Here is a 66,582-nt window from a genome sequence, read left to right on the forward strand (position 1 = left end):
GCAAGAAAGCATTCCAGCCAAATGTGTCTAACAGACCAGTACAGCCTACTGCAACATAATGCTGCTGACACATCTGGATACTGTACATGTACAAATGACAGGAAAGAGACTTGAGAAGCAGGGTAGGACAAAGTATTCTGCACATAATATTATGTGGGAACACATACAACTCATAGATTTTTCATTAACTTGCAGGGGAAGGGGGAGTGGGTGGGGGCATTCCATTGCCTTGACATAGACATATTGGGAAGGGGGCAGTGAGATCTGGTATGAGGGGGGGGGGGGGAAACTTCTGCTCTGAGACCTGCAAGTAACGGTCGATGGGAGGGTTTAACTATGACATTGGACTACTGTAGCTGGAAAGTCTTGTTTGGACAGGAGTGTGGGAGAAAGTGGTGGGCGGGGATTAAGAAGAAGATTTGAGCGAATTTGACAGCCAATCAAGACCTTCGTAGAGACCATCTCCAGATGTGGCACAGGTGTTCTGGACGTACCACTTTCTGTCCCGCATGCTGTGCAAGTCCAGTCTCTCTGTGATTTCGCCTACGCCCAGGGCATTAGGGAGATCCTGAAAAGGCAATCAAAGCAACAAGGCACAACACTATGACTCATGCCATTACTGTACATTTCATTACATTTCTCTCTTCCTAGAGAGAGCAATATATTACATGTATCACATATCATCAGGGAGCTTTAGATTTGTGAGGTGGACATTTACGACAACAATTACACTGGCTATTCTCCTCTTTACCTGCGTCATGATGCACAGTACCTTTAGATTACGCGAGGATGCAACCCTGTAAAATGGTACCCCCAGATGATCACTCTGCATTGTGAACTGAGCAGATGTAAAAATGACCCAGAACTCGTACTGAAAACTCAGACAGCACGAGCTGTAAAAAGCAATTGATAAGCAGTTTTGCGCATGCACAGATTATTATTTTTTTTCCTCTGAACGTCCACATCGTAGAAATCCAAAGAATGTGACACTGATTACAGCTTCTTAGTCTTATCAAGACATGCAATTGATGTTAGACCTCTAATTTAGTTTTCTGGGGATTTAGTTTGATAACTGCCCTTTAATATTCTACCCTTCTTCAAAAATTCTGCCCAATTTCTTCATGAGGTAACTGTGACAACAGAATGAACCAAATCTAAGTGGGACAAACAGATTAAAAGACAGCATTAATAAAGTTCATCATTTACTATGTAAAAGGCAACTCCCTCACGAGCATATATAAGGAAAGAAAAAGTCAGTAGTTACATTAAAATAAATAAATGGGGAGCATACCCATGACAATTTCAGAAATCTCTTGCATTATTGTAAACTTTTTGCAAACCCGAACAATTACATGTGGGGGCCCACTCAAGTAAAGTTACCCATTATGTGACGGTTTCTACTCTACAGGGTCTCCGAAACTAAACTGATCAAAAAGATCTAGGGTGGTATTCTGAGGCCGTGATTAAGTCTGTACTTAACGTCGTAATTAAGTCCGAGATCTTGGGGGGGGGGGGGGGGCAAGAATCCATCCCCCCCCCCCCGGTCTCAGCACAGCCAAAAAAGCCCAGCCCCTTTAGGGTTAATCATGGGCAAAATCAGTATTCTGAGGACGTAATTAAGGTATGATTAAGTCCCCTATGATTATCTTAGGTTCCACCCATCTAATTGTTATTCCATGCAATCAGACGCATTGTTAGAAGCCAAAATGATGATCACGCGCGCAAATATGCCCTCAATGCGCGCTCCTCCACACACCCCCTGTAATTACAACGCAAGAGCTCCATGCGCACACTCCGGTCTTTGATTACGACCCTTCACCTACGCACGCGAAGAGCTCACATAAAATGACAAAATTCCTCGAAGATCGCTTATATTTCTTTTTTCTCTGAATTCTATGGATACCATGACAACAAGACTCAACCACTCCTCGGTTACCTAAGACGGTAAGCATCGTTTTGGCCGAGAAAAAATGCTGAAATGTGTGATATCGGAGTTGTTAATGACACTCTTTGGTATCATTAAGTTATCCATTAACTTTCATACTTAATCACACGCTCAGAATACCGATTTTTAATTAACTCTGTGATTAAGTCCTCATAGAAGTGCACGCACGTCAATACGCGCAAGCGCATAAGACTTTCCCACCAAAACGCTTGTTGTCATGGTAGTTAATAGACCCCCTACTTAATTAAGCTATCAGAATACCAATTCGGTAATTAAGTGCTAATCAGACACTTAGGGTGGGATTTCACCGAGTACGCGAACGATTTGCGAAGAACGCGAATGACAAAATCCAACTTTCGGAAAAGTTTTTCTCCGAATGTGTTCCGACAATGAAGCCGAAAACTATTCTTGCGCAATTTGTGCGAAGTTTCCACGACGTACGTGCGAATGTCGTGTGTATCATTGCTAAAGTACAGCATGTTACGTACACGAAGAACACGCACAGAAATGCGAACAACAAAAAATTTTCAATAATCATGGGAGAAAATGTACCCAAGGAGAGGTGGAAGCTGTCTTGAGTTGAATTTATTTTCTTTCCTCTATTTCTCCTTTCTTTTTCTCTCATTTCTCTATCGTGTGCTTGCCTACATTTTTTTTTCCCTAGGACCTATCTCCACTAATAAAGCTTTTGATTTTTTTTTTTTGCAGTTCCTCCAACACATAATCTCTATAGTTCAAATGAAATTGTACATACTTTAGATTAATTTTAAGTGTATTCTGCGATTTTTTTTTTTGTATATCAAACATTCTTTCTCTTTGCTAGTCTTCAATTTCTTTTGTTACTATCGTTGTTAATAATTGTTTGATGTTTAGATGTATGCTACGATTTTTATTTGTATAGAAAACGTATAGGTCATACATCCCCCAAAAGTGCACTAAACGTTCGCGAGAATGTCTCAAAAGGTACGCAAACAGTTTGCGATTACGTCGTAAAATGATCAGAAAAACTTCGCAGATTTCGAGTAACATACGCGAGACATTCTCCGAAGTTTCGGAGCCTGTTTGGGGTTTCACGAACATTTTGCGAACATCGCGCATGTCTTGCGAAGGTCTTGCGCATATGACGAGGCTTTAACGTTCGTTTGGCAATCTTTTGCAGACTAAAATACGAATGCTGGATTTTGCCATTCGCGTCCTTCGCAAATCGTTCGCGTGCTCCGTGAAATCACACCCTTAATAAGCCCTCAGAATACGGCCCCTAGTTTCTAGTCATGTTGGTGAGACAAGCATTATAGTTTTATTAAAAGAAATGGCTTATTTCAGGTGCTGAAATGGGTCTTGCGAAGACACAAACCAACGCCCCGTTGCTAGAAACTTGACTTGCAATAGAACACAACTTTATATCAAATGCAAGTATCACCTGCAAATTGTGTTTGATCCCTGCATTCCGTTGCTAGAAAAGTCTTGCGTTTGATTGCAATTTGCATTTGATTCTCCTTCATTATTTAGATTGAAGTCATTGTGGATGAGGATAGTCAGAAATTAGCTGAAATATTCAAAATCCCCGCAAATAGCAAGCTCATCCTCTGCACATCGCAGCGAGCGATGGCAGTAAGTACACTGCATTAGAAAAGTACACTAAATAGAATATGAAACTAGAAATGTCGCTATGGCGACTGATGCCTCCGCCATAATGCATGATTCTCCCAATAGGCGTATAGTACAATGTCTTCACAATGTGTGATCCATGACAGTTTCACATAACTGGCTAAATATTGAAATGACAGGTTTGTCAGAAATGTCTTGAACTGGGTTTGCTATAATTTTCTAAGAGTGCAGGTACACATATTTGGGGAATTTTGGGAAAGTTTATGCAATGAGTAATTTCCAAGGTACGAAGAAAGAGTGTGATGACGGTACAAAATAGATTTTTTTTTTTTTTTTTTTTTTTTTTTTGGGGGGGGGGGGGGCATTGAAACCTGGCCTTTGACCCTTAACCTTTGACCTTCTGGCTGGAAATTTCCCGGAGAATCTCCATTAGGTAATGCATGTATTAAGTTTTGAAACTAATAATGCAAGCATTGCATATACTAGTATATGAGGGAAATAGTAAAATTTTGAGGAGTTGACCTTGACCTTTGACCCCCTGACCATTGACCCATGACCCCTAAATTCCCTAGATAATCCCTGCCAGACAGTACATGCATATGTACCAAGTTCCACGAAGATACATTGAAGCATTTGAGAGAAAAGTAATATTGCAACATTTTCACCTAACCTTTGACCTTTTGACCTTTGACCTTATGACATGAAACTCTCTCTGGAGAATCTTTACGCAGTAGTACATGTCCACACCAAGTTTCAAGAAAATACCTTCGGGCATTGCATAGATATGGGGGAAATTGCAACATTTGTAGCATTTGACCATGACCTTTTGACCTTTGACCTCTTGCCAATGTCACTAAAATCTACTCCACTAATTGTCCCATCATACATCATCCTTGGACCAAGTTTGGTGAAAGCTGCTTCATCCAGTTTTGAGTTATCACGTAAACAGATAAATTTTAGGATTTGACCTTGATCTTTGACCTTTGACCTCTGTCCGATTTCACTGAAAAACTAATCAAGTAATTGTCCCATCATACATCATCCTCCAACAAAGTTTGGTGAAATTTGCTCCATCCAGTCTTGAATTATCACGTAAACGGATACAATTTCATGATTTGACCTTGACCTTTGACCTTTGACCTTCAGCCGATTTCACCCAAAATCTAATCAAATAATTGCCCCATCATACTTCATACTTGGACCAAGTTTGGTAAAATTCCAGTAAACATTACTCAAGTTATCGCGTAAACGAAAGCGGACGGACATACGTACGTACGGACGGACGGACGGACGGACGGACAACCCGAAAACATAATGCCTCCGGCACCACTTCGTGGCGGAGGCATAAAAAAAGTGTCAATTACCTTGAGTAATGAAGTTTTAGAAAAGACTACTTTAGGATTAAAACAGCTAGGAAACCTGGATATGCCTAGAATTTGCTTGTGCAAAAAATACACTCAATTTCTGGCTGACTTCAGTCCCTGAATAAACACATTCTGCGATATGATTTTGAAATGAATGAGTGGGACTATGGGATGATCTAAAGCTGTGGCAAGTTTGGTGGCAAGGACTTTCTATGATCGCATTTATCGCAGCTTGTAGTTTACACTTTGAATAATTCCTAACATGTGCAAATTGAGAGACCTCTGTTACATAAATTTGATCATCAAATACAACCCTGCAGCAAAAAAAAAAAAAAAAATGGTAACTACAATTGAAAGAGTAAGATTTCACAGGGTTGTCACTGCAAGGTCGTCTACACACAGCATTACACATATATGTATCGTAACATCTCTATGAACACTTTGCTGTAGTAGTAGTAGATATGCATATGTACAAATTGTGTACATACGCAGAATGCTATCTTCATAATAGACGATAATCGGGGGGAGGAGGGTGGTCATTTGCTTCTGGGCTCTTACAGACAGCGTATTATACTTTGGTATCAATGGACTACTACCTCTGTAGTTGATGAAAACTGACCTCCATATGAATTTCTGCATTGTATCAGCGGCTGATTTTACTTTACACAATTCAATAAAGCTCTGCATTTGATTGCGTTGCGTATGAAATCAAATGTAAGTCCTTTCAGCAATGCACTTGCATTTAAATGCAAAGTTGCGTGCAATTTAGGGGACTTGCATTTTATTTTCAGAGTTACATTTAAATGCAAAGTTTCTAGCAACGGGGTCTAGAACTTAATAACGTTAAACGCGACACTTTCAGTTGCCTTTCGACAGGCAGGTAAAATATCTTTTTTTGAACACTACAATACATTCACCTCCTGTCATAACGACGTCCTTTGGAACAGGGTGTTTTTTTTCATTACACCAATCAAAATTTTGTTATAGCTGATCATTTTAATCATTGGTATTTGATCATTGGTAAATCTGATCATTGGTAAATTAGAGGCGGAGAGCGACGCAGTGCGATGCTTCCGCAAAAATTCAGGTCCCCAAATTATTTATATTTATATCTAAAATATAAATATAAATAATTTGGGGACCTGAATTTTCACTCTGTCACGACAGGAGCGTACTTTATTCTGAATATGAGTGAGATGCCGTGATAATCATACCCAACGAGTCTTCACACAAAAGTTACAACCAGCAAATCTGAGACTGGTTCTTGCGACAACCTCCCCTCCCCCCCCCCCCCCCCCCCACACACACACACACACACGCACACACACACATACACCCGTCAAATGAGTGCTATCACCTTCAGGTCTGTACACTGTCCTGCTGGTTTACACTACCTGTTTGTTTGCGAACACAAGAAGGACGGCACCTCGTAGTTCATCCTCATTCAGCATCCGTTTGAGCTCCTCTTTCGCCTCACCAATACGCTCCCGATCGTTGCTGTCCACCACAAATATGAGACCTACGACAATGTATCAATCAAAACATTGGGTAGATAATATGTGGTGATTATTGTTCAAACTGGACGGCATCAAATGACACTCAGTAGCAGGCAGGCAAATAATTAATTACACGACAGATGTCTTGCATAGTTTACCTACAGGTGTGTAATATGAAAATCATACAAAAAGCATGCGAGTCTTAGAGGTACACTGTAATACAGAAACTACACAATCAGTATAGTTTCCAATAACTATACATAGCCCCAGTCACTGTCTGGTCGGGCTAAGTTTCCATGTCACACAGTTTGCAAGGAAATCAAATTTAGAGTTGCATAGTGTCCCAATACATGTACAATGTATATTGTCACTCATCACTATCTTTAACTCATTTCTTCACAATAATTTTACTTGACTTTGCTGCATTATAATTCTTAACATCTTCTCTAATTCTCAAGCAGCAGGTTAGCTGTTGCCCCATTTACAAAACCATTCACTGTAAAAATGCACAGCGTCTGGTCGGGCTAAGTTTCCATGTCACACACAGCTAGTACAGGTACTCAAATTCAGAGTTGCATAATATCCCAAAACAGTTGAACCTCTATTATCCGGCCTCCCTTTATTCGGATCTCTCTATTATCCGGACGCAATCTCGCCGTGATTTTTTTCATCTTTTTTTAATAATTACGGGAAGAAAGGGGGATTCCCAACTCCTTGAGAACTCCTACACAAACACACATGAATAACATATACTTGATACATTTCTTAATAATCATTTAGGTAAATCATCCCAAGAATTTATAAAAGAAAATGATTTCATTCTTGCAAACACGAACCTCTATTTTGGGGTCTGTTACTGAGTGTAACAATGAAAAGGTTGCAGTATACACATTACTACATGTGGTACTACAATGGGCTACATCAGTACATGTGTATGTATATGTACATGTATAAAGCATTGAGTCTCCCGTATCCGGCCAAATCCCTTATCCGGATGAGCCCCGGTCCCGACTTGTCCGGATACGAGAGGTTCAACTGTACATGTAAAACGTACATTCTCACTACTCACTATCTTTCACTCATTTCTTCAAAATAATTTCACTTGACTTTGCTGCATTCTAATCTTATCATCTTCTCTAATTCTCAAGGAGCACGGTAGCTGTTGCCCCATTTACAAAACCATTTAAAATACATGTTCCTTAAAAGGCAGACTCTGAATTGTAAACAATGTGAATGGAGTAGAGAAAAATAAAACTGTGTAAAATAATAACAATTGGCTTATTTCTTTTGTGTTCCTGTACATCGTGCACTATTGTACCACAATTGAAAAATAAACAGGCCTCAACTTAGCCAGTTACTATGCATGCAGTTTTAATGAGAACTTTTGGCAAAAATACAAGTTGCAACACTTAATAACACAGGCTACAATTGTTCATTTGTTCAATTGTTCTTCCCGACGATTGTGAAATTTTTGATAGTTCCTTCCCAACCTCAAAGAGCTTACCAGGAATGACCGCTCGATTTTTCTTTATATTGTTGCACATGAATAAAATATATACAGGTGCCTGTATGTGACATCGCAAACTGCAATCGCTAGATTTCTCATCCAGTGATGGCAGCACTGAAACTTCAAAAATTCATAACTTTTGAACAGATTGTCTGATTTTCCTCAAACTTCACTGATTAGTTCTACTACTATCACACTAATTATTGCTGCATAATTCCCACTGTCTCCTTTAGATTATACAATGTATGTCTATTGACCGATTCTGTGACGCGCTATGTGTATTTTTGGCATGGGCAGCGCCATTACGCGGTGTCTCAGCCGACCCCCCCTTCCCACTCCCCACCCCTCTCCCTACATTAGCACGCGCGCAGAATGAAAAACTGATGCATGGTTGCTTTAGCCAATGGGCGTCTCGTAGTTAGTGCGCGAACCTTTGTTACAAGTGCGCGATAAATATGTTGCCCGGGGGGTGGGGGAGAGCGGGGGGGGGGGGGGGGGGGGGGGTTACGCACACCGCAATTTGAGCTCATGGCTGCGCCCAGTGCCATAAAATGTCTGCTGCCCTCAGCGAACCCGAATCGGTCAATACTTCATGCTGAATTACATTGCATATTTTACCACCCCCTCCCCTGAATGGAATGGTCAAGTATTGACTTAAAGAAGAAATTCGCCCCCAAAACAAGTAAATTTCAAAAGAGAAAAATATTCCCTACAAAACGATAAATGACAAAAATGGGATAAAAAATAAGGAAAATTACATTAGATGATATTTTTAAATTTCACATTTTTTCAGAAACATTTCTTGAGCAGTCCTTATGAATATTCAAATGAGCTAGTCGACGATGTCATGCTCTCATAATTTTTCATTCATTTCATATACAGAAATGACAGAAATCCCATATTTCACCTGTACAAATATAAAACTTGCCTTTAAACCACCCAAAGTAAAAAAGAACAAATGTTAACTCTGATATATCTTGGTATGGGAACATACTTTTACTTGTATTAGCTGAAAATAACAAGTTTTCAAACATAACACACACGAAAATTTGTGAGAGTGAGCAAACAATCAGCGTTGGTGAAGCAAAGGTGATGGGACAAACTAGCACTTCCAAGGTGATCTGGATGTAGCCATCTTTCCGAAGCGCAGCTGAGGAAAGACAGCGTACACATTCAGATCGCCTAGGAAGTGATAGTTTGTCTCATTGCCTGAAACTATAAAAGATGATTATTTGCTTTATATTCCACATCTATGGTCCTAGATATTTCCATTTTATTCCACATTTGAAACTGTTTTCGCTGTCTTTAGGTATCATTAGGGCTTAGGCTACGTAGTTTACTTTAGACGTATGCGCGTAAGATGGCAAAACAATGAATTTACTCCACGCATCGCGGCACCGAAATAAAAGTGTGTTGCACTGTGATAGTCCACAGTGCAATGCACTTTTATTTCGCGCGTACTCATCTCGCATTAGGACTGTATGGACTGAAGAGATCAGCGAAACAAAAGGGACTATCAACATAGAGTGCAAGGAACTTTTCTTCTCAGGTGATGTGCTGGGCAAAACTACGCTTTATCATGTGATCAGCTCTTGACCAATCCTATAGCACGATTCTTAGTATGTGGAATATAATATGACATTATCAACTCACTCATTTGAATATCAAATACAAATCAAATACGAAGTGTTCCTTTGAATAAATATGATTTTTTTTTTTTTACGATTGTCCCATACATAACAATTCATTTACTAAGCAAATGAAGTCCTTGAAATTTGAATGAATTTGCATTACATAATGTTTTTTCCTTCATTGAATTGCAAATTTCAACTCATAAGCTTCAAAATAATACCAAATACTTCAATATTGACCAAAGACAAAATTTTGCCTTCTCAAAGGACCCATAAGCCTCAAAATGATACCAAACACTTCAATACAGACCAAAAATGAAATTTTGCCTTCTCACAGAACTGATAAGCTTCAAAATGATACCAAACACTCCAATATTGGCTACCAGTCACACAGCACATTGCTTTAAAGATCTTGGCAATTGTGTTCATGTGTCTTCAAGGGAAAGCTCCTACTAATCTCAGATCTCTTATCATCCCATACTATTCTGCTCGATCTGGACTACCTTCAAGTACAGATAGCACCTTACTCCATGTACCCAAAACCAACAGAAGAGCAGGGGACAATGCTTTTGTGACGGCTGGACTGCCGACCCTTGATGTTTTCAAGAAGAGTCTCAAGACTTTTCTTTTCAATGCCAATCTGTGACTGCATTTTGTTGTAAAGTGCTGTGAAACCAGTCATTGACTGTGTAAGAGCGTTGTATAAATGATCCGATTGTGTTGTATTGCATTGAATATTGGCCAAAGCCAAAATTTTGCCTTTTCAGGGGCCCTTATCTTGGACTTGCCCATGAGACAGCATTTATCAAAGCACCTTGACTTTTACACTAGAACTCACCTTGCGTGTTCTGGAAATAATGCCTCCACAGTGGTCTGATTTTATCCTGGCCGCCCACGTCCCACACTGTGAAGCTGATGTTCTTGTATTCTACCGTCTCAACATTGAATCCTGGAATAGAAATGCGCCATAGCAGGGCAAATATATAAAGGAAAATTCAGGTCTACTCGAGAGAAAAGTTGTGAAACATCGCGGCGATAGCAATACATCGCGCGGAACGTCAAGGGGGGCCTCAGAGGCTCCCCCCGGCCTAGTTAGGGTGTAGGGACTGTACAGTACTGGTTGAGGTGGGGATTCATGTTTTGAACATTCTGAAGTGAGATAATGAGAAACCTCTTATGAAATATGAAAGAGCATGTAATTTTAAGAAGGATTCAACGTTTATTTGATGAAAATTGGTTTTCAAATGGCTGAGATATCCAAAAAAGTGATAATAATAAAAGGCGACAGGCCACAACTTTATTAGGATCTCTTTGTTTTTGAATATCTCAGCCATTACAAAACCGATTTTCGTCAAATAAACTTTTGATACCCCTTAGAATTGCATGCTCTTTGACATCTCACAGAGTGGTTTCTGAATATCTCGCAAAATGTTAAAAGCTAAATCCTCACCTCGACCAGAACTGTACACACCCTTTAAGGTTTTGACAATGTTTTTCAAAGCCTAATCATTGATCTGGGGCCTCAGGACTACCTATATACACTGTAAAAGTGGATATTTTCGCGCTTGACCGGGTAAAAAGATCTTCGCATGTTTCTAATTCCGCGGAATCAAGACATCAACTACTGGGACATACCTTGTATGGCATGCACAAATTTTTGTGTGTTTTTATTTTCGCGCTAGTTTCTGGTTACGCGAAATGCACGAAAATTTCAACACTGCGAAAATTTCCACAATTACAGTATTTATATATATAGAGAGAGAGAGAGCGAGACAGATTTATATTTACATATCTATATATTTATATTTACACATACACTTACTTCTGAATTTTTTTAAATGTACTATTACTGAAGAGCATTTTACAGATGTATGATTATTATTATTATTATTATTTTTTTTTTTTTTTTTGGGGGGGGGGAGGGGTCATTTTCCATCTAGGCATTCCTCTTCTCTTCAGGTAAATAAACCTTGGCAAAGTTTTACATTCAAGAATGGCAACAACAACAACAATAAACGTCAGTAAGTGGCTTCACAGCTTTTCATCAGAATTTGACCATTTGGTTGACATGGAAAGTCCATCCTACCTATTGTTGGGATAGTTGTGACGATTTCACCCAGCTTGAGTTTGTAGAGGATTGTGGTCTTTCCAGCGGCATCAAGTCCAACCATCAATATCCTCATCTCCTTCTTCCCTACGAGAGCCTGAAGGACCTTTGCGAAAATACCACCCATCGCATTCACAGGTACAGTGTATCTGTCTCCAAAGAAACAAGTTCAAATCTGTAGCCTGATTGCACCTTTCACAAGTGGTGAGGCTGCTGAGCTAGCTGTGGCTGGTGTTGCCTACAATGCTATGAGGAAAAAGGCTGAAAACAAAATGAGAACCATACATTCAACCAAACAGGTATTGGTCAGCAAGAATGCAAGGTGGATAGATTATTTATACAGTTGTAGCTTAGCTTTTACCCTTGCACACCCACTTAAGTCACATACATGTACAGGAAAATGCTGAGATCATCTGCCCTAATGTGCAGTACAGATGGCATCACTTTATCCCTATACTGACACAAGATAGCCAAACGAATACGGAACTTAAAATTTTGCACAAAATTGGCCCCAAACTTGGTTAAAAGCCAATCACGAGCCACAGCAAGTATGATGTTCACATCAGATCAAACGATGGCACCTGAACCAAACTAAAAAGCCGCATGAAGGTCTATGTTTAATCTGTATCATAAAATGAATCTTCGCAAATTCTTTTGGCTACTTCTTAGCTTGCCAAAGATTTCACCTACCCTTGCGAAGCTCCTGCTGAAGCCTGAGAATCTCCATCGGCAGTCGTATACGTGATAGCTTAAGATTACCTCACAAATGACACAAAGTTTTAATGATCAGGTCAAATTTTAACATTTCCTCTATCATGTGTCCGTCTTTGCTCAATCTCAGGATGGTGTGACACTTTTGCCAAACAGTGTTTTGCAAATCATACAAATCTTGTCCAGTTTCATATTTAATTGTCACGGGGGGCATTTCATGAAGTGTTTCGTCATATATTGCGTCTGACAAACTGTTAAAAGCTATAGAAATCTTTGCATTCTATTGGCTGACAACAAATTTGTCTGACAAAGTTGTCAGACAAAATGCTTCATGAAGTGCCCCCCCCCCCCCAGATCTTCCAACTGTTACAAGTACAGATCACAGTGAAAATAGAACAGGTGTGTTTCAAATAATTTTCGTTCATGACTTCATGAAAAAAAAAAATGTAGGCACTATCAGCAAAACACAATGTAAACAATAAAGCAATTTCTTGATTTTCTGATAGCTTAAATCCCAAGTACATGTATGATGATGAAGGTAAGACCCTACCTCACAGCCACTGATAATTTGACTATAAAGCTCATAGAAACTGTATACTATAAATGTACAGTATAAGGTAAGCTACAATCTCCAACATTTAACAGCCTGAATAGGCTCACAAAGGCATGTGAGATGGGGGGGGGGGGGGGGGCTAAACATTACAATCTGAGGATGTGTTTGAGCACTCTCTTTAAAAAGGTACAAGCCTGTACTATACTGAGCAAAAAGTGGACCACTTCCCGATGTGGTACAAAAGCATGTATATTGCACCATAACATATCGTACTGTGCCAGAGAGCGCTCGAACACAAACTGGTCCAAAAGCATACTGTACCAGAAATTGACATGAGCAGAGAGTGCATAACACACACTACATGTTGTACATTATAATTCTGACAAGTACACAGATTTCATTCTCCCTATCGAGGATGCCAATACATGTACATGTGCGTAGCGTAGCGTAAGCACGTGAATGACCCTGGTGAATGACCTCACTGCTACAAAACATGGGACCCCTCTTACTAAAGTTCAATAATACAGTGTAGTAATACCTCATGAGTACCACCATCCCAACAGAGTGCTTGAAGGTTTCCAATCTGTCACATTAAAGTACCGTACAGTTTCGTTCACTTCTGAGAGCTTGAACACAGCCTCAATTACTGTCGCGTGCCGAGTGACAGTGTGGGTCCATTGTGTTCAGTTGATCACCTCATCAGCATCTGAATTGTGCGGGTTTGCTACTGAATCCCGGCAACTTGCTTCAGGTGTTGATTCTTTGGAACAAAGCTTTTCTTAATAGCAGAACTAAAATTTGCGGTCATTTTATCAGGTCTTAGGGATTTTTTTCTTACTTCCCTGCTTATTACAATTTTCTTCTTTTACTAATAAAGGTGCAGCATCATTCACCTTCGCATTTCACGCCATTCTCTTCGCTTACCCAAAACAAATTGGTGAAGTCTTTAATAGCTACCAATTATTGTTGCTTTGTTCACTCTCTGGTGGTCAAAGTGGACAGTCATTCGTAATAGTGTCCATGACATTACACTATTAATGACTGTCCTCGTGTGAGTAGAACTTACAGAAATTCATACTGAATGTAGAAAAGGGGAGTCACGCACTGATAGCTCTCAAGGAGGTTCATGCTGAGAAAGACCTTGGGGTTTTTTAGAAGATTCTAAATTGTGTTATAAAAATCAAGTTTCACATGCAACTTTGAAAGCTAACATTACATTGTAGAGTTGCGGGCCCCCACTCAACCAGCGCACGGTTCCAGTATCGGTATTGATCAGTGAACTTGTGGTTCTATCGGAATCTTCAGCATTTTTCCTGTGTGTGAGTGGGATTTCATAGAATTTCTGTGACGAAACGTGATTTAAACATGTATTATGTAATGTATAAAAATTAACTACAGTCCCTAGATGACGGGGTGTGGGTATTAACTCAACTTTCTACATGTTCTATGCTGGGACTCTTGCCAATTTTACTACTACAGGGCCTACTACTACTGTGGTAGTACTAATTAGATCTACGTTGTAGGCCCTACTTGTAGACTACTAGGATACTGTAGAACCATACATTTCATTAGCAATGTTAGCATTGTCCAAGTCTTGCCTGTCTATCCGCCAGTACAGTAGGCTTTGGCTGGGGCTCTGCACTGGATGCTGACCAGTGCAGTGCCAGTACACACACAGGCACAGCACAGCACACCACCACACGCAGGAGAGAAAAGGGTATTTTCTACTCGCATATCAAGGGTTCTTGTTAATGTTAGAAGCTGCACCGATCATCGTCAGCAATGCGACGCATTCAGTTTACACAAAAACCAAAGCCCTTGATGAGAAACACGAGACAAATATCAAAACTGACGATATTAGATCCTGTGTATTGAGATCATCAGAGTCATGTTGTGGCGAACTGTGTCTGTAGTCTGTACGTTGCCGCAGTCATCAGCGAGAAGACTGCGGGTGGTGTGTACAAAATACGTGTATGATGCATCATTGCGATCTGCAGTGAAGTTGGCTAGTTGTCCAACTGACATCTTTTAAGACGTTATAAGTAAAAAATCAAGTGAGAGATATAAGTATACTACGTATATACGTACCGTCAATTAGAGTAATTACAGTCGACAGCAAATGAAAGAGCTGGGTGCAGACAGTTCGTTACAAACAACTCTACTTTGCACAATCATGTCACGTCCTGACAGAAATGGGTGGATCGACTATACCGCAACGCATGCATGCATGCCCATTACATTATACATCGCACTATACGTAGACGTCATTCAACTTCCCGGTGGGTAGGGCGAAATTAGATGTTACAGCGAAATTAGGTACGGTGACGTCGACGCGTCCGTTAGAAAACTTGATGATCACAACTTTCAATATCATCGTGGCATATTTATCACGAATCAAAGGTAATATGGATTACAAATTTACAATGTACCAAACTCGTGTACAGCCCTAATTGACATGTGAGCATATACTTATTACCTACATTTTTTTTTAGTGATAGCTCTGCTGTAGCATCGGAAGTTTCATAGATATAGGTCGTAACTGTTGACAAAATTAGTGCCAACACTCAGCTTTTGTTATTGTAAAATTGAATCTATCAACGGAAGATCACACAATATAGCCTTATTTAAAATAGGATAGAATCACAGAGATCTGATATTGCAGCTTTCCATAGGCCTACTTGTTATGAACATATTCTAGCGTCTGTAGAGGAGCATTGATTATTCCTTATTGATAAATTAAGAAATCTGAATAATATATGGTTGAGGGGTCTAGATATCGCGCACGAAAGTTTGTGATGCTCTTATAATAGAATTATAGTATGGTTGGACCTACTACTCATCGACCGCCTAATGTTTATTTGCTTGATAAGAATATTTAACACTGAAATTCACGCAAAAAACTTGACCTACGTGATTGAGAAAATTCAGCACTATCAAATGCCGTTGTTCCCTTTTCAATTCGAAGTTTCAGTGCAAAAGAAAAAAAAAATATCGCTGTCGAACTTGCATGGCCTCGTTTCAGCTCCCCGCGATGCCGCTCCTTATTGAGATCGACCGCTGTTTTTGCATTGACAATGCACGCAGACCGAGTTGTATCGAACACAGTGTTGTACGAAGCTTTTTTAGAAACTTCCATAGACATTACATTACGATTCGGTTAAAATATTCATTCGAAATTTTGTCCTTGATTAAAACCATTTAATGAACAGTGAACTTTCGCGTTTTCCCACACATCCTCATCAACAGTCAAAGCCAATCCATTTTTACGTGCTCTGCGCGCAGTGAAGTGCGTACTAAGCGTTCTGTGGGCCAATACTACGCGGTCGGTTTCAATAAGGGCTGTCGATATTGTGTAGTAGGGTTACCATACTCAGTATGACACGTTTAAACTCCCAAGTCGAATAACTAAATTCCGCAGAAGCCTAGTTTCGCCTATAAAGCGGCTGCGCCTCCTCGTATCATTACTTTTTTAGCGCACCAACCATAAACTTGTGTGACATTTGCGAATGCATGACCACATTGGAATTTTCGGAGGCAGCGAAATGACTGCTCGCGCGCGGGCGTGCGTGTGCGTGTGTGTGTGTACGTGTGAGTTCTGTACACTGAAGCATCAGCTCGCTCGGATCGGTGGATGGACATTGGACGCCCGTGATTCCAGCGGTGTGCACTGAACCTACCAGTACGTACCACACTGGTGAAAGAGACTGGGATTTTGTTGTTGATGTTTTTACCTATCATTAGTCACGTCACATTGGCCACGCTGGAACCTGAATCACCATGCATTTTGCAGCTCTTTACGGTGAAGTTATTTCAATCCCAGTTATCGTAACGCATACAAAAACTTAAAGGGACAGTATAGTATTGGTGGAGATGAAAATTGGGCTTTTAACTTTTTGCGAGATACCAAGAAAGCACTTATGATAAAGTACAGAGCATACCATTTCAAAAGGAATTCAAAGTTTATTTGATGAAAATCGGGTTTGGAATGACCGAAACATCCAAAAACAAAGTAAAACAAAGCGATCGTAATAAAGTGTGGGTCCCACACTTTATAAGAATCACTCTTTTTTGGATATCTCAGCCATTTTAAAACCAATTTTTATCAAATAAACGTTGAATTCCTCGTAGAATTACATGCTCTTTCATATTTCATAAGAGGTTTCTCATTATCTCACCAAAAAAGTTAGAAACTTGAAATTAGGTCTCAACCAAAACTGTACGATCCCTTTAATGAGCAGAAACGCTGATTATGGGCGTGTTTGTGTGTTTTCTTTCTCTGCATGAACTGAACAGGCCTCGTCTGACTTGATATTATCAACTATGCAATATGGCGGGATAGTGATTTTAAAACAGATAAGACTATGATATTATATATATACATATACGTACATACAATATATATGAAGAGTTTGTTCGCAAAAACCGATAAGTCCATTTTTGAAGATTTTGAAGTACGGTCTCTGTCATAAAGTACAAAATAATACCTTTTAAACGATATATTGGTCACTACATAAAGGTACATTTTTTAAGTTATGGTCAAAAGAAGCAAAAAATTTCTTATTATTTTCTCTGTTTTTCTTGACCTTTAATCGCAAATATCTCCATTTGGCAAATATGGACTTATCGGTTTTTGCAAACAAACACTATATATATATATATATATATATATATATATATTATATATATATATATATGTACATATATATGATGATGAATTAATAACTATGCCAGTTATGAATAAGAAGGAACTAAAAAATCCTGTATTTATTTAGTTACTTCTTTTCTTTTTTAAATTAATGTATCAGTATCTATAAGGTGGCAAGAGACGCCTGGTTTGAAATGGGGCAACTTGCATCCATAGCCCCCTGCCCCCCCCCCCCCCCTTCCCTCTCTCTCTCTCTTTGTATAGAATGTATATGATTATGAATGCTCGACATATTTTTTTTTTCTTCTGCCAGTGACCCAATCGGGCCACTTAAATCTTTCAATCTGAAATTTGGTGACCCCCAAAGAAATGTAGATAGTGCAAAAGATACGGATAAGGCACATACCTATGCCCCCCCCAAAAAAAGATACAACGTATCCTCCTCAGCGATAACTTTAAAAATAGTTAATTAATCAAAATATAATTTCAGGGTATAAAACAATAACTCATTGCCCACATCTTACAGAAACCCCCATTCGATTTGCTTCAGTAGTCAAAGAGAAATGAGGAATTTTGTAGAGCATGTCAGGAATCTCTTCCCTCCAAGTTCTGTCTACTGTGTTCACACATTATTATGCAATTCCAGGAGCATCCAAGTGCTAAATTGGAAGAATCTGACTCATGACATGCTCTACAACAATCCACATTTCTCTGTAACCGCTTAATCAAATTGAATGGGGTTTTCTGCAAAATAGAGCTAATAAGATGTATTAAGAAATTTGGTGGGCCGACATTATCATTTAGTGGTCCCGGCCACCGGGTCGCTGCTAATGCCGATAACAGTAGGACCTACATCTATGAGCCTAATGGCTCGGTCACAAACACCATTAAGAACTGCTACGAACGCCGTACGAACGATTTTTTAGACAATTCGTGGCCGTACGAAACTAGCGTTCGTAGACCGTTCGTAAGTTCGTATATAGCCTGGTCGATTGTCTTGTCTAAGATTTTTTAAACTTCATAATATTATGAAACCCTCCCCTTGATTGGACCAAATGGTACCTGATTAGACCAGGAGGCTGGCTATTAGACCAAATGGCAATAAGATCAGTGGTTATTAGACTAAATGGGTGTAGACTATGATAGACAGAGGCTAGACCAACTGGGCAATGGACCAAAATAATTAATTTGGTGTTATTTTAGACCATTTGATGATTAGACGAAATGGAATTAGACCAACTCGTATTAGACCAAATCGGTATTTGATGATATAAATTGGTGTTAGACCAAAAATAGACCAAATGGCTATTGTTAGACGAATTGACTGTCTAACTGTAGACCAAATAGTAATTAAACCAAATAACAATTAGACCAAACAGTAATTGGACGAAATGATGACTAGACCAACTGGTTATTAGACCAACTGATATTAAACAGTCTATTAGGTGGTAATTGAGGTGTAAACCGATCCGGACGATAGCCTCTTTGAAATGGTTGTTTGAAGGTTAAAAATTCAAAACTCGTCTGTTAATATTACATGAGAAAAAGTACCAACGCACCTTTTCGGAAAAACCGGGGGGGGGGGGGCTTTGGACGAAGTGTGGGTTCCAGTCAACGCGACGCGACCCAACGCTCCCAACGCACCCTTTCGGCGAAACCGGGGGGGGGGGGGGGCTTTGGACGAAGGGTGGTGTTCCCATTAACGCGACGCGCCACCACCCAACCCACCCTTTCGGCACAAGCCTATAGGGCTCACACCCGTAAATACAATGGAATGTCCCAGACCCCTTCACAAATTCGTACCAAAGATACCAAAATAAATGAAGAAAAAAATTTAATTAAAAATCAATGATGTAGTTTGGCAAAAAACTGAATAGCTGTAGATATTGAGTATGAATTCCTCTACAAATTGCATTTTGGTTGGAAGATGAAAGCTTTTCTGGTGGAATTTGAGGGGACTATATTTCATTAGGTACGTGTACGGAAAATGGGTGATTTTTTTAAGTGACAAGAACTCGTAGTCTGGCTTTGCGACCCCTGGACAGAATTTGAACTGAAGAATCCACCCTGAAAATTTGATGAAAAAGGGTATATCTAACTTATCTAGGTTATCGGTGAAGCTGAAACACTTCATTTCTCCCAGCTATTTTACAGAATTTTTTGAAATTTGATTTTAACACACATCCCTATGGGGAAATATTTATGGGTGTGAGCCCTATAGCTTATACGACTGGATCGTACGATCTATAGAGGTCGATTTTGGATGTCTTGTCATGGCCAGCGTCACGTTTTTAAAAGTGGGGGACCAGTTTGTATTTCTCGTGCCACTACCGGGTTTCTTCAGCTGACAAGAAGCCTTACCATTTCCAATCGACATCGACTATAAACAACACAAAAAGCTTAACCACATCTCTTTCTAATGCCACAAAGTGAGGGGCCCAAGTGGTTACACCTTATTCCTTTCTATGTATTATGCAAAAGAAGTGAGCACATTATTGTTACCACAAAAAAAGAAAATCCATTTTTTATAATTCTTTATTCGAATTTCGTTCAATTTCATATCACAAGAATCAGAAACGTTCACAGAACAAAAACAAGACATCATACGAAAACAGACTGCATTACACACAAACATAGTACAAAATAACATCAACTTACACTATATATAAGGACAAAATACAGTAATACCAACATTGTGCAAACTAATACAAATGTCAAACTTACGTTGTAACTCTTTTAACCAAAAAAACAACAACAACAAAACCCGCTTTTTTAACATCAATATTCTCCCAAAAGCCCGCAAAACAGGAACATAAAACAAACGGGCATATTTCATTGCTTCTCGAAAAAAAAAAGAGAGAAAAAAAAAAGGCAATTTGCAAGAAAACATACACACATGCACACAGACACACCCACATAACACCAACATGCCATCCCCCCCCCCCCCACTCTCCCCGTGCCTTCAGCCCTTAGGTTTATATTTACACTTGAATAACTCTGCCGTGTAAGTTGCGATTTTATTTGTCATACAATAAAATACATCCTAATAATAATATGGAGATGATGTGGAAAGGTAGAAGCAATAGAGAGAAAAAAAAACGACAACGATGTGATAATAACTCGCGGATACAGCAAAATCAAGACAACCCCCCCCCAAAAAAAAAAAAGAATCACGTATCATCCTCGGTATACATCATAATATATTCCCACTTTAACGGATGCATTCCAACTGTTCCTCTTTTACTCGCTATCTTATTTTCTTCTTCTTTATATTAAAAAAATTCATAAAATCATTAAACTTCGGTACCTTCCCTTCTGATCTCTCTAAATATAAAATATGTTTAACCATCATATAATTGTATTCCATCCTTTGACTTTTAACGAGTTTCTGGATATACCTGTATAAACAACTTCCCAGTTTATATTTCCTAATTCTTCTAAATTCAATTTCTGAATAATAATTTGCAACAATTCCTGCACTTCAATACACTCCCAAACATAGGAGCCGGAAGTGGGGGGGCAGGGGGGGGGGGGGCGGGGCCCCCCCCCCCCCCAATCCAAAAAGTGGGGGGGCAAAACGCATTTTGCCCCCCCCCCCAACCCCCCCCCCCCAAAAAAAAAAAAAATAGTAATAATAAAATAGAAATAAATAAATAAAAAGTAAAATAAATATGTATATATATGAATAAAAGGGAAAATATGGCTACAAACGGCAGCTTTTGGACTGTAAAATGTCCAAAATTTCAAGCTCGCCTCGCTTCGCTTGCTCGCATCCAGCAGTTGAGCACGATGCGCCTCCCCTTAATTTCTAAAGCGAAAAACATAGCTACGACGGCAGTTGTTGGACTCTAGAATGTCAAAATTTTCAAGCTCGCTCGCTTCGCTCGCTCGCATTGAATCGTTATGCCATTCTCCTAATGTTGCTGACAGTAATTGCCAGTAGTTGCGCCCGATGCCCCACCCCCTAATTTCCAAAGCGAAAAATGAATATAGCTACAAACGGAGTTTTGGGACTGTAAAATGTCAAAGTTTTCAAGCTCGCTCGCATTGAATCGTTATGCCACTCTCCTAATGTTGCTGCCAGTAATTGCCAGCAGTTGCGCCCGATGCCCCCCCCTTAATTTCCAAAGCGAAAGGTATAGTTACAAACGGGAGTTTTTGGAATGTAACATGTCAACATTTTCAAGCTCGCTCGCTTCGCTCGCTCGCATTCAATCGTAGGCCACTCTCCTAACGTTGCCGCCAGTAATTGCCAGCAGTTGCGCCCGATGCCCCCCCCCTTAATTTCCAAAGCGAAAGATATAACTACAACGGTAGTTTTGAACTGTAAAATGTCAAAATTCTCATGCTCGCTCGCTTTGCTCGCTCGCATTCAATCGTTATGCCATTCTCCTAACGTTGCTGCCAGTAATTGCCAGCAGTTGCGCCGATGCCCCCCCCCAAATTTCCAAAGCGAAAGATATAGCTACTAAACGGGAGTTTTTGGACTGTGACATGTCAAAATTTCAAGCTCGCTCGCTTCGCTCGCTCGCATTCAATCGTTATGCCACTCTCCTAACGTTGCTGCCAGTATATATTGCCAGCAGTTGCGCCCGATGCCCCCCCCTTAATTTCCAAAGCGAAAGATATAACTACAAACGGTAGTTTTGTAAAATGTCAAAATTCTCAAGCTCGCTCGCTTTGCTCGCTCGCATTCAATCGTTATGCCATTCTCCTAATAGTCCAGTCAAAATACGACAAAAAGTGGGTTAACCCACAACTAATTGCAACAGAAACGATTCCACTTGCATTTGACCCGGAAGAGCTATTAAAATAACATATTAAATGTTCCTTAAAATTCGAGTGGTGGATCAGTGTCTACTTTGCATAAATTCAAAATGGCCGCCACACAACCTATTTATGCCTATATCTCGGGATATATAACCCACAGAAAGTAAATTCCGGTGTCTAAACCTATGTATTTTAGGTCAAGGAATACAAATATGTTATCTTTAGCAAATTTCAAGCATCCCTTTATATAGTTTTTGCATATATTTGCATATAATACCATACAAAATGGCCGCCATATTGCCTGTGTAAGCCCGTATCTTCGTATATCAGTAACGTAGTACACTCAGGAATAAGTCGCTATATGTCTGGACATAAAACCCGCAGAAAATAGATTCTGGTGTCTAAACCTTTGTTTTTTTTAGGTCAAGGAATACAATTATGATGTAAGCAGTTACTTTCAAGCTTCCCTTTATACATTTCCTGCATATATTTGCATTTAATTAAATGCAAAATGGCCGCCACAATGCCTCTACAGGCTTATATCTCTATCTGTAAAAGGTACCCAGTGATGGTGTCTGTGGTCTTGATTTTACTGCTGAGAATCACTGATGTAGAATACGTTCCACTCAGGAATAATTACCTATATTTCACTAAAAATTTGCATATATTTATACATAAATCTATTCAAAGTAAGAGTAGCTTACATCCATAAGCTACTCTACAAAAGTTTCATGAGTTTGGACATTATTGTAGATGACGATCTTGTCATATCAGGGTACCATGTCACTCACTCACTTTCTGAATAAAAGACCCAGGGGTCCAGCCCCTCATCTGAGTACTAGGTTTGTTGTAAATTTGACCATGTGTTTTCAAAAGGAGGATCAAAAATCAAAAGTGGCCTCCAATAATTTGGTCCCAGCCCAAAGGCGGCCACACCTATATCAGATTTGAGGTGCCTTTGGGCATCCTGTGGCTGGGGGGGGGGGGGGGATGGTTCCCATTTTACCAATATTCTACCAGCTTTTTTTTTTTTTGAAGATGAAAGAGTGAAAATTGGTCCCTATTTGCACTAGCCCCAAGGAGGTCACCCCAGCATCTGCCACAATAATCTTGAAAGTATGCTAATACACTCACTGATGTATTTACTCAATGCTCTTCTGGTTTTATAAAAGCAGCAACTCTAGATAGAGAGGGGGACATTAGTGCCCACACATCTAAAAAAAGAAATATGTACATGTATGTATACTGTTGGACTGAAATGCATTACCAGCCTACTTCGTCATTTATATATATTCACACACATATATAGACGAAGTAGGCTGGTAATGCATTTCAGTCCAACAGTGCTATTTATTCAAACCAAATTTTCGACGAATACATTTGTCTTCCTGAAGGTCGACAATGGCAATTCTGAAGAAAGACGAATGTATCCGTCGAAATTTTGGTCTGACTAAATAGCACTTTTGGACTGAAATGCATTACCACCCTACTTCGTCATCTTTTCTGTACTGGTACCAACACGCGGACTACAAGTATTATATATATATATATATATATATATATATATATATATATATATATAGAGAGAGAGAGAGAGAGAGAGAGAGAGAGAGAGAGAGGAGAGGGAGAGATTATAATGTACTAGTAATATTTCGAAAAGAAGATAAAACTGCGAAACTTAAAACTATGCAGTCTCCAAGATATTCATCTTTGTACTTTTTACCTAGCTCTGTTATAGCTGGTTCTACTTTGTGTGTGTGTGTGTGTGAGAGAGATTTTTTTTTTTTATGATAGATTCCTTAATTTGGGGGTTTTGGGACCTTTTGGACATGGTGTCTATTTAAACAACTTGATACGAGTAGTCTGTCATCCTTGGAATGCTACTTGCCTAGTTTGTTGAAAATCTGTCAATACATGGGGTCTTAAAAGAGAATCTGAAAATGGTTTTTGAAAATGCATGCATGACTGTCGGTGGACGCCAGAAGATAAATGATGGCTATTTGCAATATTAGCTTGAACCTTTGCTTTGCCTTTTTGCTGTCTTGAACCTATGGCTAAGATGAATTCAAAATCTAATGAATCAAAGTCATTGGATTTCAAGAAAACTTTCTTCCGTTTCAAGTACGGATTCATTTTCATTTTCTGGCTTGCGATAATACAGATACTTACAAAGGTATGTAATAATATAATATATATACATATATATATATATATATATATATATATTATATTATATATATATAAATATAGATCAATGATAAAAGTGTAAAACATGTAAACTCGCTTACACTCAAAGTGTTCTATGCCTTTACCATAAACTCTGGACTAGGATAGTGTCAAATTGCAGTTGATTAATTTACATTTCATACTGACAAAAAGAAAAGTGGTAAGTCTCACATTTGTTGTAACTGTGTTGATGTCTTTCAAGAATGCTATTTATTCCTAGTCACCAATTAGAACAGCATCATCTGACTCCGCAAATATTTTAGAAATATAACATTACAATTTTGTGTCTGATCTATAATGGCCCGCATCTGCCACTGATATGGGTTGTGTGCAGTCAAATCTGTTTGCCCTGCAACTATACACTACCAGCAACTATACATTACCAGTTGCTAACAGCCTGTCTTACAGGTGCATCAGACTTCCTTCAGGAGTTCCTTAATAGCCGCAGCTTTGTCTGTAGTGATCAGAACATATTTTTGACTAAAAATCTTCCTCAAATCGTCCCAATTCCAATGATTGTATAATTTCCCTTCTACTGTTTAACTCGGAGAAAAGCTGCTGCTGAAGTGGAGGGAAGGGACCTTTTGGAAGTGTTAGGAACAGAAAATGATGTTATGTATTTTGTTTTTTATCTGACTTCTGACTGCTTTTTCGCCTGCAAAATTGAATTCAGCCTTCATGCTGCTCGCATTTCCAAAAAAAAAAAAATTGTGTGTTGATGAAAATGTTATTAGTGCGAAGCCTGAATGCAATAGGAAACATTTAAATAAAGGTGCAGATACAGCACTAAAAATGGTAACACTTATCTGAATTTATAAGCATTTTATGAGCTTGAAGCCAATGGGAAGGATGCTGTTTGTATTGATCGACTGATGAATCCAGAGTACTAGGAATAGACATGTTAAGGCATTTCCTTTTTCTTTTCTTTCTTTTTTTTTTGTTTTTGGCTGTTTTCTGTAAGTCATTGGGTAAAACCGCGCAAAAATATGACAAAATCCACTTCCATACAACTTATCACGGTCATATGTTGCTCATTGATAAACATGCCTTTGCCAAAAGTTTTGCAACAAAAGACACAAGTATCGACTAAACATGGATGCAAATCATCGCAGGTAAGGAAAAAGATGTTTGAAAAAAATCTGCTGAATGATTTAAGACCAATTTTTGTGTGGTTACACCTTAAGCACACTTTGAAAGCTATATGAGATAATATGACAAGAACATCCTCTAAACTAATGTCCAAACTCATGAAACTTTGTAGAGTAGCTTATGGATAATCATGATCTTGATGACTCCCCCCCCCCCAAAAAAAAAAAAAAGAAAGAAAAGTATTGCAATGTAGACACAAGTATAAGCAGTAAACATGAGGGCAAATTACACGATATAATACATTAAATATCGTGCAATCATAAAAATCTTTTTAACGATTCCTACTACATAATTTGAGACTTTGCTGTTGTGTACCTATTGAGCACACTTTGGAAGCTAAGTTGAGATTACAGTTAAATAAAGATATGTTCTATTCGATGCTCCTTACAGTTGTTTTCTGTTCTGAGGTTTTATCTAAAGAAGTTTAGAGTGAGTTTAATGTAATACAATACTTTTAATCAATGCAAGAGTATAAAACTGGATGTAAGGATAATCATTAAGGTTGTGAATGGAATTCTAACAATTTTGCCCTTAAAATTTTGGATGTAGAAATTACAGTAGAATTAACGTTCTGTAGCTCGTATTCGTATATCTGAAATTATATTCACAATAAAAATTTAAATGGATTTATGCATAAATATAGCTATGCAAATTTTTAGTGAAATATAGGTATTATTCCTGAGTGGAACGTATTCTACATCAGTGATTCTCAGCAGTAAAATTAAGACCACAGACACCATCACTGGGTACCTTTTATAGATAGAGATATAAGCCTGTAGAGGCATTATGGCGTCCAATTTGCATTTAATCAATGCAAATATATGCAGACAATGTATAAAGGGAAGCTTGAAAGTTACTGCTTATATCATAATTGTATTTCCTGACCTAAAAAACATAGGTTTAGACACCAGAATCTATTTTCTGCGGGTTTTATGTCCAGATATATAGCGACTTATTCCTGAGTGTGCTACATTAATGATATACAAAGATACGGGCTTGCACAGGCAATATGGCGGCCATTTTGTATGTAATTATATGCAAATATATGCAAAACTATATAAAGGGATGCTTGAAAGTTGCTAAAGATAACATATTTGTATTCCTTGACCTAACATACATAGGTTTAGACACCGGTATTTACTTTCTGTGGGTTATATATCCCGAGATATAGGCATAAATAGGTTGTATGGCGGCCATTTTGAATTTATGCAATTAGACACTGATCCACCACTCGAATTTTAGGGAACTTTTAATATGTCATTTTGATAGCTCCTCCGGGTCAAATGCAAGTGGAATCGTTTCTGTTGCAATTAGTTGTGGGTCATTTCATATTTTGACTGGACTATAATGTTGCTGCCAGTAATTGCCAGCAGTTGCGCCGATGCGCCGCCCCATTAATTTCCAAAGTGAAAGATATAGCTACAAACCCCAGTTTTGGGACTGTAGAATGTCAACATTTTCAAGCTTGCTCGCTTCGCTCGCTTGCATTGAATCGCTAGGCCATTCTCCTGATGTTGCTGCCAATAATTGCCAGCAGTTGCGCCCGATGCGCCCCCATTTATTTCCAAAGCGAAATATATAGCTGCAATTAAAACTCCAGTTTTGGAACTTTAGAATATCAAAATTTTCAAGCTCGCTCGCTTCGCTCGCTCGCATTTTATTGTTATGCCATTCACCTTATGTTGCTGACAGTATATAATTTGTCGATCGTTTCACACCGTCATTCCATAATCCATGTAAGGAAAACTTACAATGTTCCTCAAAGACTGTGTTGTTGAAAACTTACAATGTTCCTCAAAGACTGTGTTGTTGAATGTATCACATTCCGTAATGTATTGTAGTCCCATTATTGCTCACGCACACTCGCACTTGTAAGCATACAGACGGTCTAAAATTACTTTATGGTGCCCCCCATGTTTAGACCCACCGTACGCCACTTTACATATATATATATATATATATATATATATATACATGTATATGTATATGTATATATATATATGTATATATATGTATATATATATATATGTATATATATATGTATATATATATATGTATATATATATATATATATAATAGATGTGTGTGCGTGTGTGTGTGTGTGTGTGTATGTGTATATTGTGTAACATATGCATGGTCTAATCTTGAGCCCCCTCCAATGTTTGCCCCCCCCCCCCCCCCCCCCCCCCCCAATCCAAAACTGCTTCCGGCGCGCCTGCTCCCAAAATAAATGTGAATATGTCTCAGCGCCTTTTTTTTTTTTTTTTTTTTTTTTTGCAGAAAGAACATAGATCATCAGAAACAAACCCAAATCTCAACAGATTAACTTTTGTAATAAAGTGCACCATGAAGAATTTTAACTGAAATTCCCTAAGCTTTGGGATAAGAGTTGTGACTCTGGGTCGGAGAAAAATATCTTGGGTTACTTTTGGGGAGAAGGCGAAATTACTCCATCACCACACACATCATCCATGCAGACACACACATACGCACACACATGTAATATATATATACATCATTTATATTATAATATCCACTACGGTTATTGTTACCCTATCAACGTATGTCATAATGTAATTCCGTTACATATTACTGTATTACCACACAACAAGAAGTTTTCAGAATACACGTTGAAACACCCATGCCATCAAGAACAATAACAAAGCATGCATAGTACGGATGTTCAATGAGAAATATTTAGTTTAATTATTAAATACGTTTCAATGCTTCTACAACTTTTGGCATCTTTTGAAAAAAAAAAAAAAAAACTTTGCAGAATAATCTTAAATACACAAAATAATAACTTACGATTTTAACCGAAAATGCACGCTATAAAAGTAAGATATTGCACCGGAACTAAGGAAACATCTGTAATTATGGAACTATAAACACATCCAGATAAATCGGAAAGAAAGTAATATTCTTCGGAAAGAACAATAATATTCTTCAATAGATCTAACAACAAAGTGCCTCAACAATATTATTTAAAAAAAATCATAACAATTTTCTACATTAATTTTGTTATGTACATCAGCATACATCTTCAACTCTTTGTCCATAGCTATTATGCACTTTATACCTGTTTATATATTATCTAGATTCTTGGAATATATTAGCTTTCGATAATTATATTAGGATGAAAACACTGCAACAGAACTCGAAGAGGTAAGACAAGTTGCCGTATAATCCTGCACTAATCTGTAATACCAGTAAAATACTCTATTGGAAACGCTGCAAGCAGTGTCAGTTACGCGCGAAGATGATAAAATGCAGATATCCATATAAATTTCATATACATACAAGTGGCATATATAGCCTTTGTTATATTCATAGCAAGTTAAGGTACTTCAAAGTGCAGAGTGTGATTTACATCTACACAAGAAATAGAATTAAAGCTACACTATATTGACCAAACACTATATATAATACAATACTAACGGTATATTGCATGATGCAAATATATGGTCTCATGCTTCGATGTAATTCTTATATCATAATTATATTGCAAAACACCTAACAAACGTAGCAGAAGAAAGACAAGATAATATCACGATTGCTCTGAACGACTAACAAATGCACACTATATGACAGGTTTGATAATTGCAAATATTTTCGAGTGTTCCATTTATGTTATGATGAAAAAAGGTTAAAAATTGTCAAGAATTACTTAAACAGCCCTTTACTATTTTCATCAATAAATTGCAACTTTTCTGAATCATAGATTCCAAAAATCCTTCCTTTGAAAATTCATAAATCTACGTATTTAGTTCTCGCCATTTTTGTTTATACAAAACATGTACTATTACACCTCAAGACCCGTATTCAGGAGATTTAGTCAGACACAGCGCTAATATTGCACAACTACCACAACACATTTCTGCGTGGTGATTAACACTCATTCACTTCCTTGCAAACCACAATTCAACTTGATGGCACATGGAGACTTTTAACAGTCTTCACTTTGACGTTAAAAAGTGCCCATTATTACACTGAAGTAAATCTCTCTAAACACGTGATGTTTCTTGTATATTCCTTCCGGCTATATTCTTTGAAGCAGATGGGTTAGTACTGATTCTTAGCTCTTTTTCCTATAATTGGGAACTAATTATCAAATGGCATAATGTTTTATTGAGTAATACGTTTCCAATCTAATCAAAGTACTTCCATCTTTTATCACTGTTTTCCGAGTTCCTTCGATCTAATCATGAACCTATGAATCACAGCGTTGTTTCGGGAGAGTACATACGGTGCAAAACAGGAAAGCAAACAGCCATCCAACTACAAGTATAACAAGCTGTATAAGAAGAAAGAAATCCAGGCTGGAAATCAAACTTACGCTATCATCATTATTGGAGGATATACCTATGTCGTGAAGAGCGATGGAGCGAGATTCGTTCATCTCATAAAGTATAACAAACAATTTTATGACAGCAGAAGGCATTTTGAAGCCAATAGGTTCATCAACATTCAAATCTATGCAGTGTATAGCGCGGCAATGAAATCGGTTACTAATGCATTTTAACATACTTTTATTCGACACGCATTTCAGGCATCATATCCGCTTTATGAAGGCTGAAGGAAATGCCACCATCTATACAACTTTCTATCAGGTCATACAAAGTCACATGCAATACTTGAATTTGAATTCTAAAATAGAAAAAGCTATGAAAACTCGCGTGTATGTGTGTGTGTGTGGGGGGGGGGGGATAACCCTCAATATCCCCCCCCCCCCCCGCTCTCGTTCCACCTCAATAAGCTTTAATATACAGTGAAAAGACGCACACGCGGAAGTATACCACGATTAACCCATTCACATTGTCAAAAAATGTTTGTCAATTTTTCTTTGATAGATAATTTTCTCAATATTGCCACAAAATTAGTGTGCACCAGATCATTGCAGGTCGCTTATTTTCAGCCCTAATAATGCAAAAACTCCCTCATGTGGAAGGGGGACACCCCCATCACCCACTCCGCCCCTTGAGGCCCCAACTCAGACTTAGTACACAGTGACGACGCAGAGGTGACTAAATAATTTGTGTACTTAAATAAGTAAATAATTTGTGTACCTATCCGTTCAGATCTTCCTAGAATTTTTTTTTTTTTTTTTTTACTCTTAGTTGGGAATTCTTTAAAAAGATACCCCAAAGGAACGCACCAAATCGTTGCATTTCGGCTCTATAAAATGCACAAAAGCTCTCTCGTTATACCCCCCCCCCCCATCTCCCACACCCCATCCCTTTTGTTCATCTCCACAGACTTGATACACGGTAAATACGCAAGTCTACGCAAAAGAGGGGAGAGAGTTTTAACTTTTTGACTGAACATTTCTAAATGTATTCCACCATGCAAAGAGCACTTGAAGAATGTGCACCAGATCGTTGAATTTCAATTCTAAATACTAGTACGCAAAGCTCATTCGGGATATATACTCCCACACCCACCCACCCCATCGGTAGAGGCTCCACAAACTTAGTTCACTATGAAGATGCAGACTATGCAAAAGAGGGGATAGGCCTATCATTGAATGTTTTCGTTTCATTTTGTATGACCTGGTAGAACTGCCTCTCACTCGGGTGAACGTATCAGTTCAAGTCATCATACCATGCAGAATCATCATAGGATCTACAACAATAAATTCCGGAACCTGCTCTGTCTTCAATCCTCCAAATCACTGGAATGATCTTTCCGATGTCTCTGCGTACAGGTTAATCCCTGATTGCATACCTGGAATGGAAAAACACGATACCGCATACTGAATGATTTAAAATGGAATGTATTTCAATTCAGAGCATTGCTCAGATGGAGTAAAAACGGATAGATAAAAACACGAATGACTGAATTAAATGTAAAGATATACATCCATGTGTTTACGATGATCATCTAAGATGAGTACACAATGCACTTTGTATTTAACTTAAGGACACAAAACTCTAACTATCTAAGTGTCACAAAATATAATGTACACATAAGTACTTATGTACATGTATCAAGGCTGTATGCATGGTTGTTTTAATGTGTATGTACACAGGTGGACCAGAATAATGGAGAACATTCTATATGATATAGATATAGTACATACAGGCTGACCAGATCAGTGGAGAATTTTCTATATGGTATAAAATGTAGCTACAGTACATGTATGCATGTGACAGGAAATACATTATAGCTCACTCAATTTTAGAATGATTTAACCCATTCTAGAAAATTCTAGGAAGTGCTTACATACTTGGCTGAGTGAGGCACTGTCCCTGTAACCCAATGTGATTGGTAGTTAATTTTGGCAATGATGTTATGCACATAGTTAGACAGTGAGTCATCCAGGATTCCTGGAATTTGGACTTGCTAGTATGTTCAGGTATGTGGCCCCAGGTTGGAGAAAATTACAGAATGTACTAGAAAGGGGTGAATGGATAGTATATAAGCTGGAGAAATTCTGCAGTAGGCAGAGTACCCAACACCTCTGCTCTGAGAGTTGCGTCACTTCTGGCTCTGAAGCGACTTGTTATAGTCAGTCCTGTGTTACCTGCTGACCTGCTATACAAACTGTGTTTGTGGAGATAAGGCCTGGGAGACATTTTGCCTGCAGAGAATTAATTTGCCTACGTTGGAGATAGACTCCATATTTTAGTGTCAACAGACATTATTACGGCAAAGCTGTGACGGGCTGGATTCCTTGCTGGACGTTTTTAAGTGAATCATTATTCAACGCATCAACTGGACGTGGTCGTCATAACGTTTGGATTCTACACGTTTTCGCCGTGGACATCTATCGCGGATTTTACCCCGGATTTACACTGTGGATTAATGCAACCTGTGCCTCTGGAGTTACGTCGGGAGGAATCATTCATCGGCACTTCAAGGATTATTCATTTGTGCATCGAACATCGCATTTGGACCTTTTCAATTAAAGGATTACCTGATTCAGATACGTGTAAGTGATTCCACTACTGATTTATGATTGTTTCTATTGATCATTACTGATGTGAAAACCGATTACGAGTCTGTACCCACAATATCACTGTTAATAAACCGCCTGAACATAAGTTGATTGTTTCTTTTGTGCGATCATTCTCAGAGTGATTTTGGTCGTAACATAAGATACATTAATGTTTCTTAGTTTACATAATGATTACTGTAATGCAGGATACAAGGACTGTCTTCATTCCAAGGGACGGATTCAGGATTTCCGTAAAGGGGGGGGGGGGGGGGGGAGCGCAGAGCATTTCTGGTGGCACATCCAAGTTTCATCAGCAGACAACATCTTTAAAAAAGAACAGAAAATTAAAGGGGGCGCCCCTTTCATTTTATTCCTTTTACATAAGATATAAGTAAACAACATTTAAGGGGGAGGGGGTCCTAGCTGTGCGCCCCCTCCTAGATCCGTCACTGATTCACATCCAAAAATTAATTCAGATAACGATGTTATGCTGCACTAAGGTAATACAGTCCAAGCGGTCACTACGAATAATTTTATTTGCATTCGCGCGAGCACATTAAGATTCAAATAATTAAATAAGCTACCATTGATGATTGAAGCTATAAAAACGTATCTACTTACTCCAGGATTCGTGTCTTGGGATCGAAGCGTCGCATCTTGTCGAGTCCCAGACACTCGATTACCTGAATTTCGAATCAACGAGTGGGAACATTTGTCATGAAATAAATAGCATTATGATGTCTTGTTTACATTTTTCATGTGTGATCAATTTGCATGAAATTCTCCTGGTTTGTTATACAACTTCCGAAAATGGAAAAATCCGAAAAAAAAAATCCTTATTCTGATAATGAAAAAAGACACGTCAATTCGAAAATGTAGTAGGGTTTGTAACTCAAAAATGAAGTGCCATGTATAGTAATTCAAAGTCATAGTTACGACTTATCCTATATTTTTCTTATGTTCTCAGGGGAGGATGATGTTTATTTTCTGGCTATACATAATCATATTTGCATTAAGTAGATGTGTTTCTTATTCTCAAGGGTCGTGTTGCCTTAGAGAGTGGAATGGTAGGGATTATAGGGACTGTCCGTATAATACTGCCGCTAATTATAACGATAATGATGGCAGAAATAGTAGCAGTAATAACGACAGTATAAGGATAATGTTAATAGTAATTATGATGATATAGCAATGATTACACCGTAATAATATACTATATAGCTAGGTTATATAGCTATACCCTATATCAAATATGAAAATTTCATGAATATGTGGTGTCACGGAAAAATCATGTTTACGCCTCCACTAAAACACGCGTCAAAAGTTAGACTTAATAGTTAACTTCATACTAAGCCTAAGTGGTATTTGAAGCCCTTTGACATAAATACCTGCCAATATTCGCATGTAGCCTATCAAGCTTATAATAATCATGTCTTTTTTTTACTTTCTTACTTTTTACTCAAAGTATAACGTGGTATTTGACCCACTTTGCATACCTTCAAATTTTAACATAATCATGGGTTGTTGTAAACGTTTAACGTTAAAGTATTGCATTTTTATGATTTTCTTGATTTTTGGGACCACCAGAGTTCACCGTCGGACCACCAAAAATGCAATTTGATGGATTTGGTGTGCAGAACGGGCCAATTAAGAAAAATCTTATTAGGTGAGAGTGTGTGAATGTATGTGTATGCGTGTGACAATTAAAACACAGACACAAACGAAAGCCTTCAAGCATAATGCTTACAGTCTTGATCTTCTTTTCCTCTGATGCCTCGTCGAACTCCTCCCTGCTCATACAGGATGAAGCTGCTTCCAGCATCACCTTCAGGGGTATCATGCCAACCACTTCCGAGCTGACGACATCAGTTTGAAGTTCCTGCGCGAAAGATGAAAACGAAAACAAAAGAAAGAAAAACGAAATGACGGCAAAAATGGCTGCAGAACCAGTGTAGGGGAAAATTAACTTAGATTCAGTCGGATTGTGAGATAAAGAAACAGACGGGACAAACGGAAGAGAGACAGTTTCACCGAAAATTTGAAAGAAGTCTAATGGACATCAATTTTCACATGCTGGGGCGGATCTAGCTTTTTGCTAACTGGGAGGGGGAATGTGACAATTCCCACTCCAAATGGGTTGACAAACAAAAACAAAACAAAAAACAAAAACAAAAACGAAATCAAAAAAGTTTCACACTTTTTATGCCACTTCTATCCCCAAAGCGGCTGACATGAAAAAAAAAAAAAAGAAGAAAAGTTTTCATGATAATTATATATTGCTCTCTGGCAACGTTGAATTAAGCCTGCAAGACAGAGTCGTGCTAGGAACATTATTGTGTGGGTCTTAACACGTGAAGGCGCTTTTCTATGCACGTCACATTATTTTTACTTGGCAGCCAAGTGTGTGTGTGTGTGTGTGTGTGTGTATGGGGGGGGGGGGGGTTCCATGACTGATTTTCTTACTGTAAACAATGTCCAATATTGCCGCGATTTGGCGATAAGAAGCCACAAGCAAAAAATTGCCAATAATGTGTAACTGGGTGGTTAACATCTGTAACATAAATTATCTGTACACTATAGGTCATTGACACCTTTTTTTCGGGGCGGGGGGGGGGGGGGGGCAAACTCTGAGAGGGTGGAGATGATCGTCACTTTTGAATACCTGGCCACGTCTGCGACAAGCTTCATATGCCCGGTGCAAACCAGTCACGTCGGTATTGAGCAGAAACATGGCCACCTGTCCAACTGGAGCGATCTGGGAAATCCATGCTGTCGCCTTTACAGCCGGAAGGTCTCCATGCTACACAGCCATTGAAGAATGAAGAATGCCATACCCTCATTCACTCAGTCAAAAAAAAAAGATAAATAACAGTAAATAAAAAAATAAGAAAGAAAAATAAAGAAAAAAAAATGCGTAATAAAATCATACTACACTCATTGCTTCATCTCAAAGTCAAAGGCGGACGATCCCCGCGGACGAGGGACGTCTCCCCTTGATTCCCATGTCAGTTTTTGTTTGTTTGTTTTTCCGAGGACAGGATGCCTCCTACCTCCAATTCCGAAGCTGTATGTTTATATCTTTTACTTGGTTTGCATTTTTTTAATAGAATGATTACGTAAAATGATAATAATAAAAGACATTTACATTGCGCAGCTAATATAATATTAATATACTCTACTGCTCTATTTCCCTTTCTTTTTTCTTTTTTTAACTGCGAACTACCTGCAAAGGTAAAACCTTAGTTTAACTACTCACCTTCCGCCTTTGAAATTATGTATAAGCAAGATTTCAGTTTCAGTTACAAATCAGTTACATGTACTTTTGTTTCATTTTCTAGGACTCGCAATTCTGTACTCGTTCGACCATCTTGCACAGTAAATGCTCACTTGTTCCCTCTGTTTGGGTCGTCCGGACGTACGCACAAGGTAGCAGACTTCCTGGACAACCTTCAGATCAGTCGTTGTCAAATTGACGTTGAAGACAGGTGTGAATTTTTGCGCTCCAATCAGAGTGGCGCACCATTTCTGGTTGAAAGTGGCTGTTCCGTAGTCTGGTTTTTTCCAAGGATCATCATGCTGGATCTGTTATTAAAGATAAGTACCGAGTACTTGTTTGACTTATATGATGGATTTTCTTCATTTAAGCAATCAAAGTGCTGAATACTGAGGATAATTCAAACAGCTGTAACTGCTCGTGTTGCGTATTTATCTGGAACTGATGTGATAATTGAAGTTACTGACTACATTTTCATTGTATACTTTGATATTCTTCGAATATATAGGCTTATACTATAGATCAAAACGTGCAATGATAATTCGCCTCATAATAGAAAACGTGTGTCCAGTTCTTAGGCTAGATTGATACTTTCGTCAGTCCCCAATGATTCACATTAAAATTGCAATAATTCATCAACAACTGCAATGATACTGAAAATGGTTGAAACAAATGCAAACAATTCCAATCGTACCAAACATGGTACTTAATACTTGATACATTATAATGACTGTCGCCGTGAAATCTTTTAACTGAGAATTCAAATGATAAAGTCGCGGTGATTGATCAAACAACAAAAAAAAAAATCATTTTACAGTACCGTTACGAGAATTGATATTGTTCATCTGAAATAATATTTGATGGTCCGTAAGGAAGCGCGTAAAGGGAATATGCGAAACAACTGCACTGGGGGGGGGGGGGCCTGGGAGGCCCCCCCCCCCCCCCTCCATACATTTGGCGATTGCATCGCGACCGCTGGGAATTTTGGATTCTCGCTTCATGACTTTTTCCCGTGAAGTCTTGCGCACATTTTGATACCACATTCGTCCATATCGGACCTACCTAGGGGGTGTTATTAGTATGCGCATGTCATTAAAACGGCTAATCGCTGCATATATTTGTGTACAGTTACATACTGTCAATAGACCATGGCTTGCATTACTTTATAAATTTTGCTCAGGAATTGGTTTTCCACTTGGTTCATGCTTCTATATTGTTCTGAAATAAATTGGGCAAAGTTTAGAAACAATGATATACATAAGGAATATAAAACAATAGAAAACATAAGAAATAAAAACAATACAAAACATACAAAACATTGTTTTTTTTTCTCGTTTTTTTTTTCTCTCTCTCTCTGAGGGGGAAATTGAGTTTTTATCCACAAAGATGATTCAAATAACGCTTATCCTTCCACATATTTTACTGGGCACTCTTAGAAAACAATAAAATACATAACAAATGTAAACAGTAAAATCAAAGGAAATAAAAACATTGGAAAAACAAAAGAATAACAGTGATATTTTCACTTTTTGAGACAAAAAACACGATTCACGAAGTTAATTTCAAAAATGTTTTATGAGTATGGCAAATAACTTGTTTGATTTTTCTCACATTTGTATACTTTTTGTATTCATTGATTTTTCTTATATTTTGCACGCAAAATCACATATAAGCTAATTTTTATTTAAAAAATCATAAATTTACATAAATTTGCATAAATTATACTTCACGTTTACAATATCAGGGACATTACAATACAGTTGAAAAGTATGGTAGCGCCCATGGGTCCTGTAAAAGGATAATTTTACTTCCAGTTTCATTTTAGTACGTCATACATTTCAATAGTATGCAAAAAATTCATAAGTAGTAAATTTGCATATTAATAGTTTATGCAAATCTGCTGTACTCATAAAAATAGATAAGAATTGATTTATTTCACATTTGGGAAACATTATTCTTCATTATTACACAGTTTTCATGTAATTTTGTACTTGTTTAGGCTGAAATTATGAAAATATCCCCCCAATGCATAAAATACGCATTATGAATAATTAATTGGCTAATTATGCAAACAATTTGCATAATTGATTAAAATAAATTACACCATCAAATTCAGCACGCGAAGATCTATCAGCATGCAAATTTTCAAGTTCATCGGACATTGAGTTTCCGAGATCAATGGGGGGGGGGGGGGAGGGCCTCCCAGCCCCCCAGTATTTTCATGGAGCCAAATAGCCCAGTACAGTAAGGGTTAAGTACAATGCTCGTGCTTTGCACAGCTTATAGGCCAAATTTATTTGGTTTCGAAGATTAACAAAATATGTTCTTTTTTTATTTTGGTTCTCAATCCATTAAAAAATGCATATTAAGTTTGTTTGCATTTTAAGATTCTCTTTTATGTACTTAATGTGAATTAGATAGAGTCTAAACGTAAAAGAATTATTAAACAGCGACTGCTTCGCAGAAACGTGGAACAACCAGCAAACTGCAGCAACGTCTTTAAAAAAAAAAAAAAAGATTAGAATGGTCGCATTTAAATTCAGTAGCGTTAGGAATGGACATAATAATATTACAAGATTAAGCGTGTTTTTTTCTCTTGTATAAAGTACTTGTATTTTATCAATTGGTTTCACCAAATATAAGGCCTATATATATATATATATTTTTTTAAGGGTTACAAAATATAATTTGAGACAAACACTTCATGATAGCGTATAGTGACCGTGACTTGGTAATTAGACTGAAGGGATTATTGTTACAGAGGTAGTCATAACAGTACACACTGTATAAGGATGGATTGATTTATAATATTTATTTATTCATATATTTATGATGATGATTGACTGCGTTATAAGAGTAGAATAAGTGACCATGGGGAGGAGTCAGGGGAATTTTGTGCAATATAACTGACTGAAAATATAGTGTCTTACTAATAATCTTTGTGTATATACAAATGTACTTATTATGTTATTTATTATTATTTCAAGGAATACTTTATATATTTATTTGTGAACTAATTTTAATTCTTAGAAATATACCATACTACAATGGTATTATATGCTGACTAATTTTGTTCTAATTTATCAATAACTATTACTATGCATTTTAGAAATATTTGTGAACTTTTTGATTACCAGCAGTTTTATGTTTTGTATCGTGCATCCATGTCGGGTTTTTATGGCACGCACTTGCTAAAAAAACAAAAAAACGTGTGAAAGTGTGTAATGTTCTTTTTCATGACATTGTGTGTCTAAACATGTGCATTTGCATCTACGTGTATAGGCCTATGTGTGCGTGTATTGCGTGTGAGAATGCGTGAGCACGTATGTTTGTCATGTGAATAAGTATATGTATGCACACGTTTCTGTCAATAAAACTTACTCTTTCAGTGAATCCGGCAACTTTGCGACACTTGATGGGTGGCAAACTACGCAGGTCTTCTCGAGTGGCAGACTCCCAGAGCAGATAGACTTATACAGAACAGAGCAGTGCAGAAAAATGCGGCAGACTATGAATGAGGAGACTCATTAGTTACGTTCAGACGGTGATCATTAACTGTGAGGATAAGCTAACTTCGAGGATAAGCTCGTGGTTAAGTATGGGGAGCCAAGTGTCACATGGCCTCTTTCGTCACGAAATTGTTATTTCGTCGACGAAATTACAATTTCGTTATACGATATTAGAATTTCTTTGACGAGATTGTTATTTCGTTGACAAAATTGCCATTTCGTGACGAAATTAACGTTGTCACGTATCAACAAAAAACAAAAACAATTTTCGTGACGAAAGAGACCATGCGACACATAGCGCCCCATATTACGAGCTTTTATTATCCTCTGAGTTAGCTTATCCTCGAAAGTAAGCATCACTGTGTGAACGTGATTCATATCACAACTTTCAAAGAATTATGATCATAAGAACATATTTTCCTCCTATCATTTACCCACGTAAGTTAAATCTTGACTTTCATGAATAACATACGCTGTGTAAATGAATGCTGTGAAGGATATGAAAAAAGAGGATTTACATAGCACCACTGCAGCTGTGATTACTGTGTACATCCACTAATGTTCGTGCTATTATAAACAAAGTAATGAGACCGGAAAATAAAGAGAATGAGTGAAGTCAAATCAGCCGAAGAAGAGAGAAGGAATGGAACAATAGATTAGTGCTTCATCTAAAAAAGAACCGTCATAGGAACTGTGAGGAATTATGTATATTAAGTTTTTACTAAATATACCAAGAAACATGATATTGTATACCTTGACAAAATTTTATCATAATGGTTCCGCGACACGACGGTTCCGTTTTATCATAAATGGTTCCGCGACACGACGTGCGCATCACCACATTTTCGGGAGCTCAACAGACCTCCAAGAAAATTGTATAAATGTTCACGTGTGCAGGTCAACTTTTCCATAAGATTAATTCAGCAGTGTGCAATGTTGCAGCTGGGTGAATTTTCTCATTTCTGATACTTTCGTCGATCATCGGATTCAAAAGAGAAGACAAGATCATCACCTGGGATGTCAAACTCCTTCGCAAGCTTTTCACCGAGAGTCCGAGACAATTTGACACAGTCGTCCATGGTCGAGTCTCCGTATGGAGAAACGGCGCAAAGGTCGAGTACACCCAGTCCAATCTTTGTATCTATTGGAAAAGAATTAAATCAATAAATCAATGAATTAGTTAATCAATTAATTAATTAATTAATTAATTGAAAATAAAAAAAAAGTTGACGAGTGACGTCAGGGGTCATTGCAGTTAAACTCCCCTCTCTCTCTCGCCCCCTCTCTATTTTCAATTCTTCTTCTGTATCTATGTCTTACCATTTTTACATTCATTACGAGGTACTGATAAAGATGATATAACACGGACACACACACACACACACACATATATATATATGTATATATATATATATATATATACATATATATATGAGAGTGTCACCCACTGTGTCACACATCGAGCGATATGCCGTTCTGGCTCATATTCGCTCTTAAGATACAACCGCAAACACTGTTACTATCCCAGGATCGAGCAGCAACACACACATGTGTACAAAAAGTAGCAATAATAATAATAATAATAATAATCAGTTGTTAGAACGTATAATCCCATATATAGTCTCTATGCGTGTACATCTGGAAACAAAATCTTTCAAACATCATTTCTCTATGCACCTATAATTAACAATTATCAAAAAGAAAAAAAGATGACCACACACAACCGTCATCCACGCAGACTCATAAATGTACACATAGCAACAGACAGACAGACAGACAGACAGAAACACACGGCGAGAGCAAAAAAAAAAAAAAAAAATTGGATAAGATCCTTGCAGAAGAACAGAACGTATATTCACCTGTTCTCTGGCTTACGTCGATAGACTCCGCAGCACGCTTTGACATCGCTATGAGAGCTTCAGAAACCGGCTCTTCCTTGCCAGCCAGTGTGTAGATGGTGTTGTCTGGCACTGTGTCCGCTCCCACGTGTAAAAGTTTGCATCCTTGTATGCTGCCACCAACCCTGGCAATGTCATCGAAGGTCTGAAAAATAGATAATGCAATGATGACGAACATAGGCGTAGCCAGGATTTTTTGGAGGGGGGTGTTTAAGATTAGATCTATTCTTTATTTTAACTGAAAATAATTGATTGACAGGAGAAGCGGGAACGCTTTGGAAGTATGGCGGAGAGAGGGGGTGGGAAGCGGGAAGAAGCTCAAAGGAGTTTTGCCGATAAACATGAAAAATGGTAATAATAACGATAATAATAATGACAATAACAATTATGATAATAATGTGAATTCAATCAATATTCATCGTTTATTGTCCATATGGGAATTTGTTCTCTTTACATGTAACTCAATGGAAATTACATATTCAGAAGATACAGAGACATGTAGACATAAAAATAAAACATGCAAATATATGAAAGTGACAGTAACAGGAAACAAGGAAAAGGAAATGTCAGATTTAATTATTTCATAATCTTAACTATTTCTGTCATTCTGTTTAGTATTATTATTATCATTATTATTATCATCATAATCATTTTTATTATAATCATTATTAATATTATCAATCATTATCGTTATTATTATTGTATTGTATTGTGTTCGTAGTGATCTCATCTGAAATTTCATTAACTTTACTTCTCTTTTTTCACGGTATAAAAGTGTGATTTCGTCACCAAATTCACTGTAAGCCTATAAGATAATTCCATCACCTTTTTTGACCAGCCAATTTGAGGGGACATGTGCCCCCATGCCCCTTCCCGTCATGCCCGTAGTTATGCCAATGCGACTCATGGGCAATATGAACTAGAAGGGCCGTCGAAGGCGGCAAACCCACGCCTCTACAGTGCCAGAGCCCTGTTGTTATGAAGGAAATTTATCTTGATTCTTTTTCTTACGAGTTACATTGAATTTTGCTTTAACTTATAGATGTAATGTCGTATCCCAGAAAGTCACTGGGTTAAACATGGAGAGGCGTCACCAGCTTTTTTTCAAGGGGGGTGCGTTTTGACAGTAAATGTAAACTGTGAGATTTTTTTTTTTATTTTAATTTGGTTTATTGGCTCCTGTGTCATCATGAACATTCACACATGCTCTATATTATGTACATATCATACATGTAATTGTATACGTATACACGAATCTTTCGCTATGAAGGACTATACGGGGGTACATTATGTGACGGTGTGAGATCCTCGGCGATGATCCATTCCACTCCTTCAGTGCGGAGGGTGTGGGAGGGGGATACCCCCTCCCACGGTAGGGACTTTTTGTAAAGACAAGAGTGTAAAAGTTGCGTTTATATATAGAGCATAGTGAAAATAAAAATACTATGAAGGACTATTACGGGGGTACATTATGTGACGGTGTGAGATCCTCGGCGAGGGAGCGAAGCAACCGAACGGGAGAGGGTGTAGGAGGGACTTTTTGTAAAAAGAAGAAAAAAAAAAAGAGAATTGCATAACAATTAATCCGTTCCATACTGAATTCTAAAATCTCCATTAGACTTGGTACACAGGCCGCCAGGTTCCCGTTATGGAATGGGTTAAATACGAGCGAGCGGAGCGAGCGAGCTTGAAAATTTTGATATTTTACAATCCCCAAAACTGCTGTTTGTAGCTATATTTTTTCGCTTTGGAAATGAAGGGGGCGCACCGGGGGCAACTGCTGGCAATTCCTGGCAGCAACATGAGGATAATGGCATAACGATTAAATGCGAGCGAACGGAGCGAGCGAGCTTGAAAATTTTGACATTTTACAGTCCAAAAACTGCCGTTTTTAGCTATATCTTTTCGCTTTGGAGATAAGAGAGGGGGGGGGGGTGGCACACCGGGCACAACTGCTGGCAGTTACTGACAGCAAATTCAGGAGAATGGCACAACGATTAAATGCAAGCGAGCGCAGCGAGCGAGCTCGATAATTTTGGCATTTCACAGTTTTAAAAAATGCCGTTTTTAGCTACATCTTTTCGCTTTGAAAATTAAGGGGGAGGGGGCCCCGGGCGCAACTGCTGGCAATTACTGGCAGTAACATCAGGAGAATGGCACAGCGATTAAATGCGAGCGAGCTTGAAAATGTTGACATTTTACAGTCAAAAAAGTACCGTTTGTAGCTATATTTTTTCGCTTTGGAAATGAAGCAGGGCGCACCGGGCGCAACAACATCAGGAGAATGGGATAACAATTGAATGCGAGCGAGAGAGCTTGAAAATTTGACATTTTACAATCCCCAACTGCGGTTTGTAGCTATATTTTTTCGCTTTGGAAATGAAGGGGGCGCACCGGGCGCAACTGCTGGCAATTCCTGGCAGCAACATTAGGATAATGGCATAACGATTAAATGCGAGCGAGCGGAGCGAGCGAGCTTGAAAATTTTGACATTTTACAGTCCAAAAAATGCCGTTTTTAGCTCTATCTTTTCCCTTTGGAGATAAAAGGGGGGTGGCGCATCGGGCGCAACTGCTGGCAATTACTGGCAGCAGCGTCAGGAGAATGGCACAACGATTAAATGCAAGAGAGCGAAGCGAGCGAGCTCGATTTGGCATTTCACAGTTTAAAAAATGCCGTCTTTAGCTACATCTTTTCGCTTTGAAAATTAAGGGGGAGGGGGGCCCGGGCGCAACTGCTGGCAATTACTGGCAGTAACACCAGGAGAATGGCAAAGCGATTAAATGCGAGCGAGCTTGAAAATGTTGACATTTTACAGTCAAAAAATTACCGTTTGTAGCTATATTTTTTCGATTTGAAAATTAAGCAGGGCGCACCGGGCGCAACTGCTGGCAATTACTGGCAACATCAGGAGAATGGGACAATAAATGCGAGCGAGCGGAGCGAGCGACCTTGAAAAATTTGACATTTTACAGTAAAAAAAACTTCCGTTTGTAGCTATATTTCTTGCAGTAACATCAGGAGAATGGCATAACAATTAAATGCGAGCGAGCGGAACGAGTGAGCGTGAAAATTTTGACAGTCAAAAAACTGCCGTTTGTAGCTATATTTTTTCGTTTTCAAAATTAAGGGGGGGGGGGGCGCACCGAGCACAACTGCTGGCAATTACTGGCAGCAACATCAGGAGGATGGCATAACGATTATATCGTCTGTATCACTTCAGTCAATCAATTCTCCCTACAACGTTTTTGTTACACCAAGGTTCCACAATATGTTTTCTCAATTTACTTTGTTTTGATTATGCAACCTTAGGCGTATTGTATATGTTACCAAAGAAAGTGAAATGTTTGTGTCCTTTTCGAAAAATGAAATAAAGTTTGAATTGAACTGAATTGAATTGATTAAAATGCGAGCGAGCGGAGCGAGCGAGCTTGAAAATTTTGACATTTTACAGTCTAAAAACTGCCGTTTGTAGCTATCCTTTTCGCTTTGGAAATTAAGGAGGGGGGGGGGGGCGCACCGGGTGCAACTGCTGGCAATTAAACTGGCAGCAACATCAGGGGAATGGCATAGCGATTAAATACGAGCGAGCGGAGCGAGAGTGAAAATTTTGACATTTTACAGTCCAAAAACTGCCGTTTGTATACCTATGTTCTTTTTTTTTTCGCTTAGGAAATTAAGGGGGGGGGGGGGCGGTGCGCCACTGGTAGTCACGGATGTCGGTTTATGTTCATGATTGGGGGAGGTATAGACCAGCGTGGGGGAGTCGAAGTGACCAAGTGGGGGAAGGATGGGCAAAATCTCACTTTAGAGCATCTCCTAATTGTATGTGTTTGTGTGTGTGTTTTATACATGGAAAAGTTAGGAAATAGCCCAGGTCAAGGCTTATTATTGGCAATGCAAGGCCTTTTAATTTATAGACTATATATAATATAGTATGTAAAGTAACACTCAGTGATCTATAGCTTTGATATAACGAAGTGTAAGGTACAGAGGTGTACATTCTACATCACATTCCGCAACATTGCAGCGACTATTTGCCGTTCGGATGTTCTGAGTACACTGCTCCATCCTGCTTATCATTCAGAATGCCAACCAGGAATCACGTTGAATCACAATCTTTTGTCGGCTCCGGGCTTTTTGAACAATGTTTCACACTATTGATGCCGCTTTAATTATGGTTAAAAGAAATCTTAGAGAAAAAAAAAATTCTTGCTCACCCTTTCATGTCAATTTCAAAAGCAGTTTACTAACCCTTGAATTACAATTTTGATATTTTTTTTTACCAGCGAATGGGGGGGGGGGGGCACCGCCGCCCCCCCCCCCCAGTTACGCCACTGATTGGAGACCTATAACGGGGGAGAGTGTGGGCGGGGTATCTCCCTCCCATGCGACGGAGCTTTTGCATTTTCTGAATTGATAATCCGTTGCACAATGAATGATACCGTACCTAATACGATCGAAAGATAGTAAACACTGTATGTATAGCATCAGTGCTGCCAGATCCGGGGTGCGATTGTTTTTGTTTTGTTTTGTTTTGTTTTGTTTTGTTTTCCTCCTGGTGCAAAATATAAAAAAAAAAAATAAGAAGAAGAATAAAAAAAATAACAATTATTTAGCGTCCGGCGTTGAGGTCGCTGGCAGACTGAAGCGTTTTTTTTTTTTTTTTTTTTTTTTTTTTTTTTTTTTTTTTTTAAGGTTCAGAAGGGGGTGCGTTGCCCCCCCCCCCCCCTGGTGACGCCCATGATTGAGTAGCAAGTAACTTGCTACTCCCAGACTCATTACAAAACAATATTGGATTAGCTTGTGCCTATAACTGCTAGAGCAGCCGCTGCACGTTGTGCGGCGATCGCGGTCCCCGGGCGCGGGCTCCCCTCCCCGGCGCTAGCCTAGCCCCGTGGACCGCGAGCACAGCGTGCGGCGGCTGCTCTCGCAGTATGCCTAGGTCTATTAACTTTGATATGTCACCGAACTACCGAAGTACAGTATTGTCAGTTTGCTGTGTTAAAAATCATTATGCGAATTAAGTTGAAAACCATCGTATATAAACAGAATTAGACCTCTAGTAAGTTAGCTTACCTTGAGATTCTGTGAAAACGAGAAAACGTGCTTGAGCTGCTTCCAGTAGGCTACTAAACTGACTGTACTTGGTAGTTGAGACTACTAACGTTAACTTAGCATGCAATCGCATTGTGCCTATAATATAGGCTGCAGCGCAGCATGCATTGCGTACACACTTCATTATGCATCATACACAATTTACGGTACCGCGTACGGTATTAATACTGGTAAACGGTGAACATTATGCGCAATGTATCTTCGCGATTCGGCCAGAAAGCAAAGCAGGGAAGAGAGAGAGAGAGAGAGAGAGAGAGAGAGAGAGAGAGAAAATGAACACAAAAGAAAGGAAAGGCGGAATTCAAAACGGAAATAAAAGCGGTAAAGACAGCTTTTGTTTCATTTTTCAACATCTAAACATTGTTGAAGAGGGGTGTTGAACAGCTCAAACACCTCCCTTTTGCCCAAGGGAGGTGTTTGAGCACCTCAAACACCCCCATTTTGGCAAAGGGGGGTGTTTGAACACCCAAAACACCCCCCTCGCTACGCCCTTGATGACGAAACATATAAACCGGAGTTTCTGGAAGGAACCTTCAGCCCATATTCACGTTGACTTAAAGTCAAACCCCACTCCGGGGCATAGACCAGTTCATTGTTGCAAGCAATTCCAACAGCTGAAATTACAGCTAATGCATCAAATCATTCTGCAGATAAAAACAGAGTTCAAGTTAAACAATAGTCTAGACTATTAAATTTAGATACAAAAGGTGAAGGAGACCCATTTTATTTCTTTTTTTCCCTTTTTTGTGACAAGGCAATGAATTCATTCTGCCACGAACATTCACGACCGTGGCGAGCACACATTAAAATGTCATTCTGCACTTTACATGGGGATAACACGTCAGCTCGCAATGTTATGTGAATATCAAGAGTTCGTTCTCTATACTCGCGTGCATAATGTATGAAGAATGAACAAACTGAAAGAATATAAAAGAATCTTTCTGGATCTGTTTTATTTTGTCATATTTCTATGTGCACGTTCAAACTGCAGTGTTTCGTATTCTCTTGTTCTTTGCGTGCACTTTGCATTTGTTCGTTAAATGGGTTTTTAGGGCCTAATTATGTTTCATGAAAGACGAGTAAGATCGATTAAAAAAATAAGTGAACTATCACTTTTACAGTGTACATTCTAAACTATTGGTGTTGATTATTTACATCACTGCAGCGATTGCGTCTTTACGAAGATTTGAAAGGTACAGTTTGTAATTTAAAGTGTTTCAGCCCGTCGGGGGGTCCTCCCGTACAGTCATCTTGAAACATGTTTACGTGATTAGCGCCATCTGTTGAATCCTCCCAAACGACTCGCATACATTGTTACCGATGATGTAGACGTTATTCTATTTTACTAGAGTATTCTATTTTATTCTGTGTGAAGTATGACTGCTCCTTCTTGCATAGGCACGTGATAGGTTTTGAACACCTGGTCACTTTACCAAAGCCATATCATGGTTTTAGCACTAAATATTTATCACAGTGTGAATTTTTGAAAGATCAACTATGGATTATTCACAGTTTCCCACTTTTTTTTTTTGCTTTGTTACAGATGCACCAATTACCTAATTTCTTTTTATTTCACTCATTTCTACATGAAACAAAAACTATCTCGTATATAAAGAGAATGCTGTTGTGAGTCCAACTGGATTAATTAAGGTTAACATAATGTGGCCACTTCAAATTTAACTTTAGCTGATATTACATACTTAAAGCATAAAGAAGACGCGAAGACAGTTCTACGTATTATTTTAATATTATTATTATCACCGTTCTTATATAGCGCATAATACCTTTGGCAAGGTCTCTATGCCAAAAGTAGTGGGTTTTACAGGCGAGACATGTCAAAAGTAATGTATACAACACTGAGAAGAAAAGAAATTTGGTACTGGTGCAGATAACTCATATTTTATGCACACACACACACACACACACAAAAGCAGCAGTGTGCAATTTTGTTTAACCTGCTGATATGAAATATTCTATATTCATAATGAATTCTTCCCTTGCTACTTCAAATATTTGTCAGGATATTTGCATAAAACAGAACATGTAACATGTAATGCCGTTGTCAGTAATTGTAGGTTATAGTAATAGCAATAAATTATTGTATAAGGCGGATTCTTATGACTATGGAGGCTGATATCACAACTAGATAATAACATTGACAAAGATGATCTGGATGATCTTTTCAGAGGTGGGGCTTAACAAATGTTGAACGAATTGAGAAGACAAAAAAAAAATGTCTAAAATTTTAGGATGCATACCTTCATGAAGAATGTAGTGATTAGGTTATGTACAGACCAATAAGCATCAGTAGAGGTCAAAATACATTTTGATTGCAGGGACCTTTTAAGTTTAGTGATGGTTTTTTGGTTAAAATTAGGCTGTAACCTGATATAGCATGTCTGACAAAAAAACAACAACAACAACAACAACACAGAGGACTTGGACGCTCTTGGAAGGAGAGGACTTAACTTTGGTTAAAAGAACAAGGAAAAGAATGAGAATGAAAGTGGGTACAAGCATGCAGCCGCCTCGTCTTTTACATTGGGATGCAAATATTTACCTCTTGATTGGTACCTTCCAAGAAGGTGGCCACGACTATGAACATCTTTCCAGACATCCTAAATGTTGTTGTGTTCTTGGTATCACTTCTCAGATCTGAAGAAGATTAAACCGACTGTCATTTGCAACAAGAATAGTGATTGAAAAAGCCAAAGATTTTTGTTTTGGAAAAAAATACATAAGCCTTTAGCAGAGGAAGTAACATGACAGAAACATTATACAACGAACATTTGAAATTTGATATGTTCTAAGGACAAGGAAGATATAAACATTTGAATGTCAGCCAAGAGTAATAAATCATGTCCACTCATCACATGATTACTTCTCTTTCAATCTCTCTCTCTCTCCCTCTCTCTCTCTCCCACCTTTCTCTCTCTCTCTCTCTCTCTCAGGATTTTTTTTTCTTAAAGTCGATTTTTGCAAAGGACATTCTTTTCTTGCCATTCCTCAAGGTTACCCAGAAAAAAAAACAAAACAAAACATTGTTCTTCCCCTGTTCCCAGGGAAGCCTTTGTAACATCTCACGGAAACACATTTCGGGGAAAATGGGTACTAATTGTTGTGAACATGAGAATGTTAACCAAAGCAGTGAAAAAACGTAAACAAAACAGTAATTAATTCCGTCGACACGTTGTAGACTCTATGAGAAAAATAGGTTCAACTTTGCACTTTTAATATTTTAATATTTGTGACACGATTGTAGCATTTTTACGTGTGTAATTTTGAACCTTACAAATGAGAAAGGTGCAATAAAGGTGCCCACTGGTCTGACGGGTGCAAAGTTGCACCCGATAAAGGGATGGTACAGTTTCAGTTAAGATAGGGCTACATCATGTCTCCAGCGTTTTTTTTATGATTATTATTAATTTTTTTTTTTTAGGTAATGAGAATCTTCTTACGAAATATGCAAAAAATATAATTTTGTAAGTTTATTCGATGAAAATTTGTTTTGACATTGTTGAGATTTCCAAAACAAGGTGATTCTTAATAAAAAAAAGTGGGACTCGCCTTTCATAAGGATCGCTTTGCTTTACTTTGTTTTTATATAGGCCCTATTAAGCCATTTCAAAACCAATTTTCATCAAATGAACTCTGAATTCTTAGAATTGTATGCTTTATTTCACAAACTGGTTTCCAAGTATCTCGCAAAAAGCTAAAGGCTGCATGAATCCTCACCTCAACCAATACTATACCATCCCTTTAAGGTGCTATATGCAACTAGAAATGTCGCTACAGCGACTGGTTATACCCCCGCCAAACAACATTTCATAAGCTTTGGTCAAAACAACATTTCATAAGCTTTGGTCAAAAAACTGAGGAAGTAGTTAAATCCGCAAGATCTTACCTTGATCTTCTGCCATTAATATGCCGTTACCATGGCAACGTACTTTCTGGTACTGTCGAAAAATGCGTCTTGCACATCTACAACCAAAGACACACATCTGTACCAAGTTTCATGGAAATTGGGCAAAAACTGAGGAAGTAGTTTGCAACACAAAATTTTCCATCATTTTGGCTCATAATATGTGAGCTGTTACCACGGCAACATACTTTTTGTCACTGTCAAGAGAAATGTGTCATGCTGACCTATATCCTAAGACAAACATTCAATATGAATTCCATGAGAATTGGAAGAACACTGATGAAGCAGTTTTGCCATGAAGCATTTTGCCCTATATTTTACCAATAACATGCCGTTACCATGGCAACGCACTTTTTGCCACTGCGGAAATATGTGTCTTGCACATTAACATATTCAGATGAACATCTGTACCTAATTTCATAAAAATTGATCAAAAACTGTGGGAGGAGTTCGCGACGCAAGATTTGTACCCATTTTTGCCCATAATATGCCGTTACCATGGCAACGTACTTTTGGGTACTGTCAAAAAATACGTCTTGCACATCTACAACCCAAGGCACACATCTGTGCCAAGTTTTATGAAAATCGGTTGAAAACTGAGGAAGTAGTTCGCGACGCAAGATTTGCAACGGACCGACCGCCCGACCGCCCGACCGACCGTCCGCTGATTCCTATATACCCCCTTCAAACTTCGTTTGGCGGGGGTATAATAATTCTGCCACACGTGAAGGTACTACGACTTTTTCTCTGAGTGTAATATCGATAGAGATCTACGTTGGATGCAAATGTGATCTGCATGACCGACACTCTAACGACTGCACTCTTCCCTTTGCTCAAAATATAGTCTATAATCGGTCGCTTTCCTGTTTCTGCTTGCGTCAACAAAGAATAATCTTCTCTTTCATGGAAATGATATATATATATATATATATATATATATATATATATATATATATATATATAATTAATGATAGATAATGATAATAAATAATTCTTGAATAAATCCTCATCATTTCAGAAAAAGAATCTGTACTTGCAGACAAACATAGAGCTAGCCTATATTGTTTGTTTATTTAAAAAAAAATGTCGCTGATGTAGTTATGCCTCCAGTTCTGTGCATTAAAAATTACAATATATGTTAAAACAATACTGTAAATTTCAATAAAATGTCTAATCGCCTGACATTATCAATACCCAAAACAAGGCAGTGAATACTGCGAGCACACCGTAGTATTAGCTCTATTAGCGAATGCATTTTAATCCATATTCATCAAGCCAAGAGCCCATTTTAGGATCAACTTTGATGATTTGATGATCAACTTTGATTTGATGATTTGATGATCAACTTTGATTTTAGGATCACTTTGATGAAATGATTGAAGAAATTTTAGCAGGTGGCCACGCTCTCATAGCTGGAACCTGGCTTTGAATCAAAAGATCATTGCAAATTATTCAAGTTCAAGTTCAAGTTTAACTTTATTTTCATTTCTATTAAATAAACAGGAGAAATTATATTCAATGCATAAACAAAACAAATTTGTAGTAATTTCGATAAACGTACATCAACAAGATACATGTGATGATGAGTAACGACATACAATTGCATTTATAAGGTATATACATATGCATATTACACGAATGGTAATGGAAATGGAGGGTCCCACTAAAAAGCCAAGCTTGTACGATATGTTATTTCGGTCACTTTTGTAATGACTTGTGCATCTGCACATCGACAGTTAACAGTCAGAAGGGCATTGATACTGTTTTATGACTATAAAATTAACTCACGTAATAAACCTGGATCTTGCGCTTCACCGTTTGAATTGCCCCTTCTCCATCACGATGCACTAGCATGGAGGTAAATGGGGAAAAAAAAGAAGCTGCTTGATCCTGGTGCATTTATCACTGGCGAATTCCGTGTCGCTTCTTTACTTTGTTACAACAAATCATGACATACTAACTCACCGATACATCAACGTCAGGCGATCGTATCGAAAGCAAAACTCGACCCTTCCTGTCAAGGAGAGGCAACCAGCTGTGCGGGAAATGTGAGAACGGAGATGAACGTGTTGCTTAAATACAGACCGTCGTCAGCTCCCTGGATGGGGAATACCACACTTTTGAATATTCATACACAATGAACTGCAGAATAAGTCAATTCGCAGTTCCACTTTGCGCATGAGCAGGAAGAAAACGTCATTAGGCGCGGTCAGACTGGCAAAAGATCGAGAATCAAGATCGCGAAGTTGGTACCACCGAACTAAAACATAGTGGAATGCGTGTTCACCCAGGAAATACGCAGCCACCAAAACTTGCTACCACCGCCATTTTGTTCGGGCAATTTTTCCTTATATGGAGTGCGGGCTGTGTCTCCGAAGCGCAATTGACCATTGTCATGTACAAACGTGCATTGTTACGTCATAATCGCTAGCCACTGGACGGCGTACTCTTGCTTGCGCGCGTACCAGTGGCCCAGTCTGACCGCGCCAAAGCGTGCACTCCATATAAGGAAAAATTGCCCGAACAAGATGGCGACGCAACACGGTAATTTGGCTGCACGGTCTCGTGTATGTTGGGAATAGGGACACGCATTCCACTATGTTTTAGTTCGGCGGTTGGTACGCGCGCAAGCAAGAGTGCGCCCTCCGATGGCACGTCTATGACAATGGCCTTGCCTTCGGAGGCACCGCCCGCAAACAGATCGAGAAGTTTCGCAGGAAGTTTCGCGGGAAGTTTGCGGTCACACTGGCAAAACTTCGAGATCTTAAAGATCGCGATCACCACTTCTCGATCTTTTGCCAGTTTGACCGCGCCTAATCTTACGAACAGGCATGTTCAGAGGGATAAGCATCTATGACGTAATGATTATTCATGACATCCTTATAAATGCTGCTTGCCAGCACATTCACCTGACAGCAAAAGTGGTATTTGGCAATATAAATAGAAAGAGATTGTTAATACATTCGATGCAAAATAATGAAATGGATGCTTTCCCATTTAATTGACGGATCATTTTGGTCATCTGGTCTACGCAAGTTCATTCTTTGTTTGAAGAGGATTGATGAATCCCATAAATTCATTACGTAAAGCTTAAACATTATGTCGCTCTGAAAACGAGTGAAGTACTATAAACCGTCTGAGAAAAAAAAAATGGTCATTAACATGGTCATTGCCAATGTGCCCATGAGCTAACTCGAAACTGGCCTAATGACATAAAAACAATAAAAGCTATATTGCGGCAAGTCTACTTCGACACCAAGCAACATATACCTCGTAAGGGATGGGAGGGGATGGTGTAGGGATTTTCATTATGATTTTAGATTCTAGCCGATGTCATTTTTTTTAACACATGTTCTAACATTGGGACAAACATAATAGTAATTGGTCATTAGTATGGGGCGGGGGGGGGGGGGGCGTACAAAAATGATCCACCTTCGCGTTCATCACATCCATTCAGCGCTAAATGCTATAACTTTACTGGATGTACTGTAGTGAAGTCTCTCTACATATCTTATAACATTAAATGGGTTAGTCAAATACCGGTTAGTGATTGGATAAACCCAGTCACATGAAGGAGGCACATTGGTTATGTTCGCCCATGGGCAGACCATTTTTGTGATGGTCTCCCATGGGAAAACATTTTCACGTAACAACAATAATGACAAACGATACCAAACGATTGAACGATCATATTTTTCACGCAATCGATAGGATGAATTTGCCTAACCCATGACTAACCCATATCATATAACAGATGATGACTTTTGTTGTCTGGAACATGTACCAAACGTTCCACCCTCAGGGTTTGAAATGCTATTGAGGGAGGCTATAAGTCCCTCGACTTCGTCTCGGGACTTATAACCTCCCTCAATAGCATTTTTTTTTTTTTTTTTATTCAAGTTCCATATTCCACATTCCATATTCAGGCTTCATATTCCTTTTGATTTCGGAGTAAAATATGTATAACACAACATTCAATTTTAGACATAATTTCACAAATGTATAAGGACATGTAATAATATGATGTGTAAATATGAGGAACCTACTAAAAAGCAATGCTTGTAGAATGTAGGTTCCAAGAATGTAGGTTCATTTCAAACCCTTCGGGTGGAACATTCGGTATGTTCCCTCCTCCGCCAGTCATCATCTATATAATGCTTATCATTATTTATCTTCATGTAAGCATGGGGAAATAAAACAAGAAAAAGCTCCCTCTCTTCACTTCTGAATAAAAGCGCAGCACAATTTTCTTCACTTTAACATATACCTTATTAATGAAATTGGTTGACTTCTTAACTCAAATTCACTCTCCGGCTATTTCAATGAATGCTATAAATGATTTTTTTTTTATCTATCATTCCAGTTTGTGTAAATTTCAATTCAATTTATACTTTCTTATTGTTATTCTTGTTATTTGGTTTGTCCTTTAACTTTGCATATATACCAAAACCTACATTGTACAGGCATCTCTCGCTAAATAATTATATTTCCCTCTCTATTTATTCCAAAGTCCACCAGAGCTTGTCTTTATTTCACCTCAACAGGTGTTTCTTATAACAAGAATGTCTACTTTTCTTCACAATGCACAAAGTTTGTTAGGATGATCCCGCTCAGGTAGGGCCTAAAAGTGAAAGCGTTTCTCCCAGAGTGGTAAAATTGGTCTAAAAAAAAAAAAAAAAAAAAAAAAAAAAAAAAAAAAAAAAAAAAAAAAAAAAAGATTGAAGGCGATCCTCGCAACACTCTATGTCCTTTATCTTAGAGCGAGCAGGGGAAAGATCATTAAGGTGTTCAGACGCAATATATATATTACATATATATTATAAACATATAAACGGTATAGCTATACGACATAATTTGGAGCACATCGGGAAGTGGTCCACTTTTGGTTCGGTTCAGTTCGGTACGGCACACTTTAGGAGCGTTCGAGCGCTCCACTGGCGCGGGTACGGTACGGTTCAGTTCGCTTATAGGAGAGCGCTCGTACGCACCCTATCGGAAGATCAAGATCAGTGGTGGAAATGAGCTGCTTGGCGGAGGTCTGTGCTCTCAGAAAGCATTTATATTTATTTATACGTCGCTCTTTCTCTTGTTTTGGTATAAAATAATAATGCTAATAATGATGATGATGATGATAATAATAATAATAATAATAATAATAATAATAATAATAATAATAATAATAATAATAATAATAATAATAATGTTTTATTTACCCAGGGTATAGCCTCTTCAGTGTTACCACTGCTCTACCAGAGGGCCCTGTCATTATCATTACCCTAGCGTTGCCAGTTACTGATTTATACACCTGGGTCGAGAGGGACATGGTGGGTAAAAACATCTTGTCCAAGGACGTAAGCACTGGGCGGGATTAGAACTCGGGTCCTCCGATTGGGAGTCGGGAGTCCTACCCACTAGGCCCTATGCCACAGCGCCCCTACACAAACTGGTTTGTGTTTGAACTGGGGACTTGTTTTCCACTTCCTTAACCCAACCTATAAGCATGACCACACCGCTCCAGCCAACAACTCACAACTTCACACTGTGGGATACGTGCTCACATTTTTTTTTTTTGTCGCTTTCTATATCCATTATTCCTGACTGCGTTCATACCTCAGCAAGTTTATGTAAATTTTAATAGGCAATTGAACTACACATCTCATTTACAATACAGTTTTACATTTAATCTGAGTGTATTACAAGCCAGCAGTTCCTAATTCAATAACTTAGTTCTAATTGATTGTGGTGACATGTAGCAAACTCAGTTCACATATACACTGAGTAACTATCGGTGCTCACCTTCAACACTCCTATAGAAACCCCGAGAGTTGCATTTACATCACTAGTTCAATGTCTGTCTATAATACAGGAGAAGATACGTTCTCACATCAGCTACTTATGTAGATATAAGTGACGCAAAATCTCTGCTACAGAGATGTGAATATCTTTTACCTTTTCCATATAACTCTATCACATTTCCTTACTATGAAAGCGTTAAATTTCATATCATTTTACTTTTTTTTTAACATCCGTTATAGTTTCTACACTTTCATCAACTATTTCACCATCTTAGGTAATCAATGATAAACATCTATTCAGTCCACAATCACCAATCATCAACATACCAACTCATAATTATTTCAGTTGTACAAATAGAATTGTACATGAGATCAAAGAGTTTGAAAATTTCAACGACTTACCTGAAAGAATGGAGGAGAAACGACAAAGGCAGTGTTAACTTCTTTAGCATCAGGAGGCAAAGTGATGCTGCTGCTACCTACTGCCTATTATAGTAATTCCTTTTGACTTTCAGATGACCGGGGATTCCCCGAAGTTGACGTAAGACAAATTTACATTCCCAGGAATCCTCGCGTCGAATAGGAGTCATAGCAAGAGTAGTTTTTTTTTTTTCCGTTGGCATATATAATAAGTTTGAAATGACAACATGATCTCAATTCTAGTGCCGTGACCAGAAAAGACAAATCACCAATTATGTGCATATTACATGTATTTGTGTATATCAGCACAAAATATGGTATTCTGATTCTGATTCTGATTTTATTTCTGAATTTCTTTTTCATACATAAATGAAGTACAAAGTCAATTGAACAAACAAATTGAGTACATAATAGATTGAATCTGACAATCAAAGCAAATAAATGATTAATTCAAATATTCAACTTTTATCCCCTGATACAATTCAAAATGAAAATAAACTATTTTGTGCATACATTTTTGCAAACATAAGTTACAGTATATCTCTTGCTCTAAGACAAATTAGACAATTCTTGATGTACAGAAATTCAGGAGACCATCGTCATAAGCAAGCGCTTGACGAGGACAATGGTCTCAAAAAATGATTGTCTAAACAATACAACATTGTAAGAATATAAGTCACCACTCACTGAGTGGCAATAAGGAGAAAGGGAGGGAAGAATGAGGGGAAAAGTGCAGCGGTGCGTTGTGCATTGTGCAAGATGTGAGGAGATCTTGGAAGAATAAAGATTAAAGATTATTGTTTACACACTGTAGATAACAAGTGCTTGGGTCATGATTTTTTTTTGCAAGGACCTTTGCATTGTGAGATGCGAACATTTCTGTCCCAATTATCATGACTTTAAGAATTCTTATAGGTTAGCCCATACAGATTATTGAGTATAAATCAAAAGATTTTTTTTTTTTTTTTTTGCATTGTGAGACAACGTCTTCTGTAACGGTATATCTATATAAGTATCTTTTGTTTGTTTGAAGCAACTACTATCAATTGCCAAAAAAAAAACCAACCCCCCCCCCCAAAAAAAAAAAAAAAAAAAAAAAACCTTGAACGATCAAGGTCGTGATGACTTTATAGAGTTGCGGATGTGGGGTTGCCTATATAGATGTGCGTGCTTGAGTTGTGGGTACTCCCACAACGTACTTATTCCTATAGTTTTGGCGTATGTGTGTGTATGTGCGTGCGTGTGTGTGTGTGTATGTGCGTGTGTGTGTGTGTGTGCTGTGTGCTTTTGCAAATGTTGTTCAGACAAGACTCTGTAAGACCAGCAAAGTGTTAGAAAAGAGAAGAAACAATTATGATTAAGAATCTCTCCTTTGTATTCATGCTCCTTGCCGTCAACAAGACGATCTCCAGGCTTTCAAGTGATCCTACTTTTCCTTCTTTTTCCTACTTTTTTTTTTTTTTTTTTTTTACTGCTGTCCCTACTTTTCTTACTTTTTTGCTTAAAATCCTACTTTTATCTAACTTTTTCCTACTTTTTAAATAATAGTAGACATTTATAGAGCGCCTTTTCCACTGGATACAAAGCGCTATCAGATGTCATCCCTGGTCGCCCTAGGAGATAAAATATATACAAAATACCAGGCAGCGACAGTACAAGTCCAGTGCACATATAGGGACATCAAAATAAATAAGTCTTCAAGTTTTGTTTGAAATGATCAAGTGTTGGTGATGATTTCAGAAGAGGAAGGAGCTTATTCCACAGCCTAGGAGCAGAAGAAGAGAAAGCTGCATCGCCAGCTATTTTTTTTTTTTTTTTTTCGTGTGTGGTTGAGTGAAGGTAACGGATGACGAAAGACGAGTGCGCCTAGAGTGAGAGTGTCGTACCAGACACTCCCCAATGTACTCTGGAGCTCTATTGTTGACTACTTTGTAGACCAGTAGGAGACGCTTGAATGATATTCTTGCTTTGACAGGCAGCCAGTGGAGTTGACATATAAGAGGAGTGGCAGGAGAACGAACATGGTACACAAGTCTAGAGGCAGCATTCTGAACTCTCTGTAAGCGATCCACATCAGCCTGACTGAATCCGCCAAGAAGAGCATTACAGTTTTGGTTTAAAAAAAAAAAATGTGCAAGGCTACTTGAATAGTTGATATTCAGAAATGATCAGTATCGCAGATTCTTACTGGTGGGGAGAGCCTCTTCAGCATGAAAGAGGAATAACACAGACCAATCAACCACAAGACTGCTGCCAGCCTCACAGCTTTTGCTTGTGTGCAGATGTGATTGATCCCACTGATATTGCAGCCTATGGTAGGTTAGGACTAGGTTGAGTAGTGCTCAACCAGCTCTCATCATCGCTCAAAACTACCAGGTAAGCTTGCCATACACTGTATAAAAAAAAAAAAAAAAGGTAGAATTTGACATTCAAAGACTTCCAAAGAATACAACTGAGGGAAAAACGCCACCTACAGCCAGTTTTAATGGATGTAGAGTTCAAACACATCATGTCTCATGCATGTGCTGGCACACAAATCCTCAGAAACCAGAAACTTCCTTTGCTAAAATATGGTTTACCATGTAAATCGTAAGGGTCATATCAAAGCAAGAAATAACACCTTCAGATCCCTTTGCTTGAAATCCTCCAATAATATATGTTTTTTTTTTTTTAATAATAGTTAATAATGATTGCAATATGAAAAACTTAATATGAAAGTAATTTTTTCACCACAGAAACTAGATCTGGTTGATGTGAGGATGAGTAATGCCCGAGAAAGCATGGATTGGTAGGGACCCATTCGCATTAAACTTGCATATTACTGAGACTAGATCAAAAGCACTCAGGTTACATCAGTTTGATCTTTGGCAACAGTTCAAGAAAATGTAAGTTGCCAAATTTGTCAAAAGTTAAAACTTTTGAAACTTATGAGGTTTAACATGAGACATATGACTTGTAATATCCATTTGAATCACGGGCAGGTGGCAGATGCGACTACTAGAAATCTTCCTTAATTCATCTGCTAGTTAAACAGCCGAGGTAAGTTAGTTGCTGAAAATCAGATGAACAGGGAGAAATGTTTACTTAACAGATCACACAAATTGTTAACAAACTTGAGAACAACAGTAATTACTTGGCCATCTTGAAAGATAAGGACTAATAGGAGAGCAGAAACCTCTTTATGGACAATCTTAAAAGTTGATGGCTTGTTACATCTTACAAGTATTGTTTAAGAGGTTGAATTGTATCATAGGTAAGACATACATTATCTCGAAGAACCTAGAAGGAAGTAGGAAATGGAGGAACTTCATGGAAAACAATCACAAAAACAATATTTCAATTGAAGTTGAAACCATGAGATGTTGAAGTCCACTTCCTGAAGAAACCTTCTGAACTCTCAAAAATATATAGAGAGAAAAGCCATCTAAAGCACACCTGAAAAACCCCTAAACATAAAGGAAAGATTATGAATGCATATTCCACAAATATAAGAGCACGTGCGTTAATATTTTAAGTTCAACCGCCAAGAGCAGTTTAAGTTTGGAGGAAACAACTTGCAGAAAAATTAGAAGGCATGATGTCTTTTTAATCCACCGATCTTGCAAATTTTAGTTGATAAGGCTGAACATCTTTTTGTTACCTAGCTACTTTGAATATAATGCAGGAAAATGGTAGAACAGAAATCTCTTAAAGGAGCTCTTTACCTTTGGGAGCAGTGATTTAAAAAAAATTTCGAGATATCACATCTGATGCATATGTGTAGGTCATTTGTATCACAAAACATCCTACCACATAAAATTTTCGCAATAAAGTCTAGAATATAAGGTGGTGTCTCTGTTTTTTCTTAATAAACCATAATTGTAGACGGTTTACTCTGGAAACATTTTCATTATAACTATTGTTCACATTTTGTATATCTAACAATACTTGACACTGATTATACTGATTCAGATTTTTACATTGGTTGTTTCTATCCCTAACTCACATTTTAGAACTATTTTGAGGCACTAGTGCTGGGTTTTGGTTTTTTTTTTCTGCAAATGGTAAATTATGCCTTTAATGAAAGTGGTTAAAATCTGATGGATCATTTGAAGAGACATACCCAAAATATTGAACCATTTGAAAGGGTCTTGGTAAAATGTGAGACAGAGAAACTTCTTAAAGAAAAAAAAAAGTGAATGGATGGATGTGTATGCCAATTGTGTCAACATACAAAACTGTAAGTTGAAGGTGAAAACCAAAAGAACAATTGAGAGTATCAAAATTGAAAGGGCACAAATACACTGTATTTAAGAAAAAATAGGAACTGTATGGTAAGTATACCGATCATCTAGAGTGAATTTGCTCTCAAAAAAATTTGCTCAGATAAAAAGTTTGCTAATTAAAATTTGCTGAGAAATCACAGAAGCTAGCAAGGACTTAAATGATAATGACAGTCACTGTTTATTCTCCATATCTTGCAAAGAGTTGTTTATGAAATTGACAAGCTGAAATACTGAGCCAGCAAATATCTGGAGAATAAAAAAGCAGAATCTCAACCATGTAAAATTTCAAAGCCTGAAGGATATGATATTCTCAAAATTATATGAAGAAGTTTGATATCAAGAATATTGAATGATCTTAAAAGTGCCTGGAATAATTGCAAAATGGAGAAACTTCAGGAAAAGATCAGATGGTTGTATGTGTATTCCACAAAAAGGGTCACGAGCTGAAAAGAAATTGAATGTTAAGAATTATTAACCATCTCCAGTGAATTTGGCAAAAATTGCAAACAACAAAAATAAATCATTGGAAAGAATACAAAATGAGAATTTTCAAAAACTATTTCTAAATTAGTTAATACAAATGGAAGTTGATTCAAGCATACGTGGAATCTTGCATCTACAGAAAACCAAAGAAATGAAAACTGATTTATTCATCTTCCAAAAAAAAAAAAAAAATATATCAAAAAAATAATCATTTTTTTGCTACTTATAAAGTCAGTAAGACTACAGACAATGAAACAAAAAGCAGATGTACATACTCCTCACGTCTTGTAAAGTGGAGTCATTTTGCTATAGTAATCTTCTGTCACTTTACATGCGACAATGCTACATTTCCCTGATTGATACTGAAATATAAGGTATTCGCTTTTCTCTCTCTCTCTCTCTCTCTCTCTGGATGTTTTATGTTTTGTGGGTTAAAGTGTTTCAAATTGAGCTTGTCATATGTTTCCATCCATATCATGTGATTATGCCAAGATAATCTGGAAATTCAGTGGTGGACACTGTACCGTATATAGGTATAAGTGTGTAGACATTTAGTGGGTCAGGATTTGCAAAATAAAGATGTTAATGCATTGGTAGATATAATTTCACTTCGTAAGGCCTCACTGCAATGAGACAACGCATCCTTTATGTCTGTCTTGCCTGTTCAAGTGATAAAGTACAAATGTAATATGATAACACGTGCTCTCAGAGACTTATACTGAGCGCTACATTTAAGTAGTTTAAATTAGCATGTTATTTTGAAATGTTTGAACACATGTCAAGTGCTCACATAATATATTTGAGATTGAAGGTCTCTTTGAAAGTTAGTTTATTGCTTATCTCATGGTCATTCAGCTGGAACTTGAAAGCATGCTAGCCTTGTCTTGAGTATCACTTGAATAGTTTTGTCAAACATCCTTATTTCAGGTCTTCTTCACACTTTGAAATGAAACGCACCTCTTCACAACTTCAAATGAATGTAGATAAGTATAATCTTTTTTAAATAGCTTTTGTCAAATATCCTTATTTCCAATCTTTTTCACATTTTGAAATAGAACACATCTCTTCTCAACTTCAAAACATTCAAATGAATGTTGATAAAAGATGTCATCTTTTAAATGGAAGTGTATAACGTACCTTTTTTATTAGTGTATAACTTACGCATCATGGAATGTTTATCATATTTTGTAGGATGATATTATTACATGGTAGGTGTTTATGTCAATCACAGAATGATGTCTTTTTTATGCAAGTATTGTAGTAAGTGATCAAGATTCGTGTTGTCTGTACTGTGAATACTGTAGATTTGTGTGTGTTTCCTGACATTGTTTTAATAAATGTCTATCTTTGTTGTATTTTTCAGGCTTTCCCAGGAGCAAAAGTGAGGCTGAGGCAGCAGGATTGTGAGTACAAATTAAGATTTACATATATCATCAAGAATTCTGGCGAGTATCGACGAAAACTACTCAAAAAAGCCTGCTGCACATGTCCTGAATACTGTAGATTTGTGTTTGTTTCCTGACATTATTTTAATAAATGTCTACCTTTGTTGTATTTTTCAGGCTTTCCCAGGAGCAAAACTGAGGCTGAGGCAGCCGGATTGTGATTACAAATTAAGATTTACATGTACCATCAAGAATTCTGGCGAGTATCGACGAAAACTACTCCAAAAAAGCCTGCACATGTCCTGAATCATTCCTACTTTTTTCTCTTATGCCCTATTTTTTCCCTGTCATGTCCTACTTTTTTCCTATATACTTTTTTTTTTTTTTTTAGAGATTCTGTTCCTACTTTATTCCTACCTTTTTACATTATCCCGCTTGAAAGCCTGTGATCTCTCACAGATGATAGGAAATTACTTTGACAGTTTGACAAAAGACAGCGTTTCTTTTTAAGTATACAATGTACATGTACATCACACCTAAAAAAAGAACATATCGAGCCAGCAGCAATTTGCTGTCCCCTTCATTTTTTTTTTAGTAAATAGGACGAGCAGAGAAAACCAGTAAAAAATGTACTTCTAGTTCTTTAACCGTAAAATGGTACTAAACACGAAGAAACAAACAGCATTAGCCAATTACCTAATGATCAAACATTCAATGTGCACAGGGTGGCCTGTTAACATTTTATGACATACCTGTACTAATACTCCTTTTTCAGTGCGGGGGTACTAATAAGAGGAATGTAATTGTTCTGCACAAGATTACCACCAAGTTCCATTGAGGATTTCATCATTTACTCTGAAATACAGCTTAAAATATTATAAAATAAGGACATTTTCTTTGGTCCCCATTTCCAAACTCTATGTGAGAGCGGCTTGAGAGCATGGAACATCAAATTCAGTGAAATGCTGTGAAGCATTCAATTGTCATGTTATAGAACATATAGTCTGGGTGCCAAAGCCACTTTTTGGGCCTAACCTTGCTTTGCCGTCCACCCAATGCTTTTTGATGGTTTTACCCTATTTCGGGGGTGCTGAATCCGAATCTGGATGATGCAACTCTTCCATCCTTGAGGGTTTTGAGATATTCAAGATGGCCGCCAAAATGGCCGCCATAACCAGAAATTCCCACGTATTTCCTTCTAGACGGTGAGATATTGAAAACAATTGATGGTTTTACCCTATTTCGAGGGTGCTGAATCCGAATCTGGATGATGCAACTCTTGCATCCTTGAGGGTTTTGAGATATTCAAGATGGCCGCAAAAATGGCCGCCAAAACCGAAAATTCCCACGTAATTCCTTCTAAATGGTGTGAAATTGAAAATAATTGATGATTCTCCCTATTTGGAAGGTGTTGAATCCGAATCTGGATGATGCAACTCATGCATCCTTGAAGTTTTTGAGATATTCAAGATGGCCGCCAAAATGGCCGCCAATTAAAACCGGAAATTCCCATGTATTTCCTTCTAAATGGTGAGAAATTGAAAACAATTGATGGATCTACCCTATTTCTAGGGTGTTGAATCCGAGTCTGGATGATGCAAACCTTGCATCCTTGAGGGTATTGAGATATTCAAGATGGCCGCCGAAATGGCCGCCAAAATGGCCGCCAAAATGGCCGTCAAAATGGCCGCCAATTAAAACCGGAAATTTCTATGTATTAGCTTTTAAATGGTGAGAAATAGAAAACAATTGATGGTTTTACCCTATTTCGAGGGTGCTGAATCGGAATCTGGATGATGCACCTCGAGATAGTCAAGATGGCCGCCAAAATTGCCGCCGAAACGGAAACTCTAATGTATTTCCTTCTTTTAAATGGTGAAAAATTGATAACAATTGATGGCATTACCCCATTTTTTTTTTGACTGAAAGATTTCAGGTTTTCGTCAATGGCACAGCTTGAACTTGCTGTATACACAGTGAAACCAGCTCTACTGGATATCTTTGAGTTGGTACGATACAAGGGTGCCAGCAATGAACCCTTCAAGACTACAGATGCGGTTGAATAATCGCAAGATTACACTGTTTCCTCTACATATAATGGATAAGTTTTGAACACTAACAATTAATGGACAAGACATGTTCATCTAAATCATATTGTGATAGTGAGGTAGAGAAGTGTACTGAAATTACCCAACATTACCTGTCTTAATCCATGAGCAGTTTTAATCTCTTCATCCATGAACACTCAAATTGGTTATTTGGTTTATATTGGTGGTCTTGATGACATTGTTGAAGACACGAGTGGGACATTTTTATAGTTATGCTTCAATTTTTTCTTCAATATGATGTAACATTATGTATATGGATATAATATATATATATATATATATATATATATATATATATATACATATATATTATATATACACTCAACAAAAAAAGAAAGTAAACACTTTTTCGAAGTCATATTTCTCATAGAAGATTTTTATGAAAATCAATATACCATGTTAAAGATAATTAAATTGGCTATTAAGCTAATATGTTAATTAAAAGGAAAATTTTACGCATGAGTGAGCACATTCGTTTTTGTCCTCCAAAGCACAAAATCAAAAATTGCAAAAATTGACATGCTGCCTTTCATTTGCAAATGCTCTTCACGATAACATTGACAACAAAAGACCAGTTTTACACAATGAGAGACATGAATTAAATAAGAAAAATAAGTTTTTGTTCTTTTTATCTCTTTATAAACCCTAAGAAAAACAAAGTGGAAAACTAAAGGGGAAAAATAAGAACTTTCTGTCAAGTCAAATTTCAAATGACATAGAGAATGATAAGCATAAAAATGATTAAATAAGCTGAATTTCTTCACTTATTTCTTTTATTCTAGTGATTTAAGAGTCCATGTGACAATTTCAAGAACTAAACATTATTTACAATTTCTTGATTTGAAAAAAGCTCAAATTTCTACCATTTTTGTTAATTTTTTAATTTCTCTTCTCTATTCATTTGAATTTAGATTTGACATAAGATGCTTTATTTTCGTCCATTATTTTTAGCCTTCATTGATCTTTTGGGCTTTAGAGATATCACAGAGATCAAAGGTTTATTTTTTGCAACTTAATTCATGTTTCTTTGTGTGTGAAATTTGTTGTTTGTTCTTATTGTTCCATGGAAGAGGACATACACATGAATGACAACATGTTGAGTTTTGCAATTTTTACTTTTGTGCCCTGGAAGAGAAAAACAATAGTGTTCACTTATGCGTAAAGTTTCCCATTTTGTTGACCTACCCGGTTGATAGCCAATTAGATTACCTTCAATGTGATATATAATACATTAGCTTTCAGCCAAATATTCTATGAGAAATCTAAACATGAAAAAGCGTTTACTTTCTTTTTTTGCTGAGTGTATATATATATATATATATATATATATATATATATATATATATAAAATCTATTACAAACACACACCAATAATGCACACGAGGGGACGGACAAATCACAGGTAACGCGCCGTGAAAAAAAAAAACTGAATAAAAAAACAAACGACAACATGGAAGGTAATAATTGATAATCCAGTACTTACGAATATCATAATCGCGCAGAGTGCTTTTGAAATTACCCTTATTGATATCTACTATAGTGGTCATGGATGCAACCATTTCAAATGAGCTAATCAGAATATGCGACAAGTTTCATAAGAATACAAGGCGAGACTCGTCAGAATACAAGACAAGTTTCAACACCAAATACCAACATGCCATAATTTAATTTTACTCTATTGATAGCCGAAAAGGATTAACTTCACATCTGTGGAGCCATATTATTGGCGACCACAAGCATTATCTTATAACAATTA

General features: G+C 37.8%; 2 protein-coding genes across 2 annotated transcripts in view; both read right to left on the reverse strand.

Annotated features, from left to right (window-relative positions):
• LOC140243663 (ADP-ribosylation factor 1-like) overlaps positions 1–15,133 on the reverse strand; it is a 15,672-nt gene extending 539 nt beyond the window's left edge. The window contains exons 1-5 of the mRNA XM_072323328.1: positions 15,011–15,133; positions 11,638–11,919; positions 10,390–10,500; positions 6,312–6,436; positions 1–568 (exon numbers count right to left, since the gene is read on the reverse strand). The exon at positions 1–568 is cut by the window's left edge and continues 539 nt beyond it. Of these exons, the coding sequence (XP_072179429.1) occupies positions 407–568; positions 6,312–6,436; positions 10,390–10,500; positions 11,638–11,785 (546 nt within the window). The 5' untranslated portion in view covers positions 11,786–11,919; positions 15,011–15,133 and the 3' untranslated portion in view covers positions 1–406. The remainder of the gene's footprint in view (positions 569–6,311; positions 6,437–10,389; positions 10,501–11,637; positions 11,920–15,010) is intronic.
• A 16,036-nt stretch (positions 15,134–31,169) lies between these two features.
• LOC140243245 (formimidoyltransferase-cyclodeaminase-like) lies at positions 31,170–50,415 on the reverse strand. Its single transcript, XM_072322916.1, has 10 exons — positions 50,353–50,415; positions 49,009–49,103; positions 41,292–41,475; positions 40,445–40,573; positions 39,305–39,393; positions 36,037–36,231; positions 35,312–35,449; positions 34,397–34,528; positions 33,271–33,332; positions 31,170–31,436 (listed from the first exon to the last, which is right to left on the reverse strand). Exons 1-10 carry the CDS (start codon positions 50,366–50,368, stop codon positions 31,418–31,420), a joined length of 1,059 nt encoding a protein of 352 aa, XP_072179017.1. The 5' UTR covers positions 50,369–50,415; the 3' UTR covers positions 31,170–31,417.
• Positions 50,416–66,582: the final 16,167 nt, after the last annotated feature.

Source organism: Diadema setosum, chromosome 20, assembly GCF_964275005.1.
Source record: "Diadema setosum chromosome 20, eeDiaSeto1, whole genome shotgun sequence".
In the NCBI taxonomy this organism is placed as follows: domain Eukaryota; kingdom Metazoa; phylum Echinodermata; class Echinoidea; order Diadematoida; family Diadematidae; genus Diadema; species Diadema setosum.

Excerpts from the sequence above, each read along its gene's own strand:
- LOC140243245 (XM_072322916.1), bottom strand. Across the intron at positions 34,529-35,311 it reads CTTGTCGCAGACGTGGCCAG|GAACTTCAAACTGATGTCGT; the intron begins GTATTCAAAAGT and ends TCTTTCGCGCAG. Across the intron at positions 33,333-34,396 it reads AGGAAAAGAAGATCAAGACT|GTAATCGAGTGTCTGGGACT; the intron begins GTAAGCATTATG and ends TTCGAAATTCAG.